The sequence below is a fragment of the Elgaria multicarinata genome, chromosome 5 (assembly GCF_023053635.1).
Source record: "Elgaria multicarinata webbii isolate HBS135686 ecotype San Diego chromosome 5, rElgMul1.1.pri, whole genome shotgun sequence".
Lineage (NCBI taxonomy): Eukaryota > Metazoa > Chordata > Lepidosauria > Squamata > Anguidae > Elgaria > Elgaria multicarinata.
In genome coordinates this window covers 66254595-66326683 of record NC_086175.1, presented here as the reverse complement: position 1 = coordinate 66326683, position 72089 = coordinate 66254595, and positions in this window count along the sequence as shown.

Genomic DNA, 72089 nt, shown 5'->3' with positions numbered 1-72089 from the left:
CTGTACATCTCCTTCTGTTCTAATCCAGGTGTGGCTCTTCATGCTCTGAACAGGATGCTGGAGACATGGGCTGGACAATTGGCCCAGTAATAGGATTATACCTTGAAATTCAAGGCAGTGCTGCTATTGTTGGGTGACGCAATTGATCCATGTAATAGCAGCTCATGACAATGGCTGTGAGAAAGTAGAGTCATTGAGGGAGGAGACCTAGTGAGGGTGTCTTGCCCAAGGCCCCTAAAAGACCTGGAGCTGGCACTGACCATGGGGATGGTACTTGCCCTGTTCTAGGTGGAAAAGCTTCATAACTTGTCTGGCCCACGTGTTGTCCATGGTTTGGAGTACTGCTCATTAACTTCAGTTGATGCTCCATTTGCCACTCAACTGGGGGGGGGGAAATCACTATTTTATTTATTTATTATTTGATTTGTACCCCAACTTTCTATCAAGAAAATGGCATGCAAGCCTTATAATCACAGGAACCAAAAAAACCCCAACCTCACGTTAAATAAAATGTTATTAAAACAATAATAAAACAAATACATAAAAATGCAGTTAAAAACACAATAAAAACAGAATAAAAACAGCATCCAACACAGCAGACTCACTTATATCCAAAAGACTGCTTTACTAAAAACAACAGAGAGGGAGTGAACTTAGCATCCTTCGGCAATTAGTTCGACAGCTTGGGAGCAACCACAGAGAAGGCCTTCTTTTGTGTCTCCTTCTGAAGGCAGTGGTAATGAGAGAAGGGTGACTCCCAGAGCTCTTAAGCCCCAGGCAGGCTTGTATAGATGAAGGCACTCTTTCAGGTAGCCCAGTCCCAACTTCACTAGCTATTGGTCTGTTTCTGGGGAGAATTCATTCTCCCCAGAAACAGAACGATAGCTAGTGAAGCTGTCACATGCTCCTTGTAACTAAGCAACAATCTGGCGATGGCATCCTGGACTAACTGAAGTTTCTGAGTATCTAAGACATGCATGTTGGTGGCTAGAACAGACATATCTAGGAATGGGCGAAGTTGAACTACTAGCCCGAGCTGTGCAAATGCAGTCCTGGGTCTTCTCTTGATGAGGGGTTTGCCCTATGCTCCTTGTCATGCGTAAATGCGAGGGTTAGAGGCCTGTGGCGCCAATGCACCACCATCAAGACACTGCCCTGGCCATCCTTGAGACCATGAGCAGACCCATAATGCAAGACTAAGGTCTTTGCTAGACCTAAGGTTTATCCCGGGATCATCCCAGAGTCGTCCCTGCCTGCTCCTGGGATATCCTGTGTGTCATTTACATGAACAGGGATGACCCCAGGATGATCCTGGGATAAACCTTAGGTCTAGCTAAGGCCTGAGTCTTCAGGGGAAGCAACCCCATCCAGTACAGCTACGAGACCCTGTTCCCTGATCTGCCTTTCAATTGACCAGGGGTGGATCTACACAGCGTCGTGAAGGCGCTTGCGTACGCCTCCAGTGCGCCCCGAAACTCATTGTGTAGATCCTGGCCAGAAGAGGCGGAGGAAGAGGAGGAGGCGGCAGCCCTGCGTCGCCCCTCGCGGGGACGGGGCGAAAAGTTTATGGGCTCAGCGGTTTCGCTGGGGAATCTGGCCGCCGCCGCCGCCGCCCACCTCCCTGCCGGCTTCCTGCTGCCGGCGAAAGAGCCACCCGGATCGGAGAGCTCGGTGGAAGAAGGCGGGGCGGCGGCTTCTTCCGTTGAGCTCTCCAACCCGGGTGGCTCTTTCGCTGGCAGCAGGAGGCCAGCGGGGAGGTGGGTGGCGGCAGCGGTGGCCGGATTCCCCAGCGAAGCCGCCGAGCCCGGAAACTTTTCGCCCTGTCCCCGCGAGGGGCGATGCGGGGCCTCCTCCTCCTCCTCCTCCTCCTCCTCCTCCTCCTCTTCTGGCCAGGATCTACACAATGAGTTTCGGGGCGCACTGGAGGCGCATGCAAGCGCCTTCACGACACTGTGTAGATCCACCCCAGGAGCACCTCTGTCTTGCCGGGATCAAACTTCAATGAGTCCCCCCTCATCCAGTTCTCACCCCATATCTTACCGGAGTTACCCATGTCTTGGTAACATACCAGCTAGACTGCTATTAAAAGTGTTATGTAAAATTTTAAGTTATTATAAGTGGGATTTGCTATGCAGGACATATTTTGCCATGCTCAACTATTTCATACACATTATCACAAGTGGGATTTCACCCTTAATAACAGAAGAAATAATATAAAGCCCCAAACAGCCTCAGACCAGAGCGTTTGGAGGGCTGCCTTCTTCCATATGAACTCTTAATTGAACTTGCCAGCTGAGACCCGCTCCTGATAGGCCCAAGTTAGGTGAGTGATTTCCAGCAATGGAATCTTTTCTTTGGTGGTTCCTCCTCTGTTGAATGGCCTCACCACACACCTTTTCCTGGGCAAACTCATTGTAATCCTTTGGGTGCTGAGTGAAATCTGTTCTGTTTCCCCAAGCATTATAATATGGAGCTGTTATGATACTTTACTTATTTGTTGCTTTTATTTATCTGTTCCAGTGCTTTGTTTGTTTTGTATCTCAAACCCCATTTCTGCTGTTTTTTAATTGCTGTATTTTATTTTGATGCCATTTTAATGCGTGTTTGTAAACTCCTTCAGCAGCCTTGAGGAAATGGTTAGTAACATGCATGAGATTGCTGTAACACTGCAATTCTATGCATGTTGACTGAGTCTCAGCAGTAAGTCCCATTGTGTTCAATGGGGCTTACTCTCTTGTAAGCGTGTTGAAGATTACAGCCTTTATGTTCTTTAATCAGATAAACACATATTGTCTGACCTCTCCATCTCAGAATTTACCAGTGTGTGGGTGTGTGGCACATTCATGCTGATTAATAACATAAAAAGTTAAGTATACAGGTTTTGGCATATGGATTAGAAAGATTCTAATGTGGGATAATAGGGGTGAATAGTCCAACAGATGTAAAAGATTATACTAAGGAACTCAATATCAGGGTGGAGGTAGTCATTAGGTTCAACTTGCTTATGAAATGCCAATAATCAAAAATATAAACAAGGTTATAGGGGAGTCCTATCTTAAAATGATCACAAGAATAATAGCCTTATCATGAAATTAAGTTATTTTGCCCTATCTTCTGATACAACAACGATGGATAGTCGATGGATCCGGAGCTCCGTTTCCCCCCCCCCCCCATAGGCTTGCATTGAAAGCTAAAAAATTATACAACTTTTTTTCTGTTCAAGTTAGAAACCTCACGTTTGGCACCATGACACCTCATGGGGGTATACACACGCACGCCAAGTTTCAAAGCAATCCCATCATCCCGATTTTTGGGGAATTTTTGAAAATCGGGCACCCCATTCACACCCCTTTCCATAACTCCGTCAATTTGCACGTTAGAAACCTCAAACTCGCCACCATGAAAGCTTATCCAGGGATACATACGCACGCTGAGACTCAAGGCAGTCCCATCATCCCCTGATTTTTGGGGAATTTATGAAAATCCAACACCCCTTTCCATAGCTCCGTCAATTTTGCACGTTAAAAAAACCCCTCAAACTCACCACCATGAAAGCTTATCCAGGGATACATACGCACGCCGAGACTCAAGGCAGTCCCATCATCCCCTGTTTTTTGACGGGGCTTAAACCTGCAAAATTTGGAACTTCCAAAACTCCAAGTGAGCGCAGGAAGGACTTCTCCCCTGAGTCAAAGCCACACACACACAACATCCCTGCGAGGTGGGCAGGGGAGGAGGGAGGGAAGGCAGGCAGGCATGCAGCTGGCATTTCTGGGGGCATAAGGAAGTGAGCCAAGGATAAGCCAGTAATGCATATAAAATGGAATAAATCAATAAATAAACAAAGGAGGGGTGGAATTAAAAGCAGCAGTGTTGCTCAATAAACAGCAAGAAGATTTTTTAAAAAAAGGCTATATCTGTCTTTTACCAGCAATAGGGGGACGTGCCCAGGGGAGGGGGAAGCAGCTGCCAGTTCAACTCAAGACAGCCACCAACAGCTCTGAGATTAAGAAGTAAACGCTCACTTCAACTCATAACAGGCATCACTCCACCACTAAAAAGTGAACATTCACTTCAACTCATGATAGACATTGCTCCACCGTTTTACTCTCTTTGGAAGGCTCTAATGGCCTTCCAGTGCAGGAGAGAGTGGGGGCACGTCCACAATGAGATGCCCTAGGGGAGCTCATCCCCTTGCACCACATCTTTTCAGTTGTTCCCCAAAGTTAGGGTGGGGAGCAGTGCTGTGTTTCTATCTCTTATTCTTGGCTTAGTATATGATTTCAGGTTGTGTTTGTGCATTTGGTGGGGCTACTGTGTTAAAAAACACGGGGAAAAGCCCGTTCAGATGAAGAAAGAGAAGTTTCCCAGAATCCCAAGTTACCTGTTTTGCCTATGCCCTCCTCTAACTTTGGGATCATCATGACCGGGAGCTGACTCTGCCCCTCAGCCCTTTGAAAAAGGTATTTTTCCCGCCGATTTTTTAAAAACTTCTAGCGTGCGACCCGTATGACGCAGAAAGTTGAGAGTAGTCTCAAAATGACCCCCATCCACGACTCTCTGTGCACAAGAATTTTCAGAACGATAGCTTAAACCTCCCCCCAGTTATCCCCGATTCTTTCCCTCAATGCAATCCTATGGGCGAAAAGCCGAAAACGCCGTTTGAGCCGCGCGGTTGACCCGATTTTCACAAAAATATAGCACGCGACCCACACAACGCAAAGAGGTGAGAGTGGTCTCAAAATGACCCCCATCCACGACTCTCTGAGCACAAGAATTTCCAGAACGATAGCTTCAAAAACAACCTAGTTATGCGCGATTATTTGCCGCAATGCAATCCTATGGCGAAATGTTTTCAAGATGGCGACCGGAGCGCTCCGCCTGAACTAGGAGCTCCGAAAAATGGGCGCTTCTCTTCGCCTTGCTTCTAGGGGTCCGCGGTCCGCTCCTACTCCGCCTCTGGGTAAGGCGGAGCAGGCCAATCCGCTACTGCTTCTACGCTCCTAATCGGAGCGGATCACACCCCTATTTTAAATTGCTTTTTTATTGTGCTTATGCTTGTATTGCTTTTAATATTTTAATTGTTTTTATGTATTTCATTGTTGTAAGCCACCTTGTGAGGGCTTCTGCCCTGAAAGATGGCCCATTATATGCTGCTTGGAGTAGATCTGGCACAGGACAAAGGCAGCAAGCTAGTCACATTACATTCATTCCAGTGAGTGGACAACATTGCAAGTGACATAGGAACTAATACTTATTCTGTGTTGTTTAATTAATAAGGACAGGACAGGAAGCAAGTGAATAATGCTGTCGGGGTGACATATTTTAGAAAATGAACATCTTTTAGGAAAAAATGTTTTTAACAATTACATGTACACAGCACTGTTCCTTCCAAATGAACCATTTGCAGTAAGTAATTAACTAAGTCGGACTGTTTGAAGAACACCCACAGGCTACTTCAGAATAAATGGCCTGGTATTCTAGGGGGCTATTTTCCCTCTGGAGCACTCTTGTTCATGAGTGGTGCTTTACTTTCTCCCATCATCAGCACAACCTTTGCACAACCGTGTTCCCATCCAGCTGGAACAGACTGCAAAATGATTTCAAGGAAGCCTTTACTGTTTTTGCCAACTTGTACCTTAATCTAAAACAGAAAATACATTTTGGTTTTGTATTGGGGTCTGAACTGTAGAGCTGTCACTGCGGTAGAGCACATATTAATGTTTGATATTCTTCTGTGTGCTCTGAACAAACCTGATTTCCACTTTTTTGTACCCTCTGCAGCTTGGAACTATAGCCTGGAAATGCCAAAACAAGCCCCCAGAATTGTAACAAGCAGTACTTCAACAGATGTGTGTCCAGTTTGGTGTAACTGTTGTGGATGCCTAATAGATGGCACCCATGATGAATAGTAACACAATCTGCCCCATGTACCTGAATGCTTGAATAACAATTTAAAAGTTTAAAAGTTTGACATGGGCAAAATTGTAACAGAAGTGTTTGAATGTTTTTTCCACTCAGAAATAATAGCTGATTAACATATCCACAATCTGCCACAATCGAAGCATGAGAACAGCCTCAAATTTGGAGTTCAAAATGGTGGCTATGTGCTAATCTTCAGGTGAGTGTAATTTCTTTTTAAACTTTTATTTTTCTATTTTGTAATATCCCAGTAACTACTAATCAATTGTAAAATATTCTAAGAAATACTAGTGTAAAGCCCATTATTATTATTATTATTATTATTATTATTATTATTATTATTATTATTTATATAGCACCATCAATGTACATGGTGCTGTACAGAGTAAAACAGTAAATAGCAAGACCCTGCCGCATAGGCTTACATTCTAATAAAATCATAGTAAAGCAATAAGGAGGGGAAGAGAATGCAAACAGGCACTGGGTAGGGTAAACAGGCACAGGGTAGGGTAAACTAACAGTATAGCATGTTGGTGTGGGTGTTAGAAGTCTTTTTCTTTTCCAGTTTTTCTGCCCCCTCAGTCCCCTCGCCGCAGAAGTACTCATGAATAATGCAAATGTGCCTCATGCATAGTGAATCCCTCCTCCAAAATTTGCATGTGGCACAGACCCACCCCTTCCCTCATGTGCCCCAATTGGCTGCCTCCATCCCCTTCCCCCTCTCCACTGGCGGCAACAGCCAAACCGTATGGCTGGAGCAGTGCCTGCCTTTATGCCACACTGATTGGCTGAGCAAGGCTGTCCATCATCCCGCTGGTGGAAGGGCTGCCCTGCCTTTCTGGTGTGGAGGAAATTAATTGCTATTAAAGCTCAAGCTTTGACCTTTTTTTTGAAGTTTCAACGTTTTCTGCACATCTACACTGATCAAGCTTCAGTTTAAAACAAAAATGAGCAAACTTGGGGCTTTGCTAGACCTACCTTAAAATCCGGTGGTGAGGAGGGGCCAGCCTGTGCTAGAAGTAGTGTGGGCTTAAATAAAATAAAAATAAAAAAGGTTTGTATTTTATGTAGTAATAAATAATTTTTTTTTTAAAAAAAAAGTAGTGTGGGCTGTCGCTCCTTTCCATATGTCAGATGCGATGGGGTAAAGGAAAGCCCCGTTGCGTCCTCCATTTTGTTCGAGCCTTAAAGGGCCAGGTGCGCAGGAGCACACCAGTGGCAAAGGTAGGTTTTTTATTATTATTAAAAACAGGGTTCCCTGCCCCCTGCCCCCGATTCCCCCCCTGGCCACGATTCCCCTCCCAATCTCCAGTTTCCCCCCTGATCTCCGATTCCCCCTCTCTGCAATCTCCAGTTCCCCCCGTCCCCCATGGCTCCAATTCCCCCCATCCCCCGCGATCTCCGATTCCTCCCATCCCTCATGGCTCCGATTCCCCCCATCCCCCGCAATCTCCGATTCCCCCCATCCCTCATGGTACCAATTCCCCCATGGCTCCGATTCTCCTCCCCCGATCTCCCCACCCTGCCCTGATGGCTGCAGCACTCCTGCGGAGCACTGCACACCCTCCACTGCTTTCCCCAGCTACTCACGAGTAATTGCAGTAGCCGGGAAAAGCAGCAGACTGGTCTACATGCCTGTGGTCTCGGGCTCAGACTGAGACCGCAGGAAATACCGGGCCACAAGCGGTGCCGGTTACCCCAGGCCCAGGGAGGTTTGACCCCTGCCTGAGCCCAGGATCCCCTGTGCGTCATCTGGATGCACAGGGACGAGCCCGGGCCTTGCACTGGGCTAAACCTTGGTCTAGCAATGGCCTGGGTCTGGTAGATCTCTAGAAATAAGCCTTACACTACTGTATTCCTCTATAAGATGCAGGCCCAGGAACATGCTATTGGATTTATAATGACCATCTTATCTATTATAATAAAAAGGAGGTGTCTGTGAATACCATGTTCAGTGCTTTCTCACCATATCTTTCATAGGCCTAATCTATACCAAGCAGGTTATTGTGGTATGAAAGCAGTATATGAAAGGCGGGAGCCACACCAAGCATGATATAGCACTATGAAAGCAGCATATGGTATGTGTTAATGGGCCCCAACAGTTGTCAGTGCAATTCAATACTGCTATAAAGCAGTAGTGTAGCTCCAGCCTTTTATATACCGCTTTCATATCGCTTTCATAGTGCAATATCCTGCTTGGTGTAGATTAGGCCCTAGACTACTTTAAAAGAAGAAAAAAGGATGTGATTTTCTGTTGGGAGTGAAATAAACTAGACCAGAAGCTGTTGGATCCTGAAATGGATCTTGGTTATGTTTTCCATTGCTTTGTTAATTGCTGAGGATCTGGAAGAACAGAGGACTCAGCAGAAACTTAAAGGTCAACTCTACATCTGGACATTGAGTGTCATAACTGAATAATTGTCTAACTGATTGTCTTCAATTAAGGGTTGCAAAGAGTTGCATCATTGTACAGGTTGTCTATAAAAGTAAATGTGTTTTCATGTTCATCCTACTTCCATGTCCTTTACCCAACTTGATGTGAGCTGTATTGACTGACCGTTTGTAAGTATTTGTATCTGTACTGCCATAACTAAATTATACATTTATTTGCCAGTAAAAGGTTTATTTTAACCTACAAAAATCTCTGTCAATTCACGTCTTTGCTGACTTGGCTGAGAACCGCTGCAATCTCTGCTAGTCTCTGGAAGGCCCAGACAGAGACTTAACACAAAAGGTTATGTGCCAGAAACCCAGTCTGTGCCATAACTAATCAGCTTCTAAAGCCATAACTCAACAGGTTATGGGCCCAGTACTCCAAGCTGAGCCATAACGCACGAGTTTTTCTCAGCAAGTGCAGTAGGACTGAAGAATTAAGCCGTGGTTGATTAAATCCCTGAGCATCTTTGTAAAAGTCGTTGGGACAGACAACAGAAGCTATTTCGGATAGCAGTGTCTGGAAAATCACACGGAAAAGGACTGGCAAGAGTGGTTTGAATTTAAGAGGGCACTGAGGAATCTGAATCTGGATAGCCGGTCAGGCCCTGAGAGAAATTAAACCACTGAAGGGGTTGTAAACCAGAAACAACCTGTTAAATTGAAATTATGGCAATAAATGTTGGGAACACTGTCCCTATTGAGTTACTTACAGACGAAAATTATATGTCATGGTCATTTAAGATAGAAATGAGCCTAAGAAATCTTGGACTGTGGGAAGTTGTAATAAATGCCCCAGCAGAAGATTTGAATGCAGCCGAGTTATGCGAGTGGGGACGTCGCGCTGAGAGGGCAAAAGCTCAAATTGTTTTGTCTATGAGGAACAATCAACTTTCTTATATAAGCAGAGAAGACACGGTTATTATTATTATTATTATTATTATTATTATTATTATTATTATTTATATAACACCATCAATGTACATGGTGCTGTACAGAGTAAAACAGTAAATAGCAAGACCCTGCCGCATAGGCTTACATTCTAATAAAATCATAATAAAACAATAAAGAGGGGAAGAGAATGCAAACAGGCACAGGGTAGGGTAAACAGGCACTGGGTAGGGTTGACGTTATCTGGACTAAACTCAGACTTGTATATGTCAGAGAGACCGCTGGAGCTAGAATAAGCTTAACAAGAAAGCTTTACCGTACACTTATGAAAGAGGGAGAAGACATAAAAGCTCATTTGCAGAAATTAGGAGACTGCTTTGAAAGTTTAAGTGCAGTGGGCTTACCCTTAACAGATGAGATGAAAGTGTATGCGGTGTTGTCCAGTTTACCACCATCTTGGGACGTGCTGGTGACAACGTTAGAGGCACTGCGAGTCCAGGACATGTCATTAAATACAATATCTGGCAGATTGATAGAAGAGCAACAAAAGAAAAATTTACGAAAGCAAGCCCAAAGCAGTTCAGGCGACAAACCAGACGTATTTCCAAAATGTTCTGGGTTTGAAGGGGTTAAGGCTTTGGTGAAGAAGGAGGAAGATGAGTCAGCATTTTCAACTTCAAAAAGGTCCAAGCCTAAAAAGTTTCTACGGTGCTTCAGGTGCCAAAAGTTGGGGCATATTCAAAAGGATTGTAGAGTCAGATTACAATCAGAGCCCAACAAAGAAGAAAAACCCTGAGGGAAGAGTAAATCAGCACAGCTAGTCATGGCAGAAGTGAGAAGTCAGCTCTGCAGGCAAGCGGAAGGCGGGAACAAGGAATGGCTCATAGATTCTGCGTGTTCCACTGTGATTTCTAATAGACGTGACTTTTTCTGGAACTTCAGGGACTCCTCTGAAAAATCTGTAGCGCTGGCGGATGGGATGAAAATCCAAGCGTCCGGGGAAGGAACGTGCTTCTTACCTTTTTTGAAAGAGTGCTTTGAGAATGCATTGTTTGTTCCCAGTTGAATTTTTCCCTTCTAGGAGTTTCCAATGTAACAGAAAAGGATTTCTGTGTGTCTTTTGAAAAAGACAAATGCTTTATTCGTAAGCATGGACTCCTAAGAGGAATGGGAAAGCTGAAAAATGGATTGTATTTCATAGATGGCAATCCTAATGAGGAAGGAGTTTCAGAGATACAAGCAGGTTGTATGGAAACTAATGAAAATCAGCCTAATCATAACAATTGTATCCATTTATTTCATAGAAGACTTGGACATTCAAGTTTTAAGGTTCTGAACAAAACTCTGAGTTTTTCAGAGGGAGTAAAAGTTCAGGGGTGCAAGAAATATCTTGATTGTTCTATATGCAAAATTGCTAAGTTTATGAATATTCCACGTGTCAGAGACTGGCGGCATAAAAATGTTCTGGGATTGATTCATATGGACTTGGCTGGCCCTTTTCCTGAGAGCTATGGAAAAGCTAGATATGCATTAATCATTTTAGATGATAAGACCCGTTTCTCGTGGGTGTATTTGTTAAAGCACAAATCTGAATGTTTAAGCACAGTGAAAGAATGGGTTAAGTTTATAGAGAGAAAACTTCAGAAGCAAGTCCGGGAATTTTTGACGGATCATGGAGGAGAGTTCCAGTCATTAGATTTCAAGCAGTTTTCTAAAAAGACTGGCATAAATCATAAATACTGTGACCCGAAGAGTCCATGGCAGAATGGAAATATTGAGAGGAGGATCGAAATTTTAAAGGAGAAGATGGAATGCCTGATGAAAGACACAAAGGCAGAGCCACAATTGTGGGGAGAAGCGTTTGTGGCAGCTAATTACCTTTGCAACAGGACTTGGTCTAAAACCATTAATAACGTTCCTTTTTCTTTGCTTTACAGCAAAAGACCAAACCTCAAGCACTTAAGAACTTGGGGAAGTTTTGCAATTGTAAATGTTCCACTTTCACAGAGACAGCAAGGTTCTCCAAAGGGGATCAGGTTACGCTTTGTAGGTTATGAGTACAATAGCTGGCGGTTCTTGTGTGAAGGGGGTAGGATAGTGGTCTCCAGATCAGCTAGATTCAGTGAACAAAACTGGAGCGAGGTGCACGAGAACCCGGAAGTCCTGGTGGAACTAGATAGCAGGCAAGAGCCTGAGTTGCTAGTGACCAGTCCGAGTATAGAGGCTCAAGAGTTAGCAGAGCAGGAGAAGCAGGAAGAAGTTCCTAGACATTCTCAAAGAGCAAATAAAGGCTTACCTCCTAAAAGGTATGGCTTTGATGCTTGTTATGTAAATTATGAGCCTAATTCCTATTCCGATGTGAAGAAATTGAATTCTTTAGAGAGACAACAGTGGGAACGTGCCATGCAAAGGGAGCTAGATAGTCTCAAAGAAAACAGAGTTTTTGAGGAGACAGTTTTGCCAGCAGGGCAAAAATCTCTAACCTGCAGATGGGTGTTTAAACGCAAGCAGTTAGAGACAGGGAGAAGAAATTCAAGCCTCGGCTGGTCGCCAGAAAAGTTAAGGAGGTAGTTTGAAATTGAATTTTCTTCCAAAATGTTAAATCTCTTGTTGCTGAAAAGAGTTTTTCCTAGGTATGGAAAATGATCAAGCAGATGACAGAAGTTTTTGCTAAGCAATGTGAATGCAGGATTGCAAAGGGGAAAAAGCCCCATGGAAATGGATATGTGAAGCAACCTGCAAGGAAACAGCTTTAGCAATTTCAGGCTTGTATCATTTGGTGGTGAAGCAATGTTGTTATGCTCAGTGAACAGTTTTGTTTGTCTGTTTTTGTTGCCATTCTCAGCAGGTTTGTGATGATGTTTGAAAAGATAGGAAGCAAGAGTTTGTGGCGTTTTCCTGTGATGCTAAGTATTGTGCTGGTGTGTGGTGAAGTTACTTGGCTGATCCAGTTAATAAAGGACTTTAGGGTCTTGGTGGAGAAGCCAGTGACAGTTAAAGTTGAAGCACATAGCCATAAAGTATCAAAACGTGAAAAATCACATAGAGAGTGGAGTTTTGAGGTTAGCTTATTGTGAAACACAAGAAAACCTTGCAAACATGTTCAAGAAACCACTAGGCCCCACCAAACATACCAAAGTTCGTGAAACGTTAGGTTTCAGGGAGGAAAAAGTGTAAATAACTGTACAATGTGTTATTGTAAATCAATGTGTAAAACATAAGATGGGGTGTTGGATCCTGAAATGGATCTTGGTTATGTTTTCCATTGCTTTGTTAATTGCTGAGGATCTGGAAGAACAGAGGACTCAGCAGAAACTTAAAGGTCAACTCTACACCTGGACATTGAGTGTCATAATTGAATAATTGTCTAACTGATTGTCTTCAATTAAGGGTTGCAAGGAGTTGCATCATTGTACAGGTTGTCTATAAAAGTAAATGTGTTTTCATGTTCATCCTACTTCCATGTCCCTTACCCAACTTGATGTGAGCTGTATTGACTGACCGTTTGTAAGTATTTGTATCTGTACTGCCATAACTAAATTATATATTTATTTGCCAGTAAAAGGTTTATTTTAACCTACAAAAATCTCTGTCTTAATTCACGTCTTTGCTGACTTGGCTGAGAACCGCTGCAATCTCTGCTAGTCTCTGGAAGGCCCAGACAGAGACTTAACACAAAAGGTTATGTGCCAGAAACCCAGTCTGTGCCATAACTAATCAGCTTCTAAAGCCATAACTCAACAGAAGCTGCTAGTTTTGTTTATTAATTTCAATACTTTGGTCTATTCAATTTCACTGCTTTTCTGATTTATGTAGAACGTGGGTTAGTTATAAAAATGGAGCAAACATGATAGTGCCTGGGTGTTGGTAAGGAAGAAGACAATCCTGTTGCTACATAGAAATAATAATCTGTAAACTCATTGGGCCTAAGGGCTAAACTTGCCATGTTGATTCACACTAGAGATCATAGATTTATAGACATGACTAATTTCAGTGACTTCCATGTGTAAGCTTATTTAAAAATGTATATAATTGAAAAATAAATTTGTGATATCGCTCAGGTTCTGGAAAAGTGGTCACAAACAGGAATATCCCTTCCCCAATTTTGAAAACTTTTGAATTAAAGGGTGTTTTTTTTAAAAAAAAATGCTTCTCTCTTTGGTACTGAATGGCATCTCTTTCAGGATAGTTTTTTAAAAATTATTATTATTGAAAGGTCCTTCCATTTGAACTACTGAACAATCTCCTTTTGAGAAAATGATTTGGAATCTGCAGAGAAGAGTTAGTACCCTCACACTTGCTCTGATATTAAATCTACACGCAAAATTCCTCTACATATTTTTTTTTAGCACAGCATCTCACTCTTAAGACACATTTGTCAATCTCAGCCAGCTCTTGAGTACTTGTGAGAAATTGCCTCATCTGCTGCAGTGGGAAGGGTTTTGTTCTCTCCCCCCGCCCCCTGCCTCCAGCACAGAAATATCTTTCTCTGGGAGATGTAGCAGAGATCTCCCATTAATGGGGCCAAGCCTGCCAAATCAGCACAGGTAACACAGATTTCGGAAAAGAGCCCCACGCAAGGCAAAGAAGGGGGCGACTGAGAAGTCTTTTTGGGTGCTTCCGGATAGATGGCTCTTAGTGCCACCAATCAAAGGCATCATGCAGCTATTCTGTCTTTCCATCCATAGTATATGTATAGTAAGAAAAAAGATTGGAAGAAATGGTAGGGAAACATGGGAGGCTTATCCCTTCCTTTGGATCCACCCCCACCCCCATAAGCCACTGATCCCTTGGGAAGAATTTACTCCAGCCAACAAAAACAAGGCTGACAACTATTACCCAGAGGACCTTTTCTTCTGCTGCTCCCAGTTTGTGGAATGGCTTGCCGGGAGAGATTTGTCAACTTAACAGTCTTCCAGAATTTAAAAAAGCCACAAAGACTGATCTCTTCCAGCAGGCCTACCCAGCTGAATTTTAAGATGCCCTTTTTTTAATGGTGTGCTGCTTTTAATGATGCATTGGTTTTAAATGTTTGAATTAGTTGTATGTATTTTATGGTGTTTTTATTTGTGTTGTGCTTATTTGTGTTGTTTATTTGTGTTGTAGTGTGTTTATTTGTGTTGGGTAACAAATAAATTTATTATTATTATTATTATTATTATTATTATTATTATTATTATTATTTTGGGGGGGCAGGACCAACAAGCATGATCCCCCCCCCATAATCATACTCACACAAGGGGAGGATGTTGGGTACACACAGCTGTCCAAGACTGTTTGTCTGGAAAAGCCCTTGGAAGGCCAGGAAAACATTGACCTCACCACATTTCCTATTGCAATTAATAAGTGATTGCCTGTGTTTTGCCAAACACCACAGAACCATGGGGCCACCTGGTATATCTGCTCTTTCTGTTATAATATGTCCATAAAATAAGCAATATCAATATCATGGAGGCTGTAACCACTTTCCCCCAGGGCATGTGCAATCCCACTGGTTACCCTACCTAGGGGCTGCCATGTCCAGGGGGCTTCAGGGTAAAAAGAAGGGAAGGCAAGCTGGGGTCTGCCAGATATTTTCAACAATGACTCCCTAAAGCCCTGACCATTGGCTGGGGATTATGGGAGTTGCTGTCTGTAATACACCAGCTTGCCAACCTTATAGTGGCATTACAAAGTCAAAAACTATAACCAATAATGTAAGGAACACAGTACTAGCCCTTAGAGTTGAGAGGCAAGGCTCAGAGATAGGATTTGGATTCCTTTCTGGCCAAATCAAGCAGTTATGTCATAGAAACCTAAGAAGGGCCCAGCTGGATCAGACCAAAGGTCCACCTAGTCCAACACCCTGTTTCCCACTGTGGCCAACCAGATGCCCCTGGGAAGCCCTCTTTTGCTTCCTCCCCAGCTTCTGAACCCATACAGCCTCAGAATCCAGAGGTTCCATGTAGCCATTTAGGCTCATAGCCATGGATAGGTCCATCATGCTCCAGGGATTCATCTAATCCTCCAAGCCAGTGGCCATCGCCATGTCTCGCAACAGGAAATTCCATAATTTAATGTAATTTAATTATGCACTGTGTGAAGGAGCACTTTATTTTGTTCATCATAAATCTAATGTCAATCAGTTTCATTGGATGATTTTGCATTCTACTATTATGAGAGGGAGAAACGTTACTCTTCGTTCATTTTATCCACACCAAGCACAGTTTCATCAATCATGTCTGCACGCACATGCACACACTGCAGCCGTCTTTTTCCTAAACTGAAAAGCTGCAAATGCTTCAGCTCCAGTCTCTTCATCGTGTCTTTTCCAGCTTCGCAATATTCCTGTCTCAAAAAGACATGTAGGGTACAGTCCTATGCACACTTACTAGGGAGTAAGATCCATTGAATGACTTCCGAGTAATCATGCCTAAGATTGTGCTCTTAAATAGCCCAGGTCAACTCCACTTCCCAGTTGTTGCCCTGCTGAAACCTCTACTACAGCCTTCTCCAGCCTGGTGCCCTCCATACACTTTGGACTACTGCACCCAATCAATGCATTAATGTGGATTCCTGCACTGAGCAGGGGGTTGTACTTGATGGGCTTATAGCCCCTTCCAACTCTACTATTCTATGGTTCCCACCATCCCCAGAAGGCATAGTCATGATTGGAGTTGCAGCCCAAAGCATATGGAGGGGACCAGGAAAGGCTGCACTACTAGATACTCTGCCTTTTCCTTGGAGAGCAGCATCAAAAGCAAAGGCTTTTTTAGTGGTGACCCCCACCCCCAGCAGTTCTGGAATGCTTTGCTATTTTCCCAGTGCCAGGCTAAGACATTTCTGTTTCCCCAGGCTTTTAAAGTATTTTAGTATTTTTAGTGGTTACTTTTAGTGTTATTTTAGTCCCTGCAATGTGGTTTGTACTTGATGGTCATTTTAATTTTTATATTTGTATTATATTTTATGCCAACATGTTTCTTTGTCTTATATTGTTGATCACTTTGATTGGGATTTTATTTGTAATTTTTGGTGCCATTATTTTTATGTTTGAAATTGTAAGTGTCTGGAGAAAATTATTTTATGGGAAGTTAAATAAATAAATAAATAAAATTCAGACGGGGGGGGAAATATATATCCACAGTGTGCATTCCTGAGTTTGCAACACCTATTGCCTTAATCACAAAGTGCACTTCACACTTTTGAAATATGTAAACAATGGATCTGAACAACATCATCATCTAATGGCTAGGATTTTAAATATCTCTTTTGTCAGAGGAAATAAGAGAAGAATCAGCATAACTTTTTAACCCTGAGGAAATTATCCTGCAAAGCCCTGGTCCTGCCATTAATGTTTCCTAAGGAATTGTGAGGTCAGGGACCTCTGAGAGGGGTTCTCTGTTTTAACTGCCGTTTCCCAACATTCTCCAAGCATCAAGAATCCTTCAGAAGTTCACCAGGTCAGCCTCTGAGGGAGTGGCACCATCAGCATACATTGTCTAGTAGCTTGAGCTCAACTTTGACAAAAGGGCAACACGCACTTCTCTCCACCAGATCTACACCAAACAGGATAAAACACTTTGAAAACGTTTTGAGAACTGTATATGGAGTGTGTCATGGGCCTCAGTAGAACTGTTATAAACCATTTTAAAGCAGTAGTGTAGATCCCGCCTTGCTCAGAAAACACACACACACACAGAAACAGGAATCTAGAAAACCAAGTGAAAAGGAGAATGAAAAGTGAAATTTCCCTTAGAAATGTCCCTTAGAAAATTATTAGCATTTTCAAGATATTTTATTTATAAATTCCCTAAAATTACTAGGCACTGTAGCATAATTTTTTTAAAAGACAAATATCCGTTAGCATACTCGGAAAGTTCTAAGGAAGGCTAGAGAGATGGAGGGTGGGATGGGAAGGAGACAAAAGGAAATGTGAAAGCGAGGCCTATCCAGTAGAATTTTAGGATGCTTTTAGTATGTTTTTAGTATGTTTTTAGGAAGTTTTAACAATGTATACTGTGTTTCGATTAATATTTTATGTATTTTATACTTGTTGTTGTTCCCCGCCTCAATCAGGATGGAGAGGCAGGTTAGAAATGAAATTATTATTATTATTATTATTATTATTATTATTATTATCATTATTAAATGACAGAAGCTTCGGAAATGTGGTACAGGATCAATATGTTATCAGAGGCTTTTGAGGGGCAGAGATTTCTAAACACAGGGAGGAGTCAGAGCAGATAAGCAACCAACAAAGCTTCAAGAGAACAGAGACCTAATCAGATTTGATAGACAGAGTGTAAAGGAGGGTTGGGGGGACTTATGGACCTAGAGATATTGCTGCCTTCAACCCAGCCAGCTTGGTCAGTGATCATGGATGATTGGAGCTGTAGTCCAACAACATTTGGAAGGTAGGGTGCCCACTTGTGAATCACTGAAGAGGACAAAAGAGAGCACAGATTTGCCTAAAATTGTCATATGCTAATGTATATGTATAAATGCAAATTTAGAAATAATAATAATTAGAATTTTAATGCAAGATACCTCACCACACAGTGCAGGACTGTGATCAGGGGACCTGTGTGCCTGTTCATACTACTATCCAGGTGCTGTTGATGGGCAATTTCAAGGCCCAGCACCTCTTCAGGTGATTCTTGATATTAAACTTGACGTGGACTGGACAACCCTTCAAACACAGGGTGGTCCTTCTGGCAGTCTTCCAAAAGGAGTACTGTCCTCTAGAAAGAAGACATATGGCCACACTAGGGCACATAAAGAAAACCCAAGGGAAAGAAAGAGGAAGAAGAAAGATCATGAAATGACTTTAAAGTTAGAAGTATATAATGAGTACGAACAGGAAAGGGTAGCCAATGAAGAGGAAAATACAGAGCTGACACACATGCTCATCTAGCCGACTGCCTTCATCCTAGAAAGCCTTATGGGTCATTCTGTGACTGACAGAATGTTGCCAGGTAATAACGCATAAATGGGCCCTCTCAGTAGTGGCACCCACCCTCGGGAGCACCTCCCATGCATTATGTGAGAGGCAGAAACTGGTGGTGAGTTTGAAATGTGTCTTAAAGACATACTTAGGGCCTTGCTAGACGAGGCCTTAGCGCGCTTTGAGACCCGGTTTCCCTGCTGTGCGTCCAGATGACGCACAGGGGAATCCGGGCCCAGGCCGCACTGAAGCCTGCCTTAATGCGCCATAAGCGAAGTCGCTTATGGCGCGCCTTTTCTGCAACCCCGGCCTGAGGCCGGGGCTGCGGAACATCTAGCAGGGTCCGTGGCTTTTTGCGGCTACTCACTTACTCGCGAGTAGCTGGGAAAAGCCACTGACTGGGCACAGCACTCAGCGCTGTGCCCATCGGGCCGGGGGATCCCGGGGGGGAGATAGGGGAGGAAGGCCGGACCGGCAGGAGAGGGGGAGGGCGCAGGGCAACACGGGATGACGAGGTATGGCGAAGGGTGGCACAGGACGATGAGGGAGGGCGCAGGGCGGCACGGGACAATGAGGGAGGGCAAGACGGGACGGGGAGGTATGGTGAAGGGTGGCACGGGACGACGAGGGAGGGCGAGATGGGACAGGGAGGGAGGGCGAAGGGTGGCACGGGACGACGAGGGAGGGCGAAGGGTGGCACGGGACGATGAGGGAGGGCGAGACAGGACGGGGAGGGAGAGCGGAGGGCGACACAGGGGATGGGACGGGGAGGGAGGGAGGGGAAAGAGGGGGCAGGGGGCTTACTTTAAAAAAGGGTGGGGGGCTAATCTGGCCGGGTCTAGCAAGGCCCTTAGTTTCACAGGCTTTCCTTGACTTTTAATCAACTATAACCCTGTCCCATTTTATCATTGTCTGTGTTGTAATGTTTTAAATCAATTGATTCATATTGTTCTGACATTGTACTGTGAACCGCTTAGAGATTTTAGAATATTAAGTGGTGTAGAAGTAGTGTAAATAAATAAATGATCAGAACAACAAGATAAGAAAACAAGACATGTGGCACAACTGAGGACTGAAATAAGGGAAGGAAGATGAGATGTTGGGAGGCAAGCAGGAAGAATATTAGCATAATAAAGAGCAGAAATAGCCAAAATAACTGAACCAGAGTGGTGTCAGTGGAATGCTGAAACTGATGCTGCTGCATTGCAAGCAGCTTTTAGTGTCAGGACTTTCACTCCTGGGAAGAAACTTCTGAAAAAATTATTTATTTATTTATTACATTTATATACCGCCCCACAGCTGAAGCTCTCTGGGCGGTTTACAACAGTTAAAAACAGTAAACATTAAAAAAGTATACAAAATTTTAAAAATGGAAGACAGGGCACTGCTGAGAGAAAGAAAGGGAGGTAGTCTTCAGCTGTTTTGAAAGTTTAAGCACCTTTGGGGGGATCTACACTAATGAAAAATAATGTTAAAGAAGGGTTACGATACCTCATTGGGACACATGATGCTTGTTATGTAACGTTGTATCATTGTTGTTTTCTTCTTTGTATCATTAGATATTTTCTATCTAGTTGCATGAGGTGGTATGTGCCCCCTTCCTTTGTTATCCCTATGTGTCCTCGAAATTTCAAACCTCCTTGTTCATCCAATCGTTGACATGGTGGGTACAGCTACACTTCCTGTGTTTGTCCTCATGTCCATTTGGCTTGGGGGACAGGAAGTGGGCGGAACAATGTAACGTCCGAAGAAATATAACACCAAGCTACAGCGATACAAGAAACAGTGTGTTCCGGTCTAATTTATTTATAACGTCAAAGTAAAAGGTAAGTAACGCTTTAATCCCTAAGTGTCCCCCGTTACGTTTTAAAATGCAAGGAAATAAAACGTTAACATGGGTAATATACAATGTGATAAGCAATAGTGTAGATTCACCCTTGGTTTAAAAATGGGATATGAGCCTATTTAACTTTCTCTGGGATGCAAATGCTGTGAGTTACCTTAAAGCAGTGTTAGATCAGGGCTCATTCATGTGCACACGTTTCCATGTGCACATGTATGCTTAAAGGCTGAAAACCAGAATGTAATGATAAGTGCATTGGTGCATGCTTATGCAATCTACAAAACTGACCAATGACATGATTTTGCAATCTAGTAATGGAATAGAACCACCTTGCCAAAATATTTTTTTTTATCCCATAGTAAAATGCAGCTGGGAAAGATACATGGTTCCAAATCAAAATTAAAATAGTTCAAGACCAGAAAAGCCACACGCCATTTCCCTGAATGTGGGCCTGTGGCAATACAGTAATCAAGAAAGTTTAGCCAAATCAGATTAAGCTGGGATGGCCAAATTCCTGCACCCATTTCAACTGCAGATGATGATGGCACTTCAGTTCATCCACAAAAAAACAGCCTCAGTGGTTCTCTAGCAAGCATCTTCCATCCAAAACATGTCTGATTAGCCCACATTTTCCCTGGAGCTGCTAGTTTTAGGCTTCTTTTCATGTAGCAGAATTGGATGCTGCAAATGCGATTCTTCCAACTGATATTGCTACTGGTTATTTATCAGGCAAGCACAGCTGTGGCTGCCTGCATATGCATACATACAGCATTTGGGGCCTGGTGAACAGTTTGTATATGAATGTTAATGGTGGGAAATAAGCATGTTTAGCACAATCTGAGACAGTCAAACTTTTCCTGCAACTTTCTAATTAATGGATTGTGGGTCATGGCAAACATGCTGACACAGGACTGGGAAGAGGAAGAAACTCTAAATTTTCTGTTAGGGAAAAATACCAGTGGGTGCAATAAGGACAATTTCCACACTAATACTTCCAATCCCATTTAAATGTCTGGTTTGAATTAAGTCATTTTCAGAAGTGACATTTAAATTAGGATTTCCATTTCCTGTGTCTGTAAATGGGATGAAAACTGTTTCTGTTTCATGTTAGCCACACTATCAAATTCCTAATTGTAGCTGCTTCCCTAACCTATAGAAGTCAGTGGGTGGATGAAATGGATGTCATGTCATCTGTTCCAGAATAAGCTACATTCTTGGGCCTAATCCAGACCAAGCAGGATATTGCCACACTACTGCTTTATCGTGGTATTGAAGTGCACTGACAACAGTTGGGACCCACAGACACACACCATATACCGTTTTCATAGTGCTATATCCTGCTTGGTGTGGCTCCTGCCTTTTAATGTTTTAAATCCACTCTATGCAGTTTAGGAACATTGTTTGATTTGTATAGCCATTTCTATCAGTGATGCAGAATGTTTAACATGGTTTGGTTGTCTTTTCCTTTATATCTCCCCCTCTTAAGTACGTGGTTTTGATACTTCATAGAAAAGTGACATGTAACACATTAAATTAAAATGTGTCCTGTATCGTCGCTATCTTAGGGCTCATCTACACCAAGCGGTATGAAAGTGGTATATAGAAGACAGGAGCCACACTGCTGCTTTATAGTGGTACTGAAGTGCACTAACAACTGTTGGGGCCCATGACACATGGAATTAAATCTCTGTGTGAGCGGACACCAGAACGAACAACACTGCACAATCCACAAACACACAGGACATATTTCACAAAATCTGCACATTCCTAGATGTGACCAGCCGATGGACTGCATGCATATCTGTCATCCTGATCATCTTACAGAAACCACACTATGGTGTGGCACAAGCAGAGAGCAGGTTTACTGCAGAGCTACTGCCACCGCTACTCCTGCCCCTAGCAAAAGAAAAAGTCTCAAGAAACAATCCAGCTCATTCAGCTCATACAGTGCTAGAGGCCTTATTTATAGCTCAAGAAAAGGAAGGGAAGGTTTCTGAAAAAATAGCATGATTTGGGACATAACACTCTCTCTCATACACCCACATTATAAATCATTAAGACTTAAGTTGTCCACTCTGTTAAGGCACTTTTCATTTGCAAAGATCAGAAAGCTGTGGTAGGCATTAAGTTATTTGCTACAACCTTAATGCATCATCACACCGGGGTGGGGTGGGGAATCATGTTTCCTCACCATAGCTTCTCCGCATTTCCTCATTCTGCCCGGAGGGGAAAGAGGAAGTAAACAAAGACCACGTGGCCCATTCAGAGGCTGTTTTTAATCACAGCACATTCCGTTTTAAAAAAGAAGTCAGATGTAAAGGGGTCTATTTTGCTATAGAAGAATGAGCGGAAGGAGCAGGAAGTGCGTGCGAGGCGGACGTAGTTGTCTAAAGGATGCATGTACATCCTGTGGGCAGTAGCGAGCATGCGATAAAATGCTCATCTGATAAACTTCTTAGTGTGCAGTAGCAAACGCATGATACAACGCTCGTCTGATGAACCTCTTAGTCATGACTAACTTCACCCATTGATTTCAATGGCTCTGTTCTAAGAATGAATAAATAAATTTGGATCTAGCCCATTGTATATGTTGAGCTTAAGTACTGTTAATGCAAAAGAAATCTGTACTTAAGAACCATACTCAAAAAGTACAGTTAATGCTAGGGGGTCGGGCGGAAAAGGAAACAAATTAACCAAAAACAATTCACAAACAATTTAGGTGAACAATCAAGTAGGACCCGGGTATGTGTCAAACTTTACAGAGTATGGTCCTCTGTAAAAGGTTGTCAGTTGACTGTCTGCTATTTGAAGGTGACCTCCATTTGACGGGCTGTCCAGTCCAAGTGTGATTTAAGGTCAAAGAACTACAAGAAGGGAGAGTATGAGAGTTGAAGTTGCCTATCAAGAGTTAGTGCCTGGACAGCAAACTGGGCAGGGACATAGCTCACCTGGTTACATTCTTCCCCCCCCTATGGTGAGATGTATTGCATTTTTATTTAAATTATGGTAATTATTTCCAAATGTGTATCTGTGCATTTAAATTAACATAGGGAAAGTTTACGCAAATCTGGACCCTCTTTTGCCCTTTTTTCGATGATGCATAAATAAATGGCTAGCCTATCACTATCTCTCAGTCTAACCTACCTCACAGGGCTGTTGTAAAGAGAAGAACTATGAACACACCTTAAGTTTCATGGAGGAAAGATGGGATATAAATGAATAAATAATGCTACCCTTGAAGCTGGGCTTTTTTCTCTAGCTAGGCATAACATTCCTCCAGCTCCTCAACCTATTTCAATTTCACATCAATAATCCTTGATTCGAATTCACAAGACATCTAATGTCTTATGCCCTGGATAATCCTCAGCTACCTCTTCATCAGTATCATACTAATTAGAGTTTTCAACACAGGGAGGACAGATCTCCCTATCAATATAAGTAACAAATCAAGACTGCAATGTTAAGTGATTTCCTGGAAGTAATGAAGGATCTTGTCTTTCACAAAAAGGGATTGAGGAGATGACATCACAGCAGAGATCTTTTAAATTGATTTGTACCTTTTCAAGGGCAGGACAAAATAATATTAAATCAGCGAAAGAGAATGCAGTAAATAAAAGGGCCAAGGGTGTGCATTAGCGTGTTGAGTGTAGACATACTGTTATGCAATATATGCCCTCTAGTACATGCCATGGAAGTAGATTTTAAAAAGGCAACGTAGAAAAATTTACAAAATGGGCAGAACTGCTGTGTGGCAGAGAGAAGCTGAACTGGGAGGATCCCACCATCTTTCACCCTGCTAGAGTGAGCTGTACTGTATTTCTATTTAAATTATAATAATAACTTCTAAATTTGCAAACATACACAGAAATTAGCATATACACATTTTATGCAAATCTGTGCCTTCTTTCATCCACCTTTTTGGTAACACATTCCCTTTTCCTCCCCACCCCCACCCCCATAAGTGGCCAGTCTACTGACAGGCTCATATGAATAACCTGGTCTCGATTCATTTAGGGTTTTAAAGATGATTGGCAGCACTTTAACCTGGACCCAGCAATGCAGTGGCAACCAGTGAGCTGGTACAGAATCAGTGTGATATGTTCTGACCCTCTAATCCCTGCGAGCAACAAGGCGGCTGCCTTCAATACCAACTGAAGTTTCCAAATCATCTTTAAAGGCAGCCCCACACAGAGCACATTGCAGTAGTCTAGACTGACCCACTGCAGTCTAGACTACTGCAGTGACTGGCTTTGACCAGGGCATGATCACAAGAAGGGAGACCAAGACCTTGGAAGTGGCCTATCACCTGGAGGGCAAACTGAGGAGGCTCATAGGCTATTTATCATTGCTCTACCAGCAGAGATCCTCACTGTTACATTCGGATTCCTCCTCTTTAGTCAAGGGAGGGCTTGGAAGCACGTGCCACAGAGACATGCACAAGCAGCTGATACCCAGAGAGTGCGGTGCATTGTCTGATGAATCATTCCGCGTGATTTCTCCATGGCAACAAAACAGCTCTGCCAATCATTTCCGCAGCTCTGTCTCCAGAACCTTTCTATTCTGCCTCACAAGCAAAAGTTCACCCAGACACATCGAGCCATTGTGAAAACAAAACAACCCCTGTCCCTAGCCTTTCCAAAAGAGAATGTAATAGAGGTCCTTTTCAAACCGGATCCTTCTTGTCACCATGAATAGCTTTCCATTCTATGGCTTAGAAAAGGGTTGTCATTTTTTAAAAAACACACACACCATGTTTTCTTCTCAAATTAGCAATTTAGAGTTGTTTAATAATAACCACTCTAAATTGCTAATTTGAGAAGAAAACATTTTTTAATATATATATATATATATATATATATATATATATATATATATATGCTAGAGCAGAAGGCCCTAAAATGGGACAGAGGCTAAACTGTACGGAGCAATGCAGTGTACTTCCTTCCGCCTGAAGCAAAAGAAGGCCGTGTCTGTTCCCTGAGGTTTTATTGCCCTTGTCTGCAATTAATTTTAAACAGGGTCTGTAGTCTGAAGTGAGCAAGGATTAAAGGGGCAGCAACATTGGTCCCACCCACAGACTCACTCTCATGCTGGCCAAGGCACAAGCAAAGGGCTGTTTAACCCATTCCTCTCCAGTGTGGATGGCAATTGAAGAGATGGTGGGACCAAAGTTCTTGGGTGTCCCATTTTACAGAGGACAGACCTTTATTTTGGGCAGCTGTCAGAAGAAAGTCCTCAATTTGAAGGTGTCCTCTCTTGATGTCCTCTCACCCAATTCAGCTCTGGTTTAAAGTCAAAGGACAATGAGGAGGAAGAGACCAGGGGCCCTGAAGCTGCTCATCCATAATTAGAACCTGGACAGCATACTATGTAGGTTCCCTAATCAGTTTTCTATGCTATGGTAGCAGGTCTCGTTTTCCTATTTAAATTATAGTAATTATTTCTTAATTTGCTTCTAAACTTATAAATTAACATGTGCAAATGCTATGCGAATTGGTGTCCTCTTTTGTTCTCCTTTTTTGATGGCAAATTTCCTCCTTTTTGGCAATGCGTAAGTGGCCATGCTAAATTGGGGCCTGCCCTACCCTTAGGCAGAAGGGAGGCAGCTGACTCAGGTGCAGCAGAGGAGGGGGAGGTCTTGCCACCAGGGCTGCAGTAAGATCTCACCGCCACTCCAGTTGGCTTCTGTATGTGGAATGAGATGGAGGTGGAGTGAGGTGGGTGCAATCTGGTCCATTGCCTTAGGCAGCAAAATAACTTGGAATGGCCCTGTGCATAATAAAGGGCAATGGGCACAAACCACCTTCTAGTAATTGTATTGCATGTGGGAACTTTGCCCATTGGCCAGATCTACACCAACCAGGATACAACACTTTGAAAATGGTCTGAAAACAGTATATGGAGTTACGGTGACCAAATGACCGGATTTGCCCGGACATGTCAGGATATCCCGCCCCCAAACGGGATCCGGCGGGAGATTTCAAAATCCCTCCCAAATGCCCAGGAAAATCACGGTCTCGTGGTTTATCCAGGCCTTCTCTTGGCCGGCGCAATCGCCGTGCTGGGAGGGGCAGGGGCCCAGAACACCAAGCTCCTCCCCTCTCCTCTCATCATGCTGCGACAAGGGCAAGGGGCAGTGCTCACTTTGCTCTTCGTCCCTCCTGGATAAGGCCTGGTGCAGCCGCCGGAGAAGGGGAACGAACACTGAGCCCCTCCCCTTCCCACTTGTCATGCTGCAACGAGGACAAGGGGCGGGGCCTCACTTCGTTCCCCATCCCATGTGGCTAAGGCCTGGTGCAGCCGCTGGAAATGTGGATTGAACAAGGAGCCCCGCCCCTTGCCCTCATTTCAGCGTCCTGTATCCTCAGCGAGGTGGCCACTTGTTCTCTTTCTAAAATCCCTTCGGGGGGAAAAACATTCTACTGGGTGAGTGGTCCCTCTCTTCTTCTGTTCCTGTTTGTTTTGCTTATTTGTTTGTTTCCCCTTTGCTGCCAGCCTTTTACTAATTAATTAGACGGTGTGTTGCTGCATTTAGGGTTTGGGGTGTGTGAGGAATGCTTGCAAGGGACTGTGTTGTGTTTGTAGGTTGTGCAGAACGGAGGCAGCGCGCAGTACGGCCCTTTAAGGGTTACAGTTTTATACTGTATGTGAGATGAGAGTAGAGCACATGGCAGAGGAAGAACTGAGGAAGACACTTTGCTTCCTTCTTTTTTCCTCTCACCCCTCCCAAGTTTGTTGCTGCCTCCGCTGCCGCCCCGTCATGCAGGAGCTTATCACCACGTGAATCACATCAACAAGATCTCGGTGGAGCAACAGCTCAGGGCGCGGCTGCTGCCCTTCCCAGGCATGGACGAGGGAAGGAGGGACGGAAGGGAGAGCCTAGGCATAGCAGACCCGTGCACTGATCCACCACCCTACCAGGCTTGGGAAACACTTTTCTTTCCTTTTAATTATTAATTCTATGATTCTCTTCCTTTCGTTAGTTTAGGGCATGATCCTATGTCGGTTTAGACAGGAAAAAAAATCCTACAGTCCCCAGCATGTCCCAGCCAGCATGTTTACTTCTGAGTAGACATGCATGGGGTTGCACAGGGCTCTTTTGGGGGTTAAGGTTAGAACTAGGTCCAAGAGTTTGTGCTTTTGTGAAGTCAGCTTGAGTTAGGGTGCAATCCTATAGACAGAAAAAGTCCTACAGCTCCCAGCATGTCCCAGCCAGCATAGATGGCTTGGGCTTTCTGGAAGTTGTAGGACTTTTTTTCTGTCTGAACAGGCAGAGGATTGAGCCCAAGGATGGTAACAATATATGCATGTTAAGGTTCCTATGGACAAATAAAAGAGGACATATTAAAAAAGGGAGGAGTGGCATGAAGATTGCAACCCTAGTTGCTTTTTATATATGTATATGGCCTGTATAGGTTGGTCTCAAGGTGGCTTACGTCTGCACAAAAGCAAAACATAGAATATCAGAGTGTAATTGGCACCAAAGTTACAAAAAAAAAAAAAAAAAAAAAAAAAGCACCAGAATACAGAGTCCAGACAGGGGATAGTCTCATTGAAATTGGTTGGGCTTTCTTCTGAGGAAGCAGGTGTAGGATCACTCTATAAGTCTTTGCAGTGCAATCCTGGAGTTGTCTAGTAATCACTGATTTCAGTGAGACTTAATCCCAGGTAAATGCGTATAGGGTGTTCCATGTTGCCGTCATGACTAGTAGCTGTTCACAGATTCCTTCTCTTCCATAACTATATTGAATTCCTTTTTAAAACCATCTAAGCTACTGTACTTATCACTCACTCCCAATATTTAACTATTTTTGCCTTTTTCATACTCTTTCTCTTCGTCGTCATCTTTCACTTAACCCCCCCCACCTAAATAATTAACCAGTTGTGAGGGGGATGACCTATCAGTTGAAGATGAGTGGAGGGAAAGGACTGAGCAATTTAAAATAATTTTAAAATAAATTTAGCTGTTTTAAGTTTTGTGCTTCTTATTTTTTTCTACAAAACAATTGTTCTTAAAAATCGAAGTGGGCAATTTGGGGGTGTGTGTGTGCAAGTAGCTCACCTTGCCTAGGGTGCAAAATAGTCTGGCACCAGCCCTGCAGCAGTTCATTGATCGCACTATGGTGCTGATTCTCTAATGGTGTATTTTAGCTGAATGAAAATATTAGCTCAGTGTTGAACTCTTCTTTATTTTTACTGTTTCAGTGAGCAAGGATGGTGTAATGCTTTAAATCTGGCCTCCAGTATACATTTAGTGGCCTCTGCTATTGGTTGACTGGCAGACTACAGGAGTAACCTTAGCCTGCATGCATAAGGCCTGTCAACAGCATTGTTGTCACATCGGGTGTCAGTGGCAGCTTGTCTGATGCTGGCTTGCTTTACGCCTTGATGTCTCCACCCATTAGATATGGTCAGCTCCACTTTTGGATGTGTGTGCATGCATGTTTATTTGTCATTAGAGGTGCTTCTTTCATTGGTAGAAGTTGAGAATTGGATATGTTAGGGCGTATCTACATCAGCAGGTGTGTGCTTCTTGGTGGGATGCCACATTAACATTGGGTACAGTGTATTGATGTCTGAATGGGGTGCATAGAGTATTTGAATGAATGGATGTGTGCATGCGTGTTTTTTTGGAGTTGGTGATCTGAGTGTGTGGGTGGGTACGCATGTGTGTATTGATGTCTGAATGGGGTGCATGGGGTATTTGAATGAATGGAAGTGTGCATGAGTGTGTTTTTGGAGTTGGTGATCTGAGTGTGCTTGTGGGAGTGCACGTGTGGGGGTGCTGGCAGTGTGTGTATTGATGTCTGAATGGGGTGCATGGGGTGTTTGAATGCATGTGCATGTTTGCAGTGTGTGGTTGGGGAGGGCTGTAGTTTTCTGTGTGTGAGTTGGGGGGATGAGCTGGAGGTGATATTCCTATTAAATAATGCATTTTGACTCATAGACCTTCCTCTCCAATTTGTTTGCTATAATTGGCATGACGTATATTTTGTAACAATGGCTGTTAATTGTTCATCCTTCTTTAAAATCTTTTTTAAAAAATTACAGGCTAACCATTACTATTATTATCATCATCATCTATCTCTCTTTTCTTGCTCGTGGTGGTTTTTCTAGATGAGCATGATGGGCTTCGCCAAGTCATGCTGTCTTTTACTGCTTCAGAAATTTCCTGACTATTGAACATGTTTCAAGTAAGATTGCTTTCTGGATGTTGGTGTGCATGTAGGTTTTCTCTAAAAAAATAATAATGAAGTGATGCTGGTGAGTGATGTGATTAATGGAATAATTGTATTTTTTCCCCTCTTGCTAAAGTTCTTTAACTTCCATAGCCAGTGGTGTATATTTTCCTCTCTTTTCCTCTTCCCTTTCTGCAACATTTTTGTCATTAGGTATTGCTATGTCAATGAGGTAGGTATGTTTTTCTTGGTTGTTTTTGACTGTTATGTCTGATTGAAGCTGAAACAAGCTAAGAGATGCTAGCCTTTAGTCCATTTTGTTCCATGGCTAATGTTTGCAGGGTAATAGTAGTTTATACTATTTCTGAATGCTTTGTTGCTTGTTTGTTGTACTAGATTTTTCTGTACTTGTCAACTACTTTGTCCAGTAGTAGCAGTATGCTGAATGTGTGAGAATGGATATGAGAAAGGTGATGGGGAAAGAGTGTTAAATGTTAGGAAAAGTTAGACTATGGTCATCCAGTGAAGGACTTGCAGTCAGAAAAGATATTTGAGGTAAGAGGAGACTGTATCACACAGAGTATAGCAAAAGCTTCAAAGTACAGCAAAAGCTACAAAAGTAGAAATGAGTGAAGTTAATTTCAGATATGTTGAATGTCTCACTTGTTCTTTATTCCAGTGATTTTAGCATTAAGATGTTATGTAGAACAGGTTTGTTTTAATTGTGTGATGTGAAATCAGACCTGTGACCAAGGCCATGTTTGGATGGGCACGCCCCCTTGGAGGCTGGGCATGTTGGTGGGCACGCCCCTTTGGGGGCTGGACATGTTGGTGGGCACGCCCCCTTGGGGCTGCCATGTTGTCCTCCTTTTTGGTTTCCAAAATATGGTCACCCTAATGGAGTGTGTCCTGGGCCTCAACAGTTGTCAATACCATTATAAACCATTATAGTGTAGATCCAGTAGTGTAGATCCAGCCGTAGTCACAGGAACCAAGCCCAACGTAAAGGAATGTTCCCCCCTCCCCCTGAGCCCCCCTTCTTCACCCTGCATCTTGTGGTGTCGTTTTCCTATGTGTAAATCAGCTGTCATCTGTTATGGAGACATACGGCTATTTGCAAAGCAGGCTGGAATGAATTTATGCCTCTTCTCTAAGTTAGCAGAGAAATTGCTTATGTGTTGCCAGCAAGACCTAATATCGATTACCAAACATTATCATCTGACAGCTGTTCGGTGACCTGCGGTAATATAAATGAATCAATACATGTCATCAGGAAGCCATTTAACACAATTGTTGAAAGTATCCATGAGAGAAGCAGAAACTGTGAATGGATGTGGCCGCTGACTGGCACCCTTGGGGCACTTCCAGACCAAGAGGCCTGGTTTACAGCTTATCACTGCCGGTTGAGACAGGATGGAATCTCTTCTTGTTGTAGCACTAACATGATCTGGAGCAGCACCAGAACCAGGTTTAGCACATGCCTCGAACATGGGTGGTGGTGGTGAACAACTTCTGGGCAGTTGGAAGGCCGCTTTGCCATCTCAGAATCCACCAGGGTCTGCAGAACACCGCACTGAAATTGTTCTCACCATTGTATTTGCTGCCACAGTAGTGGCAATAAAAACACTATGATTTGACAAGGATCATGTGCCTTGTTTGTCAGCAGAATTGTGCCCCTGGAGCACTTCCTGCATGTGAGGTTTCTATGCAAAATCACTGTGATTTTTGCTGCTATGGTGTCCCAGGCACACCCTAATATTTTCGGTGGGTTCCTCTTTCCTACCCCCACCCCCTGCTTCCATGGGTGCTTAGAAATAATAAAGCAGCAGGCACGCAAAGCGCCTCCTTTTCCCATTCCTGCCAGCCTGCTTGCTGATTTTCCTTAGCAGACCGGGGACATGCGCACTGCATCACCAGCATGCACATGTGTGTGTCCCTGGCCTGCTAAGGAAGTCAATCAGCAGACAGGCAGGGTTGGAAGCAGAAGGCTCTCTTCTTCTATTCTGCTGCTGCCACTACAGCAGCTCAAGGAATGGACAAAGGTAGCTACACCGTGGACAGCAAGAAGAATAAGGGGAGGGGAGAAGGACAGTGGGTGGGGAAAGGGGACAGAGGGAAGCAGCATTGTGCCAAACACATGGGAGAGAAGCCCACGAGAGGCAAGGGAGAGAGGCTGCATGAAGGGGGTGCAGAGGGGCAGCTGAGAGCGGAGGGTGGGGAAGAAAGGAGAGGAGGGCTGTGGCACTTGTACAAGGGGACGGCTGGCTGAGGCTGAAAGAGGTGACTGGGTAAGGGAGGAGTATTATTAAAAATGGCATGGGGAAAGGAGAGGGGGAGGGGGAGTTGTGGCCGGTAATTTGGAAGGGTCACTCCTGGGAAAGTCTGACATAGAAGGAGGAAAAGTTGAGCACCAATCAGTCAGTCAGTCTCACACGGCATTGTTGTCTCCAGTGGTCACTAGCCTCCTCCTCCTCCTCCTCTCTCTCTCTCTCTCTCTCTCTCTCTCTCTCTCTCTCTCTCTCCACACTCTTTTGCATCAGAAAGGTGAGGAAACAGGCAGGAATTCAGAAGAGACTTTTCTCTGGCAGCATCCCTGGGTTTCTTCTGTTAACCTCTCTGGCAGCAGCAGTTGTTGGGAGGCTCGTTTCCAGGTCCCAGACAGCCCCTCTGCCCCCTCCCACAATCCTCTCCCTCCCATCCAAGAAAGGTGCAGCCCCACAAAGTGGGCACCATGCCTTGTCTCGCCTCCCAGCCCTGCCTGTCTGCTGCCAGGCAACATATTTTTCCACTGTGCATGACTGTCCAGGTCCTGGAGCCACATGCCGGACAGGCGCGCGGTGGAAAAGTAAGTTGCCTGGCAGTGGACAGGCAAGGTGGCGAGGCGAGACAAGGCATGGTGCCCGCTTCGAGGGGCTGCATCTTTCTGGGGCATGCAGGGAAGGGAGCGGAGGAGGCCAAGGAGGGAGGGGATCGTGGGAGGAGGCCGAGGGGGGTCATTTCTGAAGGCCCTGGTTGCTGTGCTGCTTTTCAGTCTGAAGACCCCCAAAATGGTGCACAAGATGTTAACTATGCAACAATGCACTGAAAGAAAATGGGTGGGAGACAAGGACATGGACATTGGCAGCAAATGCAACAAGAATGATTTCTGCAGATGAATGAGAAAATTCCTGCCACAAGAATCTCCCATTCTTTTACAGCCCTGAAATGGTGGCACTCTAACCTCCCCCCAACACCCATTTCATCTCCTAACTTGCCCATATCTTTCCTGGTCCTCAAATTCATAACATTTAAGACTAGTGAAATTCCCTGATGCATTAAAACACACACACCCCTCAGATCCCTCTGCAACAACTGATGTTGCTGCAACACTACTGGAAGTATAGATTTGTCTTCAAACATGTCCCCCAAGCTTCCCCCAAAATCATTGTATAGGTTTGGAGATGAGTTTATGCAGATGAAGTAGGTGGGATCTCCAGGCAGGTGGCAATACTCATTGGCTGCCACCAGGTGGCAAAATCCAACGAGGCTGCTTATTATTCCACAACAACAACACTCAAGGTGAATAAAGTACATTTCCAGTTTGACACTGTTCCCCCCTGACAGGGTTAACAGCTACATGACAAGAGCAGGGAATTTAACAGGTAAAGTCTTTAGGGTGACCATATGAAAAGGAGGACAGGGCTCCTGTACCTTTAACAGTTGCATACAAAAGGGAATTTCAGCAGGTGTCATTTGTATAAATGGAGAAGCTGGTGAAATTTCCTTTTCATCACAACAGTTAAAGCTGCAAGTGCTGTGCCCTGCCCTCTTTTAAATCTGGTCACTCTAGTATAGCTCCTGCACTTTTAACTGTTGTGATGAAGAGAGAATTTCACCAGGTTCTCCATTTATACAAATGACACTGGCTGAAATTCCCTTTTCTATGCAACTGTTAAAGATACAGGAGCTCTGTCCTCCTTTTCGTATGGTCACCCTAGGTAGAGTTCTATTCCCCCTCCCCTCCCCGCCCCTGGCACTGCAATCTACTAGTCATTTCAGCACAAATTAACTTCTCATAACCATGTCTCCCTATCAAATGGATTTTTGTATCTCCAGTCTACCACTGGCTGAAGGCAGACCATTATTCAGAGAACTGAAGGTGGTTCAGCAGACAGAAACATCATCACCCACAGTGTACCCACTCATTTCTGCTGGCATGTCTGGCCAAACAGATTATGCAGGTTTGTGAAACATGATTAAACCCCATGAAACTGGATTAATGAAGATGAGAAGATCGTGAGATGAGCTTGAACTGTATGTATACCATATGTATCATCACTTTCAATAGTCTGAAATAACAAAACCAATCATATTTCTCTCTCTAGTTGTGGAACAGACATGAATGAACTCAAGGATCTTGAATTCTAGTCTCCCATGTGGCAGGTCAACACTTAATACTCCTTCGTAGATCATCTATGGAAGGATTGAACAGATGGATCTACTTTGTTTTTATTTATTTTTACCAGCCAGATCCAGATATAACAGCCAGATCCAGGCACTTTGAAAGAATGCAGTGGTGCCTCTGAACATATTCTCAGCCTAGGAATTCGTTTTTTATACCAGAACCAAACTGAGTGAACACTCAGTCTACTCCTGGTTACCCCAAGCTTTCTTCATTTCAGCAGCCTAATTCAGATTGAAAAAAGATCATATGTTGTTGCTATTGTCAAACAATTGAGTCTGAGACCCTTGCTGATTTCCTACAGATCACCCAGAGATGTACCAGTAGATCCAGATCTACTTTTTTGCTACCCCTGGTCTATTGGGCTAATGGCATACATCAAGTTTATTGGCTTCTTTTTATAGAACCTATAGTTTTGTAGGTTTTACTCCATACTTTTTAATGTATGGAACCTACTCATGACTGTCTTTGCAAGAACAATATTTGGAGGGCTGCCAGAGGACTGTCCGCTACTTTGAAGGTGCCCTCTGTTTGAAGGACTGTCCAGTCTAAGTCCAGTATAAAGCTAAAGAACAAAGGGAGAACTGGGCCTTGATGTTGCCCGTCAACAGCACCTGGACAGCAGACCTGGCAAGAAACAGAAGTCACCTGGTCACAGTTCTCCACACTATGGTGAATTGCACTGTATTTCTATTTAAATTATAATAATTAATTCCAAGTTTGCATCGATACGTATAAATGAGCATATGCTAATTTTATGCAAACCAGTATCCTCTTTTGTCCCCTTTTATGGTGATGCATGCATGTCCTCTTTTTTGGCCATTCACAAATAGCCACCTCAGCAGCATCTTCTTTAGAAATGCAGAGCAGACAACAACAGTGTGTGTTCAGAAGATATATCACGGGTAATAGGATTTAAGCTCCAGTGTCAACAGCATGAGAAACTAGGAAAAATACATTTTAAAAGAATGCAACTGCAATGCAATTAACACTGTAACAATATGTCCATCACCCCTCCCCCCCCTTTGGAAAATTATATCATTTGCCACTTCAGTTATGCATAGAATATAAACTACATTGCTCAGAGGCATTATATGAAATGTGGTCCTAAAGGATGTGGCTTGCCACTGCATATTATACACCCTGGTCCAAATTAGGAGAAGGTCAGTTGCACAAAGGTTGCAGATATTTCCTTTTCACTTCAGTATGAATTGATCCAAACCAAAGAATACCGTGGCCTATAAAAAGGCAAATATAGTCCTCTCCAAAGCACCATCAGTCCCAGTTCCAAATGTCTTTAAGCAAAACACATATTGCTGCAGTTGTTTTGTCTTCAAATAATGGAATCATTAATTATTGCTGCATCAAAGTAAGGAATCTTGATAACAAGGCCAAGAAACAAAAACAAAAAGATCTCAGACTATAGTTTTCAATGGAGAATTAGATTCATTCATCTTTACCCCATTTCCCCCATAGGCCCAAGGCATATCTTATAAATCCTGCAAGCTAAACCCCAAATTAAATTCGACACAATGCTGGCGGTGAGTTGGTTTGTATCTGTCATGTTAGTATATCCATCTTCGTTGCCAATTTAAGCTTATTGTTTCATTTGTAGGAGAGGGTCCAACAAATGATGTGTCAGAACAGATATCATTCATTAGAAATGTTTCAACCAGGAAACATTACTATATGCAACATTGCACCCACATAGTTCAGAACTATCCAGATAGTTTTTCATGTATACAGTATATAGCAGCTTGGATAAGGTTAATGTAATAATGTTTAATATACACCCAGAGCAGAGATAGGGAACATGTGGCTCCCCAGATGTTGTTGGACTGCAACCCCCATCAGCCATAACCAACATTGCCAGTAGTGAGGGATTATGGGAGTTGAAGTCTAACAACACCTGAAGGGCCACACGTTCCCCATCCCTGATCCAAAAGGACAATTGGTTCTTAATGGAGACCTGCGAGAAACAGGAAAAGCAAACACTGACTACTGGCCAGAAAAGCTTCTCATCAGGGAAACTTGCTTCTGCTCCAAATTGTCTTTATATGTGAAATTTCATTTGTTTTCTTTGCCTTTTTGCTAGTTAAGGACCTAGACAGTCAAGGGTCTATTCCTCTAGGGAATTTGTAACTAAATTCAGACTCTTAACAATGGGGGTGATTAAATCACTGTAATTCCAATGTTGAAATTGAGGGAGGCTACTCTAGAACCATGCCAAATGATGGACTTACAGTATTACTCCATTGCATTTATGGAGAGCAGTCATTCCATGTAAGACAAATTAAAATGGATGGGTCTGTTCCCAGAGGGATGTGTGATCTTTTAGATCTGCAGTGAAGACGTGTTCAGGGAAGATGTGCATGCTATTGTTCAGTCTTAAGGGCCCAATCCAGCTTCCCATTGGACCTACAGGCTATAATGACCAAATGCCCTTCGACAGTCCTCTATTTAAAGGTGACCTCCATTTGAAGGGCTGTGAGAGGACAGTCTTCTGTTTAAATACATCCTTTGTTTGAAAGCCTGTCCAGCCCAAGACCCGTTTAAAGCTAAAGAACCATTGAAATAACATTTATGGAAACTTTTTTTTGTCAACCCCACTGAATCAGTGGTCCCAATCTGAATCAGGGACATGTTCGCTTACACTAGACTAAATAAAAAGATAACCCTGAGCAACATGATTAGCCTAACATTTAAGTTTGGCTCTTAAAAAGCCAATAGTGCAATCAACATCTCATCGAAATCAAAAGCAACGTTTCCATTAAAACTAGTGAAGCTGGATCTCATTTGAGATGTATGAGAATTTTGCTTCTGTTTGCTATAGGGGTGTGCACGGACCCACCCGATCCTCTTCGCGCCTGATCCGCAAATTGTGGATCGGGCCCGCTCCACCCCGCCTCAATCCGCCTAGGGGCCGCTCCGCTCCGCTGCGGAGCTCCGGCTCCGAATCGGAGTTCCACAGTGACGGGGAGTGGTGCCAGGTAAGGCCCCCCTCCCTCCTCCCCCTTACCTGTGTCCGTCCCGTCCCATCCCAGCTTCACTAGAGCCCGCGGCTCAACCAGGAACTGTAGGCCCCGATTGCAGCCTGCACTTCCTGGTTGAGCCGCAGGTTCTAGTGAAGCTGGGATGGGCCGGGACAGATGCAGGTGAGACCCCCTCCCTCCTCTCCCTTACCTGCACCTGTTCACGGCCCCGCGGCTGCTTCAACTGAGCCCGAGGACTCAACCAGGAAGACCAGGCCGCATGCTCAGTTGAAGCAGCCACAGGACCACGGACAGATGCAGGTAAGACCCCCCCCTCCCCCTTGCCTGGCTCTGCCGCTGTCGCCGCATGGGTGGCAGCGACAGCGGCGGGGCCAAGTAAACCCCCTTACCTTTTTTGCAGAGCTCCGGATCAAGGCGAAGGATCTGCCTTCACCTCGATCCGCTCTGCAACGCTCCGCTGCTCCCCCGATCCTTAAGGGGAGGCGAAGCCCCCCGATCCGCTCCTGCTTCTCCAGTCTGAGGAGAAGCGGAGCACTTCCCTAGTTTGCAAATCATGCAAATATGTCCTGTTTGCAATGAGCCCCCCCCATTTACAAATCTTTGCAAATTCCCGAATTTGTGCTCACAGTTGAAAAATGCACACCTCGAAATGCACATTTTTCAAGCAGTATGCATTTCAATACCTTTGTCAATGGGGGAAAGGTTGCACGTTTGAAAAATACAGAAATGCACTTTCCCTGTTTGAAATGCATGCTTCTCCATTTGATGAGGCTGAAAAACAGGTTAAAAATGAAAATGGGAATGAGCAGAATTGAATTTGTAAGTGATTTTCAGATAATTTAGGTGAGTTCTAAAATCACTGGTTCTCCCATCCCCACATCGCACCCTTGCTACCTTGTGTATGTCTCCCTAGAAGTGACTCCCTCTGACTTTATAAGGTTGCTGCCCTAATATAAGTGTACAATTGCAAATGGCATATGAACAACCTAACAGGATTTTGAATAATGATTTTCTCCGGAAACCATTTAATATGCATTCCACACAGCAGGAACAAATAATGCTTATTATGAATTTGTAGGTATTCAGGTGTGTGTGTGTGTGCTAGAGAGGAACCTCCTTGTTCCATTTTCAGCAAAAGCAGGGTTGGGCACTCCCATCTGAATGGCAAATCCTCTCTGTGTTAGGTGGCAAGGAAATCTTGCTTACAGGGATGAGTCTTGTTTCTAATCTTAGCTAAGGAAGACCAGCAGTAGCCAATTCAGGAAGGAATGGCATAAATTCTTGCTCTCATTTAGCTTGTCTGCCTGACAGATGCATGCTGGTGGAATTACTTTGTGGTTCAGGCTTGTGGGTCTGGCAGCCATAAACCAAATTTTCATATAGAATACATGTCTTCCGAGGGTGGCATATGTGTTTTATTTTCATGAGTTATAGCAATCACTTTATTCCAAAATGGCCTGGCCACGAGTGATGAGGAGTGGTCACGGCATGGGGGAGAAAGAGAAATGAGCAGTAACCAATTCTAGAGCTATACACTACATTCATTTCATAAGAGATTAGTTCATTCTCTCTCTCTCTCTCCCTCCCCCCTCTCTCTGTACGTGTGTGTGTATGTGTGTGTGTGTGTTTAAAATTAATATTAAGAGCTCTCATAGAAGAAAATGTTGCTAAATATTGCTTCTACTTTGTAAGTAATTTGTCCCCTTGACAGTGGAGAAGAAGGACTTGTACAGATGTTTCTGGCTTTGGGAAAAGGTGACACAATTGTTGTAGGGTATAAACTTTCCAAGCTATGCCTCAATGGGAGGAGGAAAGAGGAGAGAAGAACTTGCAGCAGCTCCTTCCTGCTTGTGCACCATGCGTGTCTCGCTATTGGCATGAGTGAACCAATCCATTATGACAAATATATGGCTGGCCTGTATCTTCTGTCTGCATGGCATGGCATCATTGTGTTCAGAGGTTCACTGGCCTCACTCCATTTCATTGGTCCCTGCTTTGGAGATGTGGAAACTGAGCAAAACGGCATTATATCATGTCAATTACGTTGCATCTCATTTAACGAGATGCTACAGAGGTGACGCAGCTCTGTGGCAGCCATATGACCTTCATAACATGTTGATTGGATGCCAAATTAACAGACTTCAGTTCTAGAGTGTCAAGTTTGCTATTCATATTAGCAAAATGAATAGGGGTACTAAATTAAACAAACCAGAACAGACATTACCTACTGGGTACTAGATGCTGTTCTAATAAGGTGCATCTTTCATGGGTAACACATACATTGAATATTCATGATTTCCTGAGATATGCAGCTGCAGAGTCTGGAATTCCTCATCACATTTGAAATCAGGGAAAAGGGAGAAATTTATTGAGGAATGTTGCAATTTAGGGTAGTGGAATATCTTGGAGTTTATATATGGTTATCTAAACAAAATAAAATGTTGGTGCCTATCAAAATTAGATAGTGCTTTTTCAAAGATCTAAAACAGAATTTCTCTTTCATAGAATCATAGAATAGCAGAGTTGGAAGGGGCCTACAAGGCAATTGAGTCCAACCCCCTCCTCAATACAGGAATCCACTCTAAAGCATCCCTGACAGATGGTTGTCCAGCTGCCGCTCGAATGCCTTTAGTGTGGGAGAGCCCACAACCTTCCTAGGTAACTGATTCCATTGTCATACTGCTCTAACAGTCAGGAAGTTTTTCCTGTGTCCAGCTGGAATCTGGCTTCCTTTAACTTGAGCCCATTATTCCAGGTCCTGCACTCTGGGAGGATCGAGAAGAGATCCTGACCCTCCTCTGTGTGACAACCTTTTAAGTATTTGAAGAGTGCTATCATGTCTCCCCTCAATCTTCTCTTCTCCAGGCTAAACATGCCCAGTTCTTTCAGTCTCTCTTCATCGGGCTTTGTTTCCAGACCCCTGATCAACCTGGTTGCCCTCCTCTGAACATGCTCCAGCTTGTCTGCGTCCTTCTTGAATTGTGGAGCCCAGAATTGGATGCAATACTCTAGATGAGGCCTAACCAGGGCCAAATAGAGAGGAACCAGTACCTCACGTGATTTGGAAGCTATACTTCTATTAATGCAGCCCAAAATAGCATTTGCCTTTCTTGCAGCCATATTGCACTGTTGGCTCATATTCAGCTTGCGATCTACAACCATTCCAAGATCCTTCTCATTTGTAGTATTGCTGAGCCAAGTATCCCCCATCTTGTAACTGTGCATTTGGTTTTTATTTGCTAGATGTAGAACTTGGCATTTATCCCTATTAAATTTCATTCTGTTGTTTTCAGCCCAGCACCCCAGCCTATCACTTTGAAGTTTGTTTCTGTCTTCCAGGGTATTATAACTTCTATCCAGCTATCCCACCCAATTTCGTGTCATCTGCAAATTTGATCAGCGTTCCCTGCACCTCCTCGTCCAAATCATTAATAATAATGTTGAAGAGCACTGGGCCCAGGACTGAGCCCTGTGGTACCCCACTCGTTGCCTCTCCCCAGTTTGAGAAGGTTCCATTGGTAAGTACTCTTTGAGTCCGATTCTGTAGCCAACTCTAATTACACAACTTGAGCTTTATATAATAATACTCTGTGTGTGCGTGTGTGTGTGTGTGTTTGCATGTTTGTAACAATATTTGGACCACAGTTGCTAGACAGAAGTTTATATTTGGCAACTTCTGTTGGCAGCAATCTCACTTATTGGGTTTGTTACTACAGAATCTGCTTACATTTATAGGAAGATAAAGCTAAATTTAGTGCAGAGACAAAGTTGAATCCTCTGTTGTATGAATAAATAAGCAGAAAATGCTATTTACACTGACTTATTTTAAAATTGGTTGTCTCTGACAAGAGATGTGGGCAGTTTGTATTTTCATTTTACAATTCACTGTAAAGTACTTGCCGACTTTAATGTTTACATTGCTCGGCCCCCACCCCTTTTTTTGTACAGACATCTATAAATCATATCTGAGTAACCTCATCTGAACACCAGGGTTTATCCTGCCTGTAATATGGAGGATGTAGTTAGTTATAATATCTGCTAGAGCTTTAGGCTCCTTTTCTCCTGTCTGATGAGGAAGCCCATTCACCACATATGTAGCTGATCTCTCATATGTAAATGGATGACAGGAAAGGCCCCCAACTAACAGCAGTAAACAAAGGGCATTCAAGTCTCCCCTTATCATAATGGAGAGCTATGTATATTTCCTGAATGGAAAGCAGCCTGCTGGATCCCCACCACAGTCCTATAGTAAGATTGGCGAGATCATTCTCTACACAGTTTGAGGTTAAACGTAACAGCCATTCTCACTCATACAACATGCCCAAAGGGTAAGGACACAATCCTATATGTGTTTAGACAGGAAAAAGTCTGACACTTCCCAGCATTCCCCAGCCAGCAGGGAGGTAGAGGATTTCCCCCGACCCTGTCTAAACTCGCATAGGATTAACCCTAACCCTAACCCTAAAAAGACTAAGCCATGTGTTGCTCAATAGTTGACAAATTGTTCTTTCATAGCTTTAAAATATCATATGCTAGCCCTCCAGATATGTTGGACTATAATTCCCATACTATCAAGACAGCATGGCCAATGGCTATGCTTGGTGAGAATTATGGGGACTGCAGTCTAATACATCTGGCAGACACTAGGGGGCTGTCTATATGCTCCGGAAGCCCCGAGGTGGCTCCGCGGTGCTGCTGCATCTATTATATGATGCAGCAGCCACCTCGAAGCCACTGCAGGGCTTTCCAGAGAAGTCCTGCATTTTAAAAGTTGGGGACTTAGCCCCACTTTTCTGGATGGAGCGAGGCGCTTCAGCCATCTAACCTCACTCCATCCTCGATGCAGGATGGTGACCCTGATTGGTCTCAATCCGCCAGGGCAGAGGACAGAGGGTGGGCCAACAAGCCAAAATGGCTGCCGGAATGCTCCCGTGCTGCCTTCAGCATGGGGAGAGTCTCTTTTGCAAGTTTCGCAGAGTAGCGAATGTAAATGTTTGTTGCTACAGGAGATTTTATGAGGTAAGATGGAAAAAGCCAGGGAGGGATGAGGTGGTTGTGGGGGTTCCAGTATGACCCCCATAAACCCCACGCTCACTCCTTGGCATGGGGATTAGCCAGCGCAATGCTGGAGAAGCAAAACCGTGGGGTTTGGGGGGGGACGCCATGCCAATGAGGTGCCGTCAAGAGAGTCCTGTAATTGGTGAAGGCTGCCATATACTCAATGCAGTCAGTGAAACAGATGACTTCAAAAGAGTGGAACAAGTGTCATAAAAATTCCAGGCTTTAGCAAACGATGATCTTGCTGACTTTTATTTGTTAAACATTCTATTGAAACCAAAAGAATTACTCTGTGGGATGTGATGTGAGCCTTACAGCTTAAATGGGCCATCCACCATTTTCAACAAACATTTATAAAAGTAAAGAGTAGAAGATCCCACCTCCTCCATTTAATATTTAGGGCAGTGTTGAACAGGTATGACTGGTACCACTAGCTTATGTTTAAAGTTCACTATCCAGAGGGAGAGGCGGGTAATAATAATAATAATAATAATAATAATAATAATAATAATAATAATAATTCTGAGCCAGTGGCAAGGGTAATCCATATGCCCATAGTTTGCTCTTTCATACGTAGACAGTATTTCTGGATGTGATGCCGGATACACAAAAAGAAGACTGGACAGGAGAAACCTCATATCCAGCCTTGGGGTATTTGCACATCATGGTGATGCTGCTGTGCATATTCAGGAACCACAGATGTCCCAGTCACCTCTCGGGGCAGGGGGAGGGATAGAGGAACTATTCCAAGCATCCTCTCCTTAGGGATGTCAGAGAGAACTGCAGCAGATTTAAATGACTTAAGATTTCCAAGAATCTGACCTGTGGATTTTGCAGCAGGCTGACTAGTTCAGAGTCGCATGGATTCTGTGGATGTCTGAACTTTTAAAAAAAACACACATTTGGGATAGATTTTCACAAGTGAACCGTTGCGCAAGCATGCATTTGCGCAAGTGTGCATTTGCATGAAGTTCTCGTACATCCCTAAAAGAAATCTGATTCTGTCAAATGAGCAGATGACAGAATGAAAAACACGTGACAATCCGCAAAGCAGATGGGGTGGATTTAACAAAATCTGTGCATCCCTATCTCTTCCCCATTGGGGAACCAACACTCTCAAAGCAGATATTGATGTATATATATATATATATATATATATATATATATATATATATATATCATGCCTTAAATCAGCACAGATCAAAAGCCCAATGAACAGCATATGCAAGTGGAATACAAATCACTCTCCTTTTTTTCAGTGATGCATTTCTTCTTTCTTGGCGATTCATAAGTGGCCAACCTATGTCTGGCTGGTGAGATCCTTTTTTTAAAAAAAGCTTTATTATTTGTAAATTATACATTATACATTCATAATTTATTGAACTTTTGGATTCTGTCATGAGGCTTAGTATTAAAAATCTGATGCTTCCCACCTTCATAAAAATTCTAAATTTCAGTATACCAAACTCAAAGAGTTTTGCATATTTGTTCATCTGATGTTTATTAAAGTAGCACCTTTCAGTTAAGCATTCAATATTTAAAATACATTTCCTTGTATTGTTTGCTAATGCTAAGCCTGGAGTATGCAGTTTCATTAGATAAGTGACTTTTAATGAAGCCAAGGGTTGCATTAGATTAGTCTGATTGTTTGATTACTTAGCAAACCACTCAAATACACAATTGCCTAAATAACAGAGTAAACAGAAAAGAGCAAACTATCCGTGAACTCACATTTTGGTCTTGTTAAAAAGTAAACTAAATGTAATTAAATGTAGCAATGTTGGAGTTCACACAAACATTTTCAAGTAGCTGAATCTGATCTGAAAATATATTTGCAGAAACACAGCTTCAACATTTAATTTGTACAAGTCCTCATCTCTCTTCATCATCATTCTCCACTTGGAGATATATTTTGAGAAACATATATTTGAGAAATATACGTCAGTGACACCCAACTCTATTTCTCTGTAACATCTCAGTGAGGAGAAGCTGCCCATATTCTAAACCTGTGTCTGGCTGCAGTCAGGGCTTGATAAGGCCCTAATAAACTGTAAAATGAGTGCTGATAGAGAACCTATTGCTAGATAGGCCCCAGGTCTGGGAATTGGGTTGTTTACCAGTTCTGATGGGGTTGTATTCCTTCTGGAGGAGCAGGTGTGTAGTTTGGAGGTGTGCCTGAATCCATCTTTGTCACTGCAGGCCCAGGTGACATCAGTGGCTTAGAGTACACATTACCATCTTTGACTGGTACGATTAGGGATGTCCAGTTTTTGTGAAATCTGTCCCATGTGTGTTTCTGGATTGTTCATATTCATTCCAGAACTGGTTCATAGATGGATTCAATTTTTCCCCTGTTATGCAGAAAAATGTTAATATAAATCTGTAAGAGGGTTCAAAACCATTTATGTAATTTATATTAGTATCTAACATTTAGAATATTGTTTCCCATTCCATTCAACTTTCCCCCGCATATATTTTCTAGAATGGCATATCTGTCAGCAGAAAGTTGTGTATTTTCCTACAGATAAATTTGCATAAATTTTGGTAAAGTAAAAAAGAAAAGAAAAAAAGATCCAAAATATCTCTGCTGTGCATGGTCTGAAGAGACCAGTCTGCAGTGAATTCAGCTGGTCAGATTCTTAGAAATCTGAACTCATTTTAGTTCATCTTGAATTTTTCCAGCATCTCTAGATAGAGCAACTATGCCTGTACCTGGATAGGGATAGCTTAGACACTGTGGTTCATGCACTGGCAATCGCATGATTAGATTACTGTAATGCACCCTACATGAGCCTGCCTTGCACCTGGTTTGGAAGCTGCAGCTGGTGCAGAATGATGCAACTAAGATGCTTAGTGGGGCATCTAGTAATGTAACATTACATCTGTAGTGTAGTGAGTGGACCTGTTCAGAAGACACTTTAAATCATGGCTTTAACCACAGTGAATAAGGCTTTTTGCTTTATTTACCATGGTTAGAGCCATGGTTTAAGGTGTCTTCTGAACACAGCCTGGCTTTCTGGCTTAGCCACCATGGTTAAAGTCATGGTTAAAGGTGTCTTCTGAATGTGGCCGCTATTAGCTACTGGGCCATGTTCAAGTTTCTGTTGCTAACATACAAAGCCTTAACCACTCCCTCCCTACCACTGCTGCCATTGCTGCCACCTCTGTGCACATCCTTCCCTCTCTCCCTGCTGGTTCCACTGCTGGCAGGGGAGCAGCAGAGTTGCGTCTGGCTATAGTGATGGCAGCAGCAGGAACATTGTCATTCCGCCCCACCCCACCCTTTACCTGCAATTTGATCAAATTACTTGTGTAGTTGGAACAAATTATGCCCAAGGTTTATGTAATTTGTGCAAATTACTGTGTGATTTGTACAAATTGGGGGATGCAAGGGGGAAAAGACAACAAGTCCCCGAATTTCGGGAACAAACCCCCAGCTTAGTTTGCAAAGGAATCCTATGGGCCCAATGGATGGACATCCCTAGTGATACCTAGAAATTGACCTTCTCAGTGGTGGCCCCCACCCTCTGGAACCCTCTCTCTCATCCAATTCAGAAGGCAGAAAATCTAGAGACTTTTAAAGGCCTCCTCAAAATGAACCTCTGCATGCAAGCTTTTCCTGGCTTGCAATTGATATCATGCTGCTGCTCCATTTGATTGTTTTTATTGGGTTTTTTATTGTTTCTGTTATTTATTTATTTATTTATTTATTTATTTATTTTTCTTGTACTTGTAACTGTTAATTAATTGAGTGTATAAAGAATGATTTTAATACGTTGGCATGCAAACCACATCAAGATTTTATATCAAGTGGTATACAAGTATTACTAATAAATAGTATAACATTGCATCCATTTATTTAAAACAACAACAACAAAAGAGCCCTAAATATCTGGAATACACTTTGCAGGGGGAAAGGTTTGGGAAAGAGTGTGAATTGCTTGGGGGTTGAGTCCCAATGGTCAGATCAACCCTGGCATTGTAGCAATGTCAGGAGTGATCGGCAGCTCACAACGGAGACATTCAACTCGGTTCTGTTGGCAAGTCAGCAGCATGCAGAGTGTTTGTCGCATGCATCTACAGAGAGATGAGGAAATGCGCTTTGTGTGCTTTCCCCCCTCAGCTATCTGAGCTGCATCAATATCCTCTGGATAAAGCCTTGAGAAGATTTATGTGGGGTCCTTTCTTCCAAGTGCTGCACTAGTAAACCGCCTATCACTCCGGTGTGGTCTGCTGCAAATGGCAGGCAGCACCGAGGAGCTGGCAATCAGGCCAAAAGATTATTAAAAGCCCTTGTAAAAGAAGAAAAGAAAAAAAGATGAGAGATGAGTCCCTAGAGAAATGACCACACCACAGCACAGAAAACTGTAAGACGAAGCTGAATGAGAAGAACAAGACTCACTGTGAACAATAACAAAAGGTGTAATGTAAAAGCAACAAGGTACTTGATGGGTGGGACATTTAATGATTTGCCTCACAAATTTTAACAGTATTCCACCTCCGTGAGCATGTAGGAGCATGAACAGCTTTCCCCAACCTAGTGCCCTCCAGATGACTTGGACTACAACTCCCACCATCTCAATGGCCATGCTGGCTGAGAATTATGGGAGTTGTAGTCCAACAGATTGGGAAAGGATGGTGTAGAGCAGTGGTTCTCAACCTGGGGCACTCCAGATGTGTTGGACTGCATCTCCCAGAATGCCCCAGCCAGAGCTGGCTGGGGCATTCTGGGAGTTGTAGTCCAACACATCTGGAGCGCCCCAGGTTGAGAAAGGCTGGTGTAGAGTTATGCAACTAGGGACAAACTACGGGGCATTGTCCAATACTGCCCCAGCAACTCCACTTGTTCCATCATGCCTGTGGCCAACATTCCAGAAATGATCAGAAATGCTTGTTTCCAGAATGGGACAGGTCAGCGGAGGTCACCCTTCTGTGAGCTGGGCTGACCAGCCCCATTATTTCAGAAACCACTACTTCCAGTTGAGCTAGCGCTACAGTGGATGCTGCCCGGTGACTAATACGAAACAAGTAGGTAACTGAAAAAAAAATCAGATAAGGGTCAACATAAGAACATAAGACGAACCATGATGGCTGGATCATACGTAGGATCTATTTAGTCCAGCACTCTGAAAGTGTCCCTCTAGTCCTGAATTTGGGCTTGGGACTCATTTAACCCAGAAAAATCAAATATAGTGTTCATACAATTAAGAGATTCAATTCTATCTCCTGTAGCTTCAATCAGAATAATGTTATTGTTGTTGTAAGCCACACTAAATGTTTTAATTGGTATACTCAATGACCCTGTTCAGACAACATGTTAAGCCATGGCAGCTAAGCATTTTGAGCTAAACTTTATGGCTTAGCGTGTCGTGTGAACCATGACTTCGCGTGTCGTGTGAACCATTCCTAATCATGGTGGCTACATATCCATGGTTTAAACACACTCATTAACCATTTCCTGCAAAAGGGTTAGTGGCCTAAACATGGCTTAGGCTGGATCTACACTACTGCTTTAAAGCGCTTTATAACAGTTATAGATCCGGCCTTAGTGTGTTGTCTGAACAGGTCCAATGGTTACTGCATTTTTCTGTGCTTCTAGTAGCACCTATACATGATTCACTGGGTTGCTGAGTGGCACAATCAGTTTTTCCATTTGACTGTACATACATGGCATAACTGCCCAGGACCTGGATTTGGACAGTTCTGCATCAAAGGAAGAATCCTGGGAAAGGGATACCAAGGTTCCAAGCAATGAAATGGACTCTGAAAATAATAGAAACCAAATAAACTACTCCTTACACTCCAGCAAATAATGGGTCTTTATTATTTCTTTATCCTTCAGGCAGGTCATATATTAGAGGACTAAGCCAGACATGGTGCTTTTATTGGTATTTGTTCTTCGTGTCCATGTTTTGCAAATGCAAGACATTGGGGACTGTACTGTAAGACATGAAGCAATTTGGCAAAGTTACCCTGCAATGCGATATATTTTCAAAGCTCAAACTATATTGCAAAACAAGCAAACAAAAAGATCCTCCAGACATGACAAATCCCATTTTCTACTTGATTAAAAAAAAGAGAGAATAATTCACACCTTTCCCAGGCTCTTGTACTGCAGGATTCTGGCCAGATATTTGGGGAGTTCATAGTTTTCATTGTTATCTAGAGCAAATATGAATTATAATGACATTTAGTGTTGGTATTATATGTGACATGGCTATATATGATTGTACTGAAATACCACAGGCAGTACAAAGTCCATATTGACTTGTTCAGTATTGTATGTTGTTGCTTTTCCCCCTCCCTAGCAAAGCTATTGAATATGTTTATGCAATGGGGGAAATACGTAATTTTTGGAGCAAGGGTGCATGGCTGCTGAGTGCTCATCAGGCCTCACCAAGCCTCAAAAGAAGCTCATGCGTCCTGATGAGCGGGGGGCCAACTGTGGTGGGGCAAACGTCCAACGAATAGGATGTAGGTGAGTTCACCCATCCCTAATAGCATATTAGAGTTTGGCAATGCATCACACAACTGGGAACATGGTTCCATGTTCCCTGGGGCCCCTCAATGCTCAGGCCTGCAGATAACTGGAATGGCCACTTGTGAATCACCAAAAAAGAGGACCAAAAAAGACCCTGATTTGCATAAAATGTTCATATGTAGAGATGCAAATTAGAAATAGTTATTGTAATTTAAATGGAAATTCTGTGCATCTCACCATACTGTGGAGGACTATGGCCTGTGTGCCTTGTGCAGTCAGTCATCCAGGTGCTGTTGATGAGCAACCCCAAAGCTCAGCTCTTCCTTCTTATGGTTCTTCATCTTAATACCACACTTGGACTGCACAGCCCTTAAAACAGAGGCTAATCCTCTGGTATCCTTCCAAATAGAGAACTATCCTCTGAAAGGACACATGGCCACCCTACAACACTCTTGCATGGTCTCCATCAGCCGACATGTGGCTGGTACATGGTGAAACAATAACTCCAGTCTACACAGTTACAGCTGTGATGACGGTGGTGAAGAAATAAAAACATTATTGGCGATTTCCTTATATATTATATCCAAATTTAAAGGAGAAAGGGGGTAGGGAGACATTTTTCTCCTTCTCTCATCATACTAGATTGTGGTTCAGTGTAAGCAAGTGTGAAGTGTTGCACACTGGGGCAAAAAGTCCCAACTTCAAGAATAAACTGATGGGATCTGAGCTAGCGATGCCTGATCAAGAAAGAGATTTTGACATTGTGCTGGACAACTCGATGAAAATGTCGAACCAGTGTGGACCATGTTATGAATAAAGCAAATTTCATGTTAGGCATAATTAGGAAAGAAATTAAAAATAATACTGCCATGATTATACACCCCTTATACAAATTTATGGTGTGGCCACATTTAGAATACTGTGTTCAATTCTGGTCAATGCACCATAAAAGGATGTTGTAGCACTGGAAAAAGTGCAGAAAAGGGCAAGTAAAATTATCAATGGGCTGAAGAGACGCCCCATGAGTTACAGCTGGGATTGTTTAGCTTAGAAAAGAGGGAGAGGTGTACAAAATAATGCATGTTGTGAAGAAAGTGGATAGAGAGATATTTTTCTCCCTCTCTCATAATACTAGAACCCAGGGTCATCCCATGAAGCTGACTGATGGAAGATGCAATGATGGCTACTAATCTGAATGGTTTTAATAGGGGATTAGACAAATATATGGAGGAGAAGGCTGTTTGTTCTGATGGGTAAATATTACCTCCTCTGTCAGAGGCAGTATGTCCATGTGCCCGAATTGCTGGAGAGCATAACCAGGAGGGTGCTATTGCGCTCGTGTCCTACTTGTGGGTTTTCCACAAGTTGGCCACTGTATGAACAGAATGCTGGACTAAGTGGACCTTGGGTCTGAGCCAGTATGGCTCATTTTATGTTCATATTCATATAGCACAAAAAATGCTGTAGCAGTTTTTCTGAAATTTGGCAGGCATAATCCCCTCCTAAGAGGCTACTATACCTACTATCCAGTTCTGACAGTGAATGGGAGGCTAAAAGCCTCAGATTTCCAAATCTTGACTTGAATTTAGTATCCTAGACAAAGAAGATGGCCACCAAATCAGTCCTAGTGGGAATCTACCCTGGTATTATTCTAACGTTTTGAATGGGTTACTGTGACGCATAGTGTCACGTGACCCTGGGTCTCCAACGTTGTAAATGTGTCGTACTTACAGGTTCCGTTTCTTAGTTCCAGCGTGGCTGCAGATTCATGTGCCTCCTTATACCAGTAATTCTCCTCTCCCAACCCAGAGCTGCTGAGTTTGCTCCGCCCACTTCCTGTTCTCCTTCCTTCGCCCCTTTTGCTATCTTATCTGCTACAGCAGATAAATCACACCAGCCTTATACTGTGCAATCACTGACAATTGTATGCAAAGGACTCAGAAGTTTTCCACCTTAGAATCTGCTTTTATTGTGAAGTACTCCCATGCATCCTGCCTTAAAATTTGAATCAAATTGGGTCATCGGTTGATTTTTAATGATTTTTTAAAAAACATTTCCCCCCTCTTTGCAAAGGAGCTGTAGCTTCCTGCAGGAAAATTAACAAGGGTCCAAAGTCCAAAACTCATGACCAGCGGGGCTTAAATGCGGCTGCTGCTAGAACTTTTCAATTCAGTTTCCCATCCCAACCCTGACCAGACCCGACCCAGCTTAGCTTCAGCAAAGTGGCTGGCTCCTGTGCATTGAGGCAATTCCCTGGGACTTGCGTTAAGATGTTTTGGGAGGGAGGGAGTTTGTGTGTGCTTATGACTTGCCCTGCATTCCTCCTTTTGGGAGGAATGAGGCAGGCAGTGGGCGGAGCAAACCCAGCAACGAAAGGATTTAACAATGTGCCCTGCAGTAACGTTACAGCTACAGAGAACCGATACAGAGAACCACGTTAGAAAGGGACACTAGCAACGTTATAAGACTAGTGTAGATCCGGCCCAAGTCAATGTGGGCCATTTTCCAAAGTACCAAATTTGGGGTTGAATCAAATCTTGGGCTCGGTGTACACCTCTGCTTCAGGTAGGTAACTGCAGCTGAAATGGCATTTTCCTGCCTCCAACAGATGGCATTTTAAAATAAATGAGCTCCAGAGGACAGACAGGTGTCTGCTGACTTTTCACTTCAGGTACTTTAGGTGCAGAATATGTCTATCATAATTTATCCTGCAACCCTGAACCCATTCCATCCTGTGATTTGTTCACACTTTCAAGAGGTGAAGTTGGGGACTGGAGTGAATTTAAAGTCAATAACTTATGGCAACATTCTTGACTCATCACTCTTTATTCCTGGGGAAAGTGAGCATGTGTATATATATAATGGTAGCCTTGATATTTTAGGTGGCTAGCTGGCATTCACAGTTTGTATCAGTGATCTGCAGATGATCCAAGATAGTCAGTGCAAGAGGGAGGCTAGAAGGTTCAGACTGTCCTTATTTACCCAGGCAAGGGGGCTGTCTCTATGCACCACAAGCACCGGGGTCGCTGTGCGGTGCTGCTGCATCGATTATATGACACAGCAGCCACCTCATAGCCATTGCAGGGTTTTCCTGTGAAGCTGCAAAGCAAAACAGTTGGGGATTTGCCCTAACTTCTTTTCTCTAGAGTGAGGTGAGTACAGTGCATCTGCTGTGTATCCTCACTTCAGAATTGCAGCAGAGGTGTGGCCAAGCAGATGGCAATCCTTGATTGGTTGCCGGCCGCCTGGGCAGGGGGCAGGCCAGGCCGCTGAAAACACTGCGCTTTTGCTGCTGTGTCGGGATTAGCTGCTGCCACCCCAATGCAGCAAAAGTGCAGGGGTTTGCTTATCATGGCAGCAACCCATATAGGCAGCTCCAAGGTTTCTTATTTGCCACTTCGATCCCTAGGAAAGGCAGGAAATACACCTTTTAAGGCTGCAATCCTATACACGTTTAACTGGGACAAAACCTCATTGAACTGAATATGACATACTTCTGAGTAGATGTGCATAGGACCTCAAAATAACAATTCTGAGATGACAATCCCAAGAGAACCGCTTGATTGTCTAAAGAAGTCATAAATTTTCTTGACCCCTGCTCTATTTAACTCTACTTCAAACCATCTTTGAAGAACAGGAAAGTTTGGAGGCTGGGTGGAAGTGTGGCTTGCTCCCTTCTTCAGTGCTTGCATAGTGTTTCTCTTAGGGAATTGCCAGGGAATCCCAGTAACAGATTTTCTGTGAAACCAGAGCCCGATCTCATTTTCTGGTTCTTGACACTTGACTAGAATGCTCCCTATATGTCTGGATATGCTTAGATGCCAGATTAAGACCCTCCTCTCTAAACAGACATTTAATTTTTAATCTGGTGCTGGGGATTATTAATTTTACTGCTGACTCTTACACATTTTTAATATTTTAGTATTTTCATTGTTTTACTGTTTAGACTGTTTTATTGGTTTTGGGGGTGGGTGGGGAGTTCACTGGGGTATCTGCCAGTTGGACAATATATACATTTAGGAAAGGAAAGGAAAGAAGAGATAACATAGCAGACCCCAATAACTATTGCTAATCTCTCCGGCTATTCAAGGATTTCCCCCACTAAAAAAGTTCCAGTCAGAACAGGAGTTCAGTGGGAGTCACCACATTTTCCCCAAAGAAGATTTAAAGGGGTGGGGTCAGGACCAAACTCTTTTATGAACTCACCCTATTCACCTTTCCTTTATTTCCCTGCATCGTCAAGGACAACACTAATAGAATGTGACATGCCCAGTAATCTGTTAATCATTCTGTCGAACTGGTAATTTGGGGGCAATGACAGACCTTCAGTCATTTGAACAAATGGCTGTTTCACGAGCCTTATGATCAAATGATTAAACCTCAGGAGTGCATTTGGGTGCATTGTTGAAGATGTGATCATGTTTCTCCATGGGCATCAAGACAGATTTTTATAAAGCAAATTAGGCTACAGCACATGTCTTCACTGCATGGAGCACCACTACATATAACTCCATTAAAAACCATAGTGTTATGTGATGTGATCTCATTAGGCTCGTGTACAAACTTGCACACATTCTAATGAGACCTACACACCCACTTATAAGGAAACTTTAGACATTGGCAATAGAGCGTCTGTGGCTAAGTAAGGTGATTCTTACTCAAAGAAATCCACACCATTGAAGAGAATAATACCACAATGGCACATTTAAACAGATACAAATGCACAAGCTAGTTTTAGGGAAATTAGCAGAGGAAGTGGAGGCTTAGAAGAAGTTTCAAGACAGAGGGCTTTGCTAGACCTACCTGATAATCTGTGCAGGAGGAGTGGCGAGCTTGCGCTACAAGTAGCGTGGGCTGTCGCTCCTATCCACACATCAGATGTGATGGGCTACAGGAAAGCCCCATTGCGTCCGCCATTTTGTTTTAGTCTTAAAGGGCCGGGTGCGCAGGAGCACACCAGTGGAAAAGGTAAGTGGGTTTTTTTAAAAAAGGATTCCCTGCTCCCCCCTCCCCCAATTCCCCCCCTGGCCGCGATTCCCCCCAATCTCTGGTTTGCCCCTCCACGATCTCCTCCCCCCCCCACGATCTCCAATTCCCCCCCCGGCAATCTCCCCCCCCTGATCTCTCCCCCTGCCCCGATGGGCCCAGCACTCCTGTGGAGCGCTGTGCCCTGTCCGCTGCTTTTCCTGGCTACTCGTGAGTAATTGCAGTAGCCGAGAAAAGCGACGGACCAGTCTAAATGCCCGCGGTCTTGGGCTCAGCCCAAGACCACGGGAAATACTGGGCCACAAGCGGTGCTGGTTATCCTGGGCCAAGGGAGGGTTACCCCTGCCTGAACCAGACGCACAGGGGTGAGCCCGGGGCTCGCACCAGGCTAACCCATCATCTAGCTAAGGCCTGAGAAGGAGATTTCCTGAAACTTAAAACATACACACACAGGAAAAGATGAAGGATAGGGTGGAGGCTACAATTTGTATGAAGAACTTCCAAAGGCAATGTACCTGCCCTTGAGCTGAAGCCCTTTCCTGCAGACAGGAACTGCTGAGCAGGGTGAATGCACAATAAAAGCCTCATCTGGAAGCACCCAATATAGTATAGTACAGCCAGTCCTGGGAAAATGTGATGGTTCAAGAAGTGTTACATAGGAAAACCATCTGGATATTATTCTAAGGCTGGCATCAAATGACCCATGGTAGGTAGGTTCCAGGAGCAACCCACAAGGGGTTAATGTGTCATGTGGGAGGCATTCTCCTGCCCATGATGGGTTAATTACCCACCCTCAGAACCCAAGGCCCACAGTAGGGATAAAGGGCCCCAAGGTGGCTTACCACATCATGTGGATAGCACGTGGCACAGTGACCAAGCACAGACGGGAGCCTAGAGTGATCAAAAACTCCGCTGCCACTCTGCTCCACTTGGAAGATCTCTATGGATGACATCACCTAGCGACAGATGAGTGGCCACCAGGATCCCTTTTCCACTGTGGTGGCTGCTGGGAGGACTCTGGAGGGGATGTGCCCCAGGGAGATTAGATAAACTGCAATGCACGGTATGGTTCTGCGGTTGTGTGTTTGTGGAGATGGCCCATTGTTTCCCTAATCCTCTCCACAGTGCATCTCCATGGCCGCCATCCCCCTCACCCATGTTGTCTGAACATGCCCTAAGTATTGCCTTGGGGAAACATCTCAGTTCCACGCAAGAAAAGTGTAACCATAGTGCCTTTGTATTTGAAGAACTATATAGTGAATGAAAGAATATCTGTAATATCTATTTTAAATACTGGCAATTTAAAATAATGGGAATTATTTCAAGAGGAGGAAGAGGAAGAGGAAGAAGAAGAAGAAGAAGAAGAAGAAGAAGAAGTTGTTGAAGTCAAAGTTGTTGTTGTTTTGCTAAGGATCTGTTGCAGTTTGATGGGCAATGATGCTTCCTTCACAGAAAAAGTCTTATCGTAGGGGTGATACATTTTAAAAGAATATCAGTATAGTATTGTATGCAGAATGAATATGGGGCTGTCCTGACTAAGGCAGGGTACACAGCAAAGTTGCAGCAAATTATCCCCAGAAGGAAGGAGCTTTGTGTACCCACCTTGCTAATTTATGCCTTTCACCTCTAGAATTTCAATTCCATCATGGTGTGAGGCTAAGTGAAATGAATGTATTGGTGTCAGCTCCTTCCCAAACGGGTAACAATTCATGTCACAAAATTGACAGAGGTAATTTATTGGGATTGAAGTCTCTTCTTTTGTGAAACTCAGAAGTATGCAAGCTGCATAGTGGAATGAGTTCTTGGCCTTCTGGACAACAGAGGCAGTGCTATGGGGGAAGACTTTATATTTGCCATCAGAGGCTACTTGCTTCCATCTGCTTTGCTACAGATTCCTAGAAGATTTAATAAGGGAGCTGCTGCCACTTCCAATGTGTGCATGACGATGTTTGTGCTGTCTCCAGGAGAGCCTGGGGACATCCGCCCAGGAAGAGGTTTTTCCCCGTTTGGCCTCTTCGGGGGCTCTGCTGCCAAGAGGCAAGAGACTCTGCTGCCAAGGAGAGGAGTTGCCAAGGGGACGAAGGTGCCCTTTCATGGTTCCGGAGATGGGGCCCTGGTGAGAGAAATGTCTCTTTCTGTTGCTTGAGGCTGCCCAAGATGTCCTGGAGGTAGCTTTTTATTTTTCCTTTTTTGCAGTGAGTTTGGGGTAGATGAGGTGCCATATTGTTAAGTCTCTTAACATGAAGTGTTTAGTGAACTGTTTAATGTAAGTATAATATTGATATTTGTACTGGATTTTGTTAACTGACCTATTGGTAGGCATTGTGCTTCTTTAAATGTTTGATATGCTTTAAATGAATTGCAACTGAGTTGTATTATTAATAATACAATATTATCCTGTCTATTGTATTTGTTTTTTTGTGTGAACTGCTTTGATCACAATGCATTGTGGGAAATGTGGTGCACAGATGAATTTACTATGACTGAGACCAAGTCGGCACTCCTGCAGAGGAAGCAGAGCTAATAACTAATATGGCCCCTGCCCCCCCTCACCCCTTCATGAACCAGACCAGAGCAAGTTCCTGTGCAGCTTGTTCAAGACACTAATGAAAAACAGTTGCACTATGCCTCATTTTATAATGAGGATAAAATGTAATGCGATGTCAGATCGATGGTAAACTCACTAGGAAAACAAAATTATCAGAGTATAACGGAGGCAACAGACCATTTCTGTGCTTGTACCATAAAGAAACATAACCTAATGACCTCTCTCATTTACTGAGAGGAAATCCAGCTGAAAACCTTGAGGGGTCCCAAAGCAATTCCAGGTTGCTGGGCTCCGAAGTTTTGTTCAGGCCAGCTCCATTTTCAGCTCATTTTAAGCCTCAGTGTCAGGATTGCAAAGCAAAGCAGATGGTAACGTTTTTGTTTGCTCATATCCTTTATGCCTAAAACCATGGGAAAAAATGGATAGTTCTCAAGTGCATCCAGGCTGAGTGCTGCAGCTATATTTGGAAGGAAGGAGTGGTGAGTGATCTCACTCTTATCTACTAAGACTCTCATCCCAATGGCATAGGCCTTACAACCGTGCCCAGCTTGCCTGGGCATGGGGAGGCAATTGCGGGGGAGGGGATAGAGATGAGTGGAGGCTCTCCATATGCTGCCTCTGTTTGGCACCACAGATGTGGGGAGGGGACTGGAGACCTTATTTATGGAGCGCTTCCCCTCCCTGGCCCTCTCTTCATCTTTTGTGCCTCCCTCCCTCTCTCCCTGTAGATAGTGTGGGTTCACCAGTTGCCCCTAGGGGGGCGAAGTAGGAATTTTTTGCTCTCATTCCTTTCTTTAGGGATTTTTTTCACCTACTTTACACTGTACGACAGCAGGAAAGTATTAACTAGGGTAATTGGTTGAATTTGGTCACATTTTTGATGGGGGCAGGAGTGCAGGCATCGGGAGCGAGGATAAGGTTGGTGAGCATTCTTAGACACCATTGTGGTGATTAGTAACACCTGAGGCCTTCAGCTGGAAGTACTGCAGCACCAGAGGACAGGATAAGGGTTACCTTTTAGGCCAACCTTACTCACTCACTCAGAGTTTTGCAACTTGAGGAGGAGTGAAATCAGAAGGCCTACCTACCACAGTAGGGGAATCCTGACGGGTGGTGATAGAAACGCCACCTGTCAGGATCTGAATAGCTTGCCCAATCCCAATTATGGCCAAGACGTTGGCCAAGATAGGACGCCCGCCTAGGCCTCCGTCTTCCTTTGCAGGTATTCATAAATAAATGTGGCCATATTTTAAATCCAACTTCTTGTCTCGTCTCGTTATTTCACCTTCCATCTGCAATCCTTTCATACCAAGGACAGGGTCACACTGCTGCAGCATCCTGAGAGGAGCTGAGCCAGAACCAGACACCAGGGAGCAATAAGCCAGGAATCAGGGTCAAGTGTAACACTATGTTTTTTCTTGCTGGTAATATCCTGGTTACTGAAGCCACTCCCACTGGTGAGAGGGAGTCAAATGGGAGCAACCAGTTGATTGGACTAGTGCACTTGCTTATAAATGATAAGCCAGGATGCCCCAGGATTCTGTCTTATTGTTTTATTCAAACATGGTTACTGATTTCAGTTGGACCCAGTCCAGCCAGCTTCAGTTGTCTGTGGTTCATATGAAAGAGCAACAGAGTAGTTTCCCTTTAACATGCAAGAAGTTATATCCTGGCTTTGAATACTATCTGGAAAAGCCATCTTTTTAAAAATAATATTTAAATTAAAAATTTCTTTAAGAATAATACAAAAACAAGCAATCAAAGGGGGAAGTATTCAGGTTATTGAAAGCTGTACAGTTCAATAATTGTTTAGAGATAGATCACATTTAGGGCTGTGCTCTGCTTTGCTTCGGTTCTTAGAACTGATAGCAGAGCAGCCTGATTCGCCTCCGACAAAGGCAGAGACGGATCGGGTCGGGGGAGCTGCGGATCAAGATGAAGTGGATCGAGACCAAGTGGATCCTTCACCTCGATCCGGAGCTCCAAAAAAAAAGGTAAGTGTGGCAGGAGGGGGGCTTACTTGGTGCTGCCGCAGTCTGTGTGGGTACGGTGGCGGAGCCAGGTAAGAGGGCAGGGGGGAGGGAGGCTTACCTGCCTCCGTCGCTGTCCAGTGGTGGCAGGCCCAGGCCTCAGTTGAAGCCTCCACTGGACTGCAACAGAGGCAGGTAAGTGGTGATGGGGGAGGTGGGCCTTACCTGGTGGCGGCAGCAGTGCAGTCCGTGTGGGTACGGTGCCAGGTAAGGGGGAGGGGCTTACCTGCCTCCATTGCGGTCCGGCGGTGGCTTCAATTGAGGCGCAGGACTCAAACTAAAAGACCAGGCCGTGGCCTGGTCTTCCTGTTTGAAGCCTGGGCCTCAGTTGAAGCCGCCGCTGGACTGTGACGGAGGGGCCCTTACCTGGCGCCGGTGCCACTGCAGTCCATGCAGTGATGGCAGTGGAGCCAGCTAAGGGGTCAGGGGGGAGGGGGCTTACCTGCCTCTGTCGCAGTCCGGCGGCGGCTTCAACTGAGGCCGAGGCCTCAAACCGGAAGACCAGGCTGTGCCCGCCACTGGCCCGCGACGGAGGCAGGTAAGTGGGGAGGGGGGAGGGGCATTATAGGCATTTGTTTTTCAATGCAAGTCTATGGAGGGGGAACACGGAGCTCCGATCCAGATCTGGAGCCCCGTAGCGGATCGGTGTGGAGCATAGGTGGATCAACGCGGGGCGGAGCGAATCCAATCCGGAAGTTGTGGATTGGGATCCAGAGTGGATTGGGGGGTCCGTGCATAGCTCTAATCACATCTATAGAAAAAGAGTACTGCCCAGTTGTTCCATGTGTATTTGGAGGTTTTGTTTCAGTGACCATTTCTGATATAATCCATGAAACAATAACAGGTACTAGCAAAGGAGTCCATGAGCATCATCAGGTGAGCGTTTTATCACATGCTCATTGTTGGCCACTCACACGATAAAACAGCCACTGAATGGGCCACATGGTCATTGTTAACTCCCTCTTTCTTCCGCATGTGAAGAAAGAGGAAGTATTGTGGGACAGAAGTGGGGCGGAGGGAAACGATGGTAGGAAAACATGATTCCCCCCCATCCCCGTCTGAAATGCTCCATGTCTTGCTGTCCATAGAGTAGCCTTATCTGGCTAGTGAGCTTTCAGCCAGTATTATAATCCACAGACTATTGTACCATAAATTTAGAGCTAGCCATCTTTAAGTTTATTTTTCAACTGATATTGCTCATGGAGCAGGGATGTTATTGTGTGCATTATCTGTTTATGCTAGAATACAAATGATGGTGTCCCACCACCAAAGCATCCAGGTTTTTCTCACATGTTTGTACTCTCAAAAGTGGGGAAGTGGCAGCAATCCATTCTGAACTGAATCTCCACCTGGCTAGGAAATACAAATATAGCTCAGAGCAAAAAGTAAAGTTGCTATTTTGGATCTTTGCTACTCATTGGATTACACTCTGATTGACCCAGCTACCTTCCATCTTCTATTAAGTGCACCTAATAAGAACACATGGAAGTGAAAGATGCTGATTAGACAGCAGGAAAGAGCAATGGGAAGCTTGTGCACAGAAAACAAACTATTAACTGGTTTGCAGGTGAGACAGGGGTAAATCTGTTAAGGAGCTCACATCCTGCTTATAGCACTGTACACACTTAAGAGGGATTCTAGTCTAAGGATTCGATCAGGAGAAGGTGGATTCTATATGCAGTTCTGCCACTGACTCTGAACCCAGAGGGGAGGTTACAGCACCTAAGCCTTTTTGTACTTTAGATTATCTGTCAATAAACTCCACCATGATAATTCTCTAACCTCGCCAAGGCCTTGAGAGGCTTTAACTGCTGTTTTCAAAGTGCTTAGAGACCTTGAAAGGTTAGGCACAGTGTGACTGGAAAGGGCATTCCATGAAACAAACATCCCTGGACATTGGCAAAAAGAACAAAGAGCTGGAGTGAAGGATGGGTGAACATTATGCAAATCTTTATACTTGGCCTTATCACAAACAGTGACTGGGACTAAAGGACATGAACAGTAAGCTTGGTTTGGCACTAATAAGGCTCCCATGCATTTTGTCAGGGAAAGGAGTTCATTTGGGGCTGGCATCAGGGATTGGCATGTTGGGTACCTGCTGGGCCCCAGACACCAGCAGGAGGCCAACTGCTGCCTCCTAGAGTTCCTTGGACCTGCTGTTGCTGCTGCCTATTCAGCTGCCTATCATAGGCGTGCGCAGCACATTTCATTAGGGGGTTCAGCCAGGGATTTTTTTTAAGGTAAACATTGATTAAATATACAGTAATAAAGGACTTTTTTTCATTCATCAAACAAACAAAATAAATGAAAACTGAAGTAAACTGTATTTTTTAATTAACAAGTAATCTGTACTTTAAAAATACACATTTTAAAATGGAGACTCTGAATACTATTTTTTTGCTGTAGTGATAACCAGGCATATATAAAGACACAGTCAATTTTCACCATCTTTAAATTTAATCAGATAATGACCTAATCCAAACTTTCTAAAACAGATTCACATTTAAAACAGATTCTATCACATTAACAACGAGTGTCATCTTAAGTTCCAGCACCATACATAGAATACACCATACATAAAATGCCCTAATAATGATTTTAAAAGATTGCCCTGTGTGCTGCTGAGCAAAGAATTTGGAATGAGGTCCAGGAGAGAGACTTCTGGGGTGAATATAGTGAGGACGAGGGGTGGCTGCGAGCCTAGCATAAGAGAGGGCTGGCTGACAAGATTTGGAGAACTTGTGGGAGTGTAGGAGATCTGGAAGTAGGGACATCTCTGGAAGGCCGCGAAGGGGCTATTGGCAGAAGACAGGAGATGAAGGAGAAAAGAGAGGATGGGAAACCGTCACAAGGGCACATCAGTCTTCTTTACTGATCAATTGTAAGCCGCTCCGGGAGCCTTTTAGGCTGAGGTGCGGGATAAAAATACTCTAAATAAAAATACTCTAAATAAAATAAGGGCAGAAGAAGAGGATTGGCGTAGGGGGAGCCCTGGGGAAAGAAGAGAGAGAAATGCCCCTATGTGTGGGGGTAGAAGAGGGAGAGAGGGTGCAGACAGGAGAGGTAGGAGTGTCCCGGAGGGGAGAGGAAACAGAGGTAATGTTTAGCCTTGAGGAGAAGCCTGAGGGGAGACATGATAACATTCCTCAAATACTTGAAAGATTGACACACACAGGAGGGCCAGGATCTCTTCTCGATCATCCCAGAGTGCAGGATACGGAATAATGGGCTCAAGTTACAGGAAGTCAGATTCCGGCTGGACATCAGGAAAAACTTCCTGACTGTTAGAGTATGACAGTAGAACCAGTTACCTAGGACGGTTGTGGGCTCTCCCACACGAGAGGCATTCAAGAAGCGGCTAGACAACCACCTGTCAGAGATGCTTTAAGCTGGATTCCTGCATTGAGTGGGGGGTTGGACTTGATGGCCTTATAGACCTCTCCCAACTCTATTATTCTATGATTCTATGAAAACAGTAGTGTAGATCCTGCTTGAGACACCTGGGCCCTGTACACCTAGGAAACCCAATGCATGTTGTTCAGTATCTAAATTATAGCCAGCTCTTGCCAGGGCTGGCCCAAGATATTTTGCTGCCCAAAGTGGAATAGCAAATGACATGACCCCCCACCCCACCCCCAAACTCACAGTGCAAAGCCAGTAAAGTCATTTTGGCACTTGAGGCCAGTGGACAATAGCTTATTATGCCATAATAAAGTTGTGAGTCTTCCAGATCTCACAGGATACTTTACGGCTTTTGAACACAAAAGAAGAAGAGGACTATACCACAGCCTAGCCTTGTGGGTCATGTAACCAGCAAGTACAGTCCAGAAAGGAAATCCAGACACAAGCAATTCAAGCCAAACCACACCACATACCCACATACTGTATTATTTTGCCCCAGTCCAAACATTGGTGCTCATATTCCTTTTTGCTGCAGTGCCACTTCTGCCCCCTTGACCCAGATAAGGGGCCTGGGCAGCTTGGAAGAAGCAACAAGTAAAGAAGGCCTATGGCACTCCACTGAACATGTCAACAGCCAGTCTACCCACTCCTCCCCTTGCCAGGAGTCACGCTGCCTATAATGGCAAAGTATAGTAATTGCCTGGGCATCTCTCTCTGCATAATCAGGTAGTAGCTTACAATGGTGTTAAGCAATTTTAGAAACCATATGTAATAGTCTTATAGACCCCTTTATGTCTTAAAATGCATTGCTTCAGTTCAAATGGCAGATATATCTTCCACACTGACAGCTGCTACATTCCTGATACTAGACCAATAGTATATATATATGATTCAACACATGTGAGGAGTTTCACATTTTAAACTCATTTAAGGTGCAAGCCTGTGCATATTTAGAAAGAAAAGAAGTCCTACAATTCTCAGCATACCCCAGCCAGCCATGCCAGCTAGGGGATTCTAGGAGTTGAAGGACTTTTTTCTGTCTAAACATGCATAAAATTGTGCCTTTAACTTATCATGTCACACTAACAGGAATACAGGAATCAAATAGGATTTCCTTCTTCAGTGGGACTCACTTACTTAGGAGTAAGTACCATTTTGTTATAGGAAAGGATAATATTTTTTTAATTAAAATTTTAAAATAACTATCACCTGGTATCATCATTATCTACTTATATAGCACCATCAATGCACATGGCGCTGTACAGAGTAAGACAGTAAATAGCAAGACCCTGCCGCATAGGCTTACATTCTAATATGCACAGGCTTGCACCTTAAATGAGTTTAAAATGTGAAACTCCTCACATGTGTTGAATCATATATATACTATTGGTCTAGTATCAGGAATGTAGCAGCTGTCAGTGTGGAAGATATATCTGCCATTTGAACTGAAGCAATGCATTTTAAGACATAAAGGGGTCTATAAGACTATTACATATGTACAGAGTTTTCCTATGGAAGACCTGGCTGGTTCACTGTTGTAATTATTTGATTGGGACTGAAGTAGAGGGGCACTAATTTTGCTGTACTTATTGTCTTTAAATATGGTTAAATATCCCAGTGTGGGATGTACTTAATATGGTTAAATATCCCACAGTTACCTTGCAATTCTATTTCTACAATTCTTTTTCTCCTGTCCTTTCTTCATCCTCTCTTCATTTTCAGGCTGCATCCGGTGAACATTTACCTCAGAGTAAGTTTGATTGATCTCAGTGGGGCTTACTTCTGAGTAGACATACATAGGATTGTGCTGCAGCTCTGTTTTAAAGTGACACAAGATGCACACATCCAATGTTTACCAAAAGAATGGCTTGAAAGAAGGGGGTTGGACACCCTAAAATAAGCAAGGACAGATAGGAATTGTTTTTGCATGCATTCTGAAAAAGGTGCTGCTGAATGAACCCTCCTTAGCCAGGAGGTCCTGGGGGGGGGCATTGCAGTTCTCCCCTCTTCCCCCTTTCTTTTCTCTTGCTGGAGACCAGACTGGGGTGGGCGGTGGGGCAGCGATGAGGAGAGAAGGCACGCAAACATGCAGCTTCTCCCTCTTTCTCCCAAACATTACAGTACCTGCAGAGCTGATGGGGAAAGGAGGGCAGCAGCTCCGAAGGGGGGAGGGCCCCAATCTGCAGCTCCGGGCAATCTTACTGGGTAGACCATCGGATCAACAGCCTCAGCTTTTCAAGGAGGCGTTCCTCCCCTTCCTCCCCCCAGTTCTCAAAAATATCAATACAGCAACAGCTGAAATGTGCTTAACACCACAATACCAAGAGGCTTACTCAGAAGTAACTCCCCGCCGCCTTGGAGAGGATTTGCTTCCAAGTAATACTTGTCAAATTAAAAACAAAAATAAAACACAGCTTTTTATCTCTCCCAAATTTGTCAGAATTGGGAACCTAATTGCACATATGAAGACTACCAAAACATATTAAAGAAAGCCACCGGTAACCTTTTGGGAAAAAAAATATAACAGAAGAATAGGCAAAGATTTTATTCTCTGGAAAGTATTTAAGCTGAGCTCACAGAAGACAAGACATTTTACATTAAAGAAAAAGAGAGAGATACAGATGGTGGGAACCTCCTGACGTGTGCTTATCCCCAGGATAGCAATACGGCACAAACACAATCCAAAGCCCATGTTTCCTACACAAAGCCTCCCTTGGAGTAGAGCTTCGTTTGTTCTAGGGGGCTTTTTCAGGAGAAGCAATCTGGGTTGGGCATTATTAGAGGTTGCGGAGGGGGAGGCGGGCGAAAACCAAGCAGCTGAGGATGGGGAATGGACACGGGGGCCACGTACCTTCCCTGGCAGCGCTGCTGGCCTCCCGCTGCTACTCCCTCCGCCTCGTAAGGTGCTGCTGCTGCTGCTGCTTCTCATCCTCCCTCCTCGCGCTGCCCACAGCTCTGGCCCTCGCGCCGCCGCGCCTCGTGCTTCTTGCTGTGCAGCTCAGCCAGCAGCCGGGGTCTTTGGCGCGCTCTTGAATCGCGCGAGATCTCGGCTGCTGGCTGGGAAGTCTCGCAGGAACTCTTGCAAGCCTTCCTGCTTCCTGTGAAAGTTGGCTGGGCAGCCGGGAAGCAAGGCTGCAGAGCAGCTGCGGGGCTGGGCCGCGCTTAGATGAGCTCGGGCCAGAGCAGCGGCGCCTCGCTTGTTCTCTCTCCCTCAAGTGGCTCACTGTGCAGGCGGGGCAAACATGGCGGCGGCAGCGGATTAGGGGGTTCATTTGAACCTCTTGAACCTGCTGTGCGCACGCCAATGCTGCCTATCCAAGCATACATAGAGAGACAAGAGTATTGGCTTGGTCTTCTCCTTCTGGGCAGTGGTGCAGATGGAGCCCAGAGTGAGAGGATAAGCAAATGAGCAAAAGTGGCCAAGAGGTGGGCTTCCCCAGGTAGGTATCCTACTGTTCAGAAGACATTCTTCTGCTTTGGAGAGCTGTTAGTTGGAAGTCCTCTATTTGAAAGTTCTCTGTTTGATGGATTGACCACTGTCCAAGTCTGGTTTAACATCAAAGAACCATAAGGAAGGAAAGCAACAGGGGACTTGAAGAGGCCCATCACCAGATAGCAGCTGGACAGCAGACTGAGAAGCAGGCACACAGGCCACCTGAACAATCCTCTCCACTATGGAGAGTTCTATGTCATGTAGTTCTATTTAAATTGTGATTATTGTTCTAAATTTACACCTATACATATAAAATTACATACACGGATATTATGCAAATTGGAAGCCCTTTTTGTCCTTTTTTTGTGCAACGCTTTTCCTATTTTTAACTTTTTTTTATCCTGACCCAACGCTACACAATCAATTTGACTCACTGCAAGGATAGTGTGTGTGCTGGCAGTCATAGAAACATTAAAAAAAATAGGCACAGTCACAAAACGGCTTTCACAGTTGAGTGTTGCTACTGTGTAATACAGCGAAATGAAAATCTGGAGGTCCTATGGAACAGAAACTAGGAAGTAGCATTACGCTGCATTATAGAAACCAGGAACACAGGAATCAGCTTTATACCAGGCCAAATGATTAGCCCATCTGTCTGTTCTGACTGGAAGTAGCTCTCCAGAGACTTAGAGGTAGAGGTCTTTCACGTCCTCCCCATCCTTTTAACTGGAGATACCAGAAAGCACTGGTGCACTTAGGTAATTTTAGACCCAGGGAAAATACAAACCTTCATATATCAGGGACCTCTACTTGAAGCCACTGTGTTTACAGGCTTCACTTACTGCATCATAATAAAAACCTGTTGTTTTTCGTTGGAAATAGTTTAAAAGACAATGGCTTGTTGGGGATGCAGAAGCATGCTGCTTGCAGCCTGCCCACATCTTCTGCTTTCATCTACAACACATGATCAGCTCCTGCTGAGCAGGATGTCAAAATCCAGACCTCTCGTTTGTTTAGGAGATAAGTAACCCAGTAGTTAGCCCAACAACAGGTCCAGGTTCAGACATCGTGCTCAGCGGGAGCCCATCGTGCATTGCGGAGCCAATTGCGGCTTGCTGAATGAACGCAGAGGAGGCAGCTACTATGCTGCAGGCAGTCTGCCCACGCTCTCTCAATCATGCATAACAATGCATTGGTTTTTTTCAAAACGACGGGTTGTTGTTATGCGCAAACCAGGTCCTTAAAAAAGGCACTGAGTTATTTTAAAATGATTCTCACTCACCTTGGCATCCACATCAATACAGTTTCTTTGTTTTTAAATACAAACAAAATTGTCATTCTCTTGATTTTTCAAGCCATAATATTCATGTGTATGTTTTTAACTAATCCCAAATTCTGCTAAATTGAACAGTTTTTCAATTAAAGTGGAAGCCAGTGAAACCTTTTGACTGACCATAGCTATTCATTACAGTTATATCCTACCCTCCCTCCAAAACACAAGGCAGCATACATGGGTTTGTCCCATTTTATCACAATTCAGTTAAGATAGTTTAAACAAGTCCATGTACTGGTATCTTCCCCATTAGACTACTGCAATGCACTGTACATGGGGTTGCCCTTGAAGATAACTCGGAAGTTGTATCTAGTGCAAAATGCAGCAGCTAGACTGCTGGCGGGTACATCTTACAGAGACCAGATAACACCGGTCTTAAAGGAATTGCACTGGCTGCCTATATGCTTCCGGTCAAAATTTAAGGTATAGGTAATGACGTTTAAAGCCCTAAATGGCTTGGGACCTTGATATTTGAGGGAGCGCATCTCCTTATATATGCCTGCCCAAGACCTGAGATCTGTTGGACAAGCCCTTCTCCACACCCCACCAACGCAACATATATCCTATGATGGGACAAGGGAGAGGGCTTTCTCTGTTGTGGCACCCCGACTGTGGAATGCCCTCCCCTTGGAGGCCCGACTGGCACCAATGCTGATTTTATTTCGATGCCAAGTAAAACATGGCTTTTTAACAAAGCCTTTGATGGTTAAATTCACTAAGATGGCACATTGTTTTAACTGTTTTAATTGTTTTTACTGTTTTTAAATTATATATTGTTTTAACTTGGTTCATGGTTTAATTTGTTCTTAGCTGTGTATATTTATTTTTTTATACTGTAACTTTTATTTTAACACCACCCTGAGATCCTAATGATATAGGGCAGGATACAAATGTTTTAAATAAATAAATAAACTGAAAGACAGTGGCTCTCCCAATTCTATGTAGAGGTTTCATGGCTGAGTGGGCTAGGTCTGACATCCTCTCTCAATATGGTTTCTCTGGTCCAGGTCCAGCATTCTATGCTAGTTCCAGCTTATTGAGAATTTATTTATCACATTTCAGCACCGCCCAATGGACAAAGCTCTCAGAAGTTATTAGCATCCAGATTTTTGATTGTTTTGCTCACTATTTCACTCTGGCTAGGTAAAATTAAAGTGCCTTTTCATGAGTGACCAAAACTCTGTCCTTGGATGCCTGCAAGACAAGAACCCAGAAACAGTATTATTCAATATTGAATTTAACACATATCACACCCTTCTTTGTGGAAAAGGGGTTAAAGTGACAGAATGCACAATCCATAAAGCCTTGGTGCTACAAAGCCTCCCCTTTGCAACCCACATGGAAGTTGCAAAGGGGAGGCTTTGTAGCAAAATGGAGGTGATGCAGCAAAAGTGCGTGTTGGGATTGCACTAATAAAGAATGTCCTTATCAACAGATGTTATTGACTAAAGTGAACCCCTTAGCTGGATCCTCTGGGCTAATTCTCATCCATGGCTTTTCCTTGCAAGCCAAGTATATGAAAAATATGACATTTAGATCTACTGTGTACTTGGTGCTTGCAAGAAGAAGCAAAAAATCCCCCCCAAACCATAGAAACTTTTATCCCCACAGACCTCAGCACATCACATGCCACTCTACCTGATGCTGTGGTACAAAAGCCATCTCCTTAAGTGGTCTAGGCTCAATTAGTTTACGTAACCTACTCTACCTCTGCTAAGCAATGGTTTATTTAGCAAACACAAAATCTCTCAAGTCAGTGGAAAAGTAAATGTAAACAAAGTCAGTTTCTCCTGTATTCTGTTCATAATGACCTTAAAAATGTTACATAACCAAACTACTGCTCTTCCTCTTAATTAAATACATAAATGTAGGTAATTTTTTAAAACCAAGAGTGTTGAAAGAGCAGGGAAGTGAGATTTCAGCAGGCTCCTATTAGGGTATGAGATGATTTATTTAGCCACTACCAAAGGGCATACTGGAAACATCCTTAACTTGCAGCCTAGGGTGACCATGTGTCCTCTTTTACAGAGGACAGCCCTCTATTCAAAGGGCTGCCAGAGGACTATCCTCCATTTGAAAGCAACTTCTACTTGAAGTCCAGTATAAAGTTAAAGAGCCACCAGAGGGAAGAGCAGGGACCTTGAAGTTGCCCATCAGTAGTGAACACCAGGAGAGCAGAGCAGCCATTCACTTGGGCCAGATCTACACCATGCAGGATATGACACTTTGAAAATGGTTTGAAAGCTGTGTATGATGTGTGTCCTGGGCCCCAACAGTTGTCACTTCTGTTATAAACCATTTTAAATAGTTCCTGCCTTTGTCACAGCCTTCCATGCTATGTTGAGATGTGCTGTATTTCTATTAAAACTACAATCATTCTTTCTAAATTTGCATCTATAGAGAAAAAATCACATTTATCCTATTTTTATTTTCATTTTTAACAGTTCATACATGACCTACATAACAATGGGTAGCATCTAATGGGGTCACTGCGCTCCTGGCAATTCCATTGCGCAAGTGCTGCAAACAGCTTATGTAACGGCAATGTAACACTTCATACAGCAAGTCCCAAAATTAGCAAAAATGCTCATTTCTGGACCAGGGGAGGTTGACGGCGGTTGCACAGGTACTGGGTCCCACTGGTGCTTGGGCAGCATTCGATAACAGCCCAATTTCTCCATTTTTATTGCCACAAAAGAAGCTGAGATGGGACTACATCTCCCATCATCCCCAGCCAGCATGTCCCTTGGCTGGGAATTAAGGCTGGGATCAAATGCATGAGGGGACAGACCAGATTAACAAGACTATAACGTACATCCTGGAGCACATATATGAATACAATTCATTTCCATATAGGAGATAATATACTTGGCATAAACTGCCCACAACCCAGACATGACACAATCGAGACAGCTTCTTATTCCTGCTCCCCACTGCTCTTGCGGAGGTTCCTTCTGCAGCGTCAAAGGATGTTTCTAAAGCTGTCCTAAATTTAAATGGAAGCTTGTGGTCTGATGGAGAAGGGAACTGCTGGTGGAGGATGGAGATGTGAAAGCTGAACGGGGTGGGTGGGTGGGGGATGAAAACATTCAGGAAAATCCTGGCCCCCCCATTCCAAAAAAAAAAAGTCCATGGGGAAAATGGGGTTGCCCTTATTTTTTCTGGCATTTTCCAGTTTTTCCCCGGAGGTTCATGGGCCTTAATAGGCTTCATCCCACGTATCTGTTTCCCTCGAATTATCTCCTACAGCGTAAAGCTGTTGTTGTTGTTGTTGTTGTTAGCTGAATCACACCCCGGGCAGCAGCGCTCCTAAGATCCTTTGCATACCAGGAAAAGGGTTTAAGGGGGGAAATGTAAAAATCATTAAAAATCATTAAAAATCAATGGATGACCCAATCTGATTCAAATTTGGTATGCTTATAGCTCTCCTTAATATCTATTACTGTGCCAATTTTGATGTCTTTATCTTTAAAACTTACTCAGATGTAAGCATTTGTTTAATTTGAAGTTTAAACATAGCAAATCCTTCTCCTGCACCCGCTGTGGCTGCTTGGAAAAAACCAAATGATTCGCTCCCAAACAGATAGCAAAATAGGTCGATTCTTTTGGCTTTATAGCACAATTAAAGCAGGATGCATGGGAGTACTTCACAGTGAAAGCAGATTATAAACTGGAAAACTTCAGAGTCCTTTGCACGCAATTCGCAGTGATTGCACAGTATAACCCTGGTGTGAGGAAGCTAAATATCTCTAGAAGGTGGGATAACATACATCTTCTTTGTTCAAGGAATTCTAATCCAGTAGTTCCTCACTGCAATTGCTCTTTGAAATGGTTCTGTTTAAGGCAGGATCTATACTGCTGCTTTAAAACAGTAACAGTAGTGACAACTGCTGAGGCCCAGGACACACTCCATGTACAGTTTCCAAACCATTTTCAAAGTGTCATTTCCTGGTTGGTGTAGATCTGGCCTTAGTCAAGCAACTCTAGGGTCAGAAATAGAGCATTAATGGAAGCTGAATGGCTGATGCCACTATTCCCCCCCCCCCATAAAGTCATTCGTACACAGACAGCATCCTCACAGGAAGACTTCCCACAGGGCAGACTAGATAGAGAATAACCTGTTGTCACTTCAGCTAAGACTTTCTTTGGCAGTATTAGCCGAGACACATTAGTGGGCTTTCTGTTCTCCGGGGTCGGAAAAAATAACAAAAAACATTAAAAATGGAAAGGGATGATCTGGCCCCATGTGCTCGCTAAAGCTTGAAAGCAAAGAGCATTAGCTTCTCAGCACTGGTAGCTAAAAAAAGGTTTCACTAAACCACCAGTTGAGAAGTGGAGCAACGTTAATCCTGGGAACGGCTCATCCTCGTTTAGCGCAGTGTAGCGATGCAGGATAATGTGAACGAAGACTCTCATTGCTAAATGACCTGCTGCAGCACGCAAGGCTTTAAAGAGCCACTTGAACTGGCAATTACACATTTTCAGGCATCATGAATCCATCGGTATAATTAAGAGTGAAACCTGGTCCTTGATCACAGGGACTCCTTGTTCTTTCCATTTGCCTCTCCTTTACACAACAGTTTCCCCATCAGGAGCACTTCCTGCTAATTGCGTGCGTCTTTTTCTTTGAAAAGAGACCAAAAACTTTAGCATAGGGAGTTGCCTTTTGCTATTGTTCCACCTAGCTGGTTGCTGTGTAATTGGACTGGCAACAGTTCTCCAAGGCTCCAGGAAGAGATTGCCCTCAGCCTTTAGACCCTTTAATTGAAGATGCCAGGTATGACTCAAACATACCCTTCCTGAATGTCCATTGCTATCATTATGATTTCTGCCTGTCCATATGCTCCGATTTCCAGTCATACATAGGGCTGGTTCACACGATCACCGTAGCCTATTGTGGCTTATATAAGCCATGGTGGGTTGAGGAGCATGCTGGCGGCCATTGTGAATATCCAAGCCATGGTTTATCATAACATCCAAATCAAGCACATGGTGGGTTGTTGCTGGGATTAACAAACCACCCCCTAACAACTCCCCCAAACCAAGAACAGTCCATGAGCTGGGGTGATTTGTTAACCATGGCAAAAGCCACCCAGTTAATCACCCAACAACTCAATAAGCTATGGTGGGCTGCACTGATAACTGCAAACCAAACCACTAGGAAAATATGGTGTTGCACATATTGAACTGGGTGGCCAAGCCTCCAATCCATAAAACCATTGTTTTCTAGGCAGATTATGCTTCTTCTTTTTCTTTTTTCTTTTAAAGGCAGGGAGATAATGACTCGCCTCAAAGACCAAAGTGACTCTGTCTGACCTGACATTTGAACTCACATCTAATACTTTCGTCACTGGATTAGATGGTGTGGCCTATGTTTAAATGAATGGAGCCAGATCTACTTCCTTCTTAAGATGCTTCCAGACACTATTAACCAAAAGGCATTGGGCAGCTATTCTGTTTTTTCTCTCCTTCCTTGACAGATTTTCTGCGGTAAGAAAAAAAAGATGGGTGAAGCAGTGGGATAGCATGAGAGGGATACAAATGGAAGGTGCCCATTATCTAAGCCACCCTAATCTGCTGTGAATGAGGCAGAGTGACAAAAGACTCATGTGGAGCCACATTTGGTGTAATCCAATAAAGTAAGGGCCAAACTAGTTATTATGTTACTTACAGCTCTAGTTCAGACTTAATTTCTGGAGGTGGGGGAAGTACAAGGGAATGAGTGAGCAACATGCAGTCCATGAAAGGAGCATTCCACCACCACCACCCACTCACTGCAGTCCCAATCTGAAGTTGGAAGGGCATGACAACTTCCCTCCCATTGCAAATAGCCAACGTGGGGTGGGTAATTTGGATTGGTGTAGCAGTGGAAGCAAAGGTTCAAAGTTCCCAAGTTCCCCTGTACTTCATGCTGTGGACACAATCTGTCTGTTTGTTGGCCTTCACACCAGGGTCAGTCGACGCTGGGGGTTACAACCTTGAAGGGGCTGGAATTCCATTCTGGTCTTTCTTATTTATTTATTTATTTATTTATTTATTTATTTATTTATTACATTTCTATACTAACCCATAGCCCAAGCTCTCTGGTGGTTTACAAAAGTTAAAAACAATGAACATTAAAAACAGATATACAAAATTTAAAATCACCAAAAGTATATTTAAAAAATCCATTTAAAACAACTATTCTTGGGTC